Source organism: Durio zibethinus, chromosome 27 (assembly GCF_047325235.1).
Source record: "Durio zibethinus cultivar Kanyao isolate XHJ-2024 chromosome 27, ASM4732523v1, whole genome shotgun sequence".
Lineage (NCBI taxonomy): Eukaryota > Viridiplantae > Streptophyta > Magnoliopsida > Malvales > Malvaceae > Durio > Durio zibethinus.
Window position 1 is genome coordinate 10,938,002 of NC_143188.1, and position 72,089 is coordinate 11,010,090.

The 72,089-nt window shown below is 30.4% G+C and overlaps 5 protein-coding genes and 1 long non-coding RNA gene across 12 annotated transcripts in view; 3 read left to right on the forward strand and 3 right to left on the reverse strand.

Moving 5' to 3' along the window:
* The first annotated feature begins 15,330 nt into the window (after positions 1-15,330).
* On the forward strand, positions 15,331-17,793 carry LOC111279294 (uncharacterized). 4 transcript variants are annotated; one of them, XM_089756147.1, is made up of 5 exons: positions 15,404-15,541; positions 15,831-15,904; positions 15,997-16,099; positions 16,279-16,351; positions 17,397-17,793. In XM_089756147.1, the coding sequence occupies exons 3-5, from the start codon at positions 16,025-16,027 to the stop codon at positions 17,549-17,551; spliced, it is 303 nt and encodes a 100-aa protein (XP_089612273.1). In that variant the 5' UTR covers positions 15,404-15,541; positions 15,831-15,904; positions 15,997-16,024; the 3' UTR covers positions 17,552-17,793. The 4 variants fall into 4 exon arrangements, 3 of the variants coding, with proteins under 3 accessions (XP_089612274.1, XP_089612272.1, XP_089612273.1); XR_002688921.2 differs by lacking the exon at positions 15,831-15,904 and having other exon boundaries at positions 15,331-15,541; positions 15,969-16,099; positions 17,411-17,793; XM_089756148.1 differs by lacking the exon at positions 15,831-15,904 and having other exon boundaries at positions 15,401-15,541.
* A 1,104-nt stretch (positions 17,794-18,897) lies between these two features.
* LOC111279293 (endochitinase EP3-like) lies at positions 18,898-20,427 on the forward strand. The gene is made up of 2 exons (XM_022866312.2): positions 18,898-19,410; positions 19,794-20,427. The coding sequence occupies exons 1-2, from the start codon at positions 18,993-18,995 to the stop codon at positions 20,192-20,194; spliced, it is 819 nt and encodes a 272-aa protein (XP_022722047.2). The 5' UTR covers positions 18,898-18,992; the 3' UTR covers positions 20,195-20,427.
* Positions 20,428-20,874: 447 nt separating this feature from the next.
* LOC111279295 (uncharacterized) lies at positions 20,875-21,920 on the reverse strand. Its single transcript, XR_002688922.2, has 2 exons — positions 21,850-21,920; positions 20,875-21,033 (listed from the first exon to the last, which is right to left on the reverse strand). It is a non-coding gene; the product is annotated as an uncharacterized LOC111279295 (long non-coding RNA).
* Positions 21,921-32,338: 10,418 nt separating this feature from the next.
* HAF01 (HAC13 protein (HAC13)) lies at positions 32,339-59,576 on the forward strand. Of its 3 annotated transcripts, none has more exons than XM_022866318.2 (21): positions 32,339-32,619; positions 32,729-32,847; positions 34,024-34,086; positions 34,247-34,341; positions 35,329-35,547; positions 36,820-36,935; positions 38,775-38,943; positions 39,228-40,317; positions 41,577-41,779; positions 41,932-42,169; positions 44,600-44,936; positions 46,312-46,521; positions 46,706-46,798; positions 49,550-49,756; positions 49,982-50,188; positions 51,123-51,609; positions 53,396-53,601; positions 53,743-53,859; positions 55,474-55,530; positions 55,615-56,745; positions 58,479-59,576. In XM_022866318.2, exons 4-21 carry the CDS (start codon positions 34,278-34,280, stop codon positions 58,839-58,841), a joined length of 5,514 nt encoding a protein of 1,837 aa, XP_022722053.2. In that variant the 5' UTR covers positions 32,339-32,619; positions 32,729-32,847; positions 34,024-34,086; positions 34,247-34,277; the 3' UTR covers positions 58,842-59,576. The 3 variants fall into 3 exon arrangements, with proteins under 3 accessions (XP_022722053.2, XP_022722052.2, XP_089612687.1); XM_022866317.2 differs by having other exon boundaries at positions 34,247-34,292; XM_089756561.1 differs by lacking the exon at positions 34,024-34,086 and having other exon boundaries at positions 34,247-34,292.
* A 1,388-nt stretch (positions 59,577-60,964) lies between these two features.
* LOC111280079 (uncharacterized) lies at positions 60,965-62,179 on the reverse strand. Its single transcript, XM_022867232.2, has 2 exons — positions 61,906-62,179; positions 60,965-61,826 (listed from the first exon to the last, which is right to left on the reverse strand). The coding sequence occupies exons 1-2, from the start codon at positions 62,065-62,067 to the stop codon at positions 61,245-61,247; spliced, it is 744 nt and encodes a 247-aa protein (XP_022722967.2). The 5' UTR covers positions 62,068-62,179; the 3' UTR covers positions 60,965-61,244.
* Positions 62,180-68,218: 6,039 nt separating this feature from the next.
* Positions 68,219-72,089, reverse strand: part of LOC111280139 (membrane-associated protein VIPP1, chloroplastic-like) — a 6,079-nt gene continuing 2,208 nt past the window's right edge. Inside the window, exons 6-11 of one of the 2 annotated variants that reach the window (XM_022867318.2) lie at positions 71,812-71,886; positions 71,225-71,295; positions 71,051-71,133; positions 69,770-69,834; positions 69,064-69,138; positions 68,219-68,642 (exon numbers count right to left, since the gene is read on the reverse strand). In XM_022867318.2, the coding sequence (XP_022723053.1) occupies positions 68,523-68,642; positions 69,064-69,138; positions 69,770-69,834; positions 71,051-71,133; positions 71,225-71,295; positions 71,812-71,886 (489 nt within the window). In that variant the 3' untranslated portion in view covers positions 68,219-68,522. The remainder of the gene's footprint in view (positions 68,643-69,063; positions 69,139-69,769; positions 69,835-71,050; positions 71,134-71,224; positions 71,296-71,811; positions 71,887-72,089) is intronic. The other variant, XM_022867320.2, reaches the window with a different exon arrangement.

The window sequence follows — 72,089 nt, forward strand, 5'->3', positions numbered from 1 at the left end:
ATTGAGATATTGAAGCTTTGAGAGATTTCCAAGTTGAGAAGGAATCAATCCTCCAAACTAAGAATAAGAGAGATCAAGGTATCTTAAACTACTCATAGAACCAAGAAACCTGGGAATCTGAATTCCTTCAAAATCGTTGTTGCTTAGGTCCAAGTAACTCAAATGCTTCAAATTGAGTAAGGGATGGTTTATCTTACCTCCCAGCTTTAACCTCTCATTAGCATAGCGTTCAACAAAAGTTGCTTCATTATCCAACGGAGGATGTCTAAGCTGGAGTTGAAGGACATGGCCAGTCACATTGTCACAGACAACTCCATCCCAACTACAACAATCTTCATCATGAACCCAAGGAGCAAGCGAGCTTGCAGGATCTACCAGATGTTGTTTGAACGTTAACTGGGCTTGTTTTTCACTCTCAATACAACCAATATTATGGGAGCTTCCGTTAGTGAAACTAACGTTGACAGTTGCTAGAGGGAAAAACACAAGAAGAAGCATTACAATAGTGATCATTGATCTTTGAAATAGTGTTTAAGGAAGTGGTTTGTTACAAGGAAAAAATGGTGCTACGGTGCTAGTTATCTTGCGTAGTTCAAGCGCTACTTATAATTTCCAATAAAGGACCAACAAGGGAAAATGATGGGTACCATAGAAGAAAAATTATCTCTATGCTAATATTAGAATGATTAGTCCAAAGAGCAAAGGCTAGTAAGTCATTGTACTATGATTTATTTTATTGGTTTCAAAAAAAAAAAAATCCTGAACTATTTTACTCTCGCAATTGTGATTATATTTTTTTACACGTTAAATCTGGATTATTAATTACATTAGAACTAGATTCGAGTTTTATTGTAAGATAATTTTTTAAAATTATATTTTAAATATAAAATAAGTAAAAATATTATGCTAAATTTTAATAGATGCCAATATATAGATGAATAGAAAGATATTTATTTTTTAATAAAAATTATAATTTAATTATATATAAATGAAGTTTTTTATTAAATTACAATATCAAATAATATCTTTATTAATATAAATATAAATTAAATAAATAATAAAAAATATATTTTTATATATTCTAAGAAGAGTCGAGGCAAAATACCCTAAATCTGATCCCAATTTGATTCAAATTGTTCAACAAGACAAAACTTAATACAATACTTATTTAAAAAAATTTGTATCAATTGGATCAGGATGAATCAAAATCTATCAGATATAGGTTATTTTATAATCCTTACATCCATTGATTTTTTTTTTTACAAAATTTATCTAATAAATCAAATTAAAAAAAGAAAATAATAAAGAAAAAGCCGAATGGGTTAGCATGTAAATTTATTAAATTAAGGTATTAAATAATATTTTTGAATAATATATAAATATAGATTTAAGTAAATAATCAAATATTATATATATATATCAAGGCCGAGGCTTGATACCTAAAACTTTATTTTGAACCAAATTCAATTTAAAAAAAATTCAATTCAATTATCTTGAATTTAAAAAAAAAAAGCACATTAATTAGATCGCGATGAATTACAACATATCAGATATAGAGTTATTTTATCATCTCTATCTCAATTAACTTTTTTAGTACAAAATTTATGTAATAAAAAGTAAAAATAAAACAATATTTTAAAAAAGAAAATAAAGAAAATAAAAAGCAAATGTTAAAAAAAAAAAACAAAGAAAATAAGAAAAACGAAGATGCCACATATCATAACATATAAATCCATAGACCTATCGTTAAACATTAATTTTATGAGTCACCACAAATATTTTTTGTTTAAATGTAATTAGCCATTTAACTGAATTTGTCTTATTTTAAAGAGAAATCTCAAACTTAATTCAAATATCTTTAAAATGTAGATTCTAGTTTACAAACCATATTTTAAGTTTGAGAGTATAGATATGTGTAAGAAATATTGCAGCACCCTCACAGCGCTAATTCAAAAGATAGTATCAGTTTGATTTCAAATTATCTAAGCTGTAAAGTCTCTTTGTAGTTGACCAAATAGCTAATTATTAAAAATTGATCTTAAAATTACTCTAATAGTTTGGTAGCAATTTAAGATAATTTTTTCACCTCATAAGTATTCATTGAGACTAATATCTCACTCTGAAGAGGCTCCATTGTTGGATTTCTTTAATCTTTTTTTGTTATAAAAAAATTTTATTTGTAAAAATAATTTATTCTAAAAAATATGTTCCAATATATTGGTAAGATTTTTTGTTAAATATCATCTTCCAATATATTAATAGGATTGAAATTTTATTTATTTATGAAAATAGTTTACTTTTAGAAATATCTTCTAATATGTTAGTAAGATTTTTCATCAATAATTATCCTCTAATATGTTGATAAGATTTTAAAAAATATTTTTTTCAAGAAAATTATTAAGTCCTTAAATAGTTTGGTAAGACTAAATTTAAGATTTAAATTCTCTAATAATTTGGTATGATTGAAAATTATTTTAAAAAAACCTTTTTTTAAATTTGAAAAAAAAAGTAATTAAAATAAACAAAAATTATCATGCAAATAATTATCATGCAAGATAATATAATATGTCACACAATAATAATAATCATGCAAAAATAATATCATCATGCAAGAATATAATTAAATATGTAATCATGCAATAAATAAATAATCATGTAAAAAGATAAATAAAAGCATTACAAATAATTTTACCAAATTTCTTTTTTTCCTATTTAATCTAATCACTCAATTAGAATAAAGGAGAAAAAAATAAGAAATAACATAAAATGAAAAAAATCAAATCAAATCAAATCAAATCGAATAGAAAAAAAAAACCTATGATTAGATCAAGTCGCCAGACAGGTCAAAGCACAGATCCACGTGAGTTCATGCTAGTCAAGTGTTTTCAAAACGCTACCATTTTGATGTGGGTTTAAAAGCAAAATTTTCTTCCTTTTCTTAGAATACTCTTCTCCCATTTCTCGCTCTAGAAAACCTTTGCTTTCTCTCTAAAAAAAATCCCAACTGAAAACCTCAAGCAATTCCAAAAATTTAAAAATTCAACGGTGTAAGAAACTTTAAACCTACCAAAAAATAACCCTAACTTCTCATAATCCGGCCACCACAATCCATCCGACCACCATGATCTTCACCGAAAGCTTCAAAGCTTCACTAAAAAGTTCTTAAAAATCCAAAAAAAAATCATAACTCATCCAAACCCAGAAATTCAAATTTAATCCCAACAATTCAAGCCAAAACTAAAAAAAAAAAAAAAATTCATCAACCCACAATTAAAATCACTTTCCTAAAGCCCAAGAACTCAAAACACAAACAATCAAAAATCTTAAAGATAAAAAATATAAAAAAAAAAAATCAAAACCCTAAAAACTTCTTATAATCCCAAAAAAAAAACCTAATTAAAAAATACAAACCCAGAAAACCTAGAACAAATCCAAAACCTCTTGATTTTTATTTTTTTTATAGTTTTTCCCTATCATTTGTGCCTCCCTTACTAATTTTTATATGTTTAATTTATAGAATTTGAATCCTTTTCAATCCTGAAAAATAAATCAAATATGAGATTATGATTTTATTCTATGATTAATTGCATGAATTAAGCCTAAAAATTATCCATAATCAAATCTGAGATCAAATCTCCAATCCCTTGTTTTTTTATTTTCTTCTTTTTTTTACCTTTTTTTTTTTTTTACTTTTTTGGGGACTTTTTGACTTTTTTTTTTTTACTTTTTAAGAATAAAGTAAAATTAAATAAAAAATTAAATCAAATCAAATTAAAATTAAAATTTTTCCTATTAGGTTTGAAGGTTCCTAATCGAGCTCAATTTACAGCTATAACTTGATTTTTATCTCAGATAAAATGGAGTGTCTACACTACATAAGCACTCAAGATGAAACAAAACATTTTAAATTATCTTCAACTTGACCTTGTTGAAAAGAAAATTTTCAATTCAATCTTGATTTAAAAAAAAAAAAAACACACTTATGTTAGATCGGTGTGAATTAAACCAATTACATAGGATTGTTTTATCATCCTTATCTCTATGGACTTTTTTAACAAATTTTATTTAATAAAAAAGTAAAAATAAAAATAAATTTAATAAAAAATAAAATAAAAAATAGATAATGGAGGAAAGGATAAGATGTCTAGGGTGCCACATATATAGACACCGTCTCCTTTCCTTTTTTACAACTTTACGTATTAGATGTGAAAATAATATATAAAATAAACTTCTCTTTCCATTTTATTGATACTTTTATTATTTATAATTTTTGTGAATAATTGTTGAAAAATAATAAATAGCATTTGCGTTATTAATTGATTGAAATTAAGAGTGTAAATAATACATTTATATTCACAAGCTATTTAGATTTAGTTAAAAAAAAAAACTCAAATTTAACTCAATTATTGTTAAGTTGAGCTTAAGGTCGAATAACTCGATTTATCGAGCGAGTCAAATTAGAGATAAAAAACCTAAAACTAGAAGCCCTAAATCTATTCTTTTTGTCTTTCACTCTCAAGCTCTCCCCCTCTGAACAACGCTACCTCTTTACTCACTCGCCCTCCCTAAATAATGCTACCTTTTTCACTTTCTCCCCCACTTTTCTTTTACTTTCTTTAAATCTCTCTTGTCATGTTCCTACTCTAACTCTTACATGAAAGGCTTTCCCTACCACAAACTATGCTCAGAGGGTTGGTGATAACTTGTAAGAAGCAAAAACACAAATCAATCAAATGTTCTAAGTCAAAATCGCATCCCGATAGGGACAACCATCCTTTCTAACATCTCTAATCTTTTTTTTTCCTAACTTTTTGATTTGTTTTTTTGGGTATTTATGGTATTTATAGTATTTTTTTCTGGACATTTGTAATATTTGAATATATTTTTGTGACAAAATGTGTGAACAATATTGTTAAATTGTTGATATTATCTTGTGATTGGATGGTTACTTAAAAGGATGGCATGTGATTTGATTTTCCTTCTTTTATGTTATTCTTTTCTTTAAATTGCTTTTATTGTTTTGAATTTTTATGCTTTTTTTCAAATATTTGAAACGATTCACAAAAGATTTTGTGATTTTTTTTTGTTATTCTGATTTTTGTTTTGTGGAGAATGAATAAATCACAAATTTTCTAATATGATTCAAGCTAAGCAAGCTCGACCTCAACTTGAGTTTTCCCTCGAGTTGAGCTCGAGTTTGAAAAATAAAACTTGATCAAGTTTAAGTCGAGTTTCAAACTTTTATTTTTGAATCAAGCTCGAGCTCAAGCATTTCAATGTATCGGCTCGACTTGACTCAACTTAACTCGATTACATCTTTAATTGAAATGATAAATAATTAAAATATAAAATTAAAAGCATAACCAATCTAAATAAAAATAGAGTAATGCATTTTGTTATTAAAAAATTATATATTTTCTATATAACTTCTCAAAAATTTTATCTAATATTGTATGTCAACGTGCTTTTTTTTCTTTTAAAAATAAATGAAAGTAACAAAATGTAGAATTACTCAACCCGCAATTAACATTTTTTGCAGCAAATCTTTTAGCATATCTCTTCTTGCATATGTTTGATCTCATAAACACAATTTGCAACAATAAATCATGCAAATTGAATCATCATATTTGCATTATACTTCATGATCACATTATGATAGTCTCAAACTTGGCTTTGATACACTTATTTTTTGCTCTTGACTCAAGAACAATCTTAGCACCATTAAAGACTTTCGCATTGTTGTTAGTCCCAACTATGAGGTGCTAGATAAGGTTGAATAACACTTTTTATTGGAAATAATTTGAATGAATTGAATGTGAAGAAGATTGAATTAAAGCAAAAAATAGAGATCACCAAATGTGCTTGAATAATAGAAGAAGTTGATACATCACGATTTAAAGTGTTTCTACCCTCATTGATTAATGTCCATTACCTTGACAAGTCCACCCATAGATTTTGAATACATTATTCGCTATAATTACAGCTTCCACCAAGTTTCTAAAAAACTAAGCTATCCAAGCTCAAAAACAATATGTACAAATCCAACTTAAGTATTATCTTCACACTAAAAAACCAAAGTACTCTTCACACTTTGAAACAAATAATAATATGCTTATGATCACTCGAAGCTTAGATTATACAAATAAAACTCATTACAAAATTTCACTCAAAAGATAAGAATGAAAGCTTTTAACTCTTTGAAGAAAGATTCTTTGATTTTTTTTTAATGAAATACTTTGATCTTTGTTTTTGTTTGATTTCATGTTGTTCTTCTATCTTATTAGATGGATTTATAGGTGAAAGAGACTTTTTAACCGTTTAAAAATTAATTGAAATATTAATAATAGAAAATCTCTCACCAAAAATAAAAATAGAACAATCGAAAATTTAAGATAATGTTTAAGGAAATGTTTATGGTGCTACTTATCTTGTGTAGTTCAAGAGGAGCTTGTAATTTTCAATAAAAGACCAACCAATCAACCAACCCCATAGAGTACATTGTGGAATTTTGTATAATATCGACAACAAATTATTTGTCTTATACTTGGAAATTATAAAACACAAGTTTAAAGTAACATGACATGGGAAAATGATCGGTACCATGGTAGAAAAATTATCTCTATTTTAATAATAGAATGATTAGTTCGAAAAGCAAAGACTAGTAAGTCTTTGTGCTATGGTTTTTTTTTTTTTTGTTGGTTTCAAAAGTGTCATTAATCATTTTACTTTCGCTATTGTGATTACTTTTTTTACACGCTAAGTTTAGGTTATTAATTGCATTAAAATTGGACTGCCTTTAGTTACGAAATAATTTTTAATTTTTAAATAATATATTAAATATGAGAGAAGTAAATTTTTTATATCAAATTTTAATAAATAATAATATTTAAATAAATATAAGTGTATTTATTTGTTAATATAAATTATAATTTAATTATATATATATTTAGTTTTTATTAAATTAAAGCATTAAATAATATCTTTATTAACATAATAAATATATTAAACATAAATTAAATAAATAATAAAATATATATGTTTATATATCTCGACGAGAGTTGCGGCAAAATATCCCAAATTTGATACTAACTTGACCAAATTTGTTCAAAAAAGTAAATTTAACCCAATCTTTATTTAAAAAAAAAACACATTGAAAAGATCCTGACAAATCAAAATCCATTGGATATAGAATTTTTTGTCATTCCTACATTTATTTTTTTCTTTATAAAATTTATCTAATAAATAAAATTTTAAAAACAAAAAAATACAAAAAGCAAAATTAGATAGCACGTAAATTTATTAAATTAAAATATTAAATAATATTTTTTTAATAATATATAAATATAGAATTAAATAATTAATAAAATATCATTTTATATATTAAGGTTGAGATGTATACACAAAACGTTGCTCTAACCCGAGTTCAATTTAAAAAAAAAAAAAACTCAACTCAATTATCCCAAATTAAAAAAAAAATGCACCAATTGAATTAAAGTGAATCAAAATGCATTGAATACGAGTTATTTTATCATTTTTATTTCAATTAACCTCTTTAGTACAAAATTTATCTAATAAAAAACAAAAATAAAAAAAATTTTCTAAAAAAAACAACAAAAAGTAAAAAAAGCAAAAGCTTAAAAAAAAAGAAAATTAAAAAAAAGGAGATGCCATGTAAGCCCCTAAGATAGGACGGAATATCTTAAATCCATCTTCAATTTGATCTTATTTAAAAAAACTCGATTTGATTACAATTTTTTTTAAAAATGCATTTAAATTAGATCGATGTGAATCAAAACCAATCAAATAGGATTCTTTCATCATCCCTATCTTCATTGACTTTTTTTTACAAAATTTATCTAATTAAAAATAAATAAGTTAAAAACAAAAAACAAATTTAATGAAATAAAAAATTGAGAATGGAGGAAATGAAAGGTGCCACATAGATACTCTCTCCCTTTTTCGTTCTATACAATTTTAAGCATTAGATGTGAAACTAATATAAAAAAAAAACTTTTCAATCCATTTGATTGATATTTTTATTATTTATAATTTTTTCAAGTAATTTTTGAAAAATAACTAACATTATTAATTAACTAAAATGACTAAATAATTAAAATATAAACGTGATAACATAATCAATCTTTATAAAAATAGACTAATGCATTTTATTATTAAAAAATTATATATTTTATATATAATTTCTCAAAAATTTTATTTATTATTGTACCTAAATGTTTTTTTTTTACTTGTAAAAATAAAAGCCAATAACAGATGTAGAATTACTCCACCTCTAATTGACATTTTGTTGCAAAAAATCTCTTTTTGCATATGTTTGATCGATCTCACAAGCATAATTTGAAGAAATGAATCTCGTAAATTGAACCATAATCTTTAAATTTTGCTTCATGATCACATTATGACAATCTCAAACTTGGCTTTGATACACCTATTTTTGGTACTTGACTTGAAAACAATCTTAGCACCATTAAAGATTATTGCATTGTTGTTAGTCCTAAGTACAATGTGCTAGTTAGGGGTGAATAACACTTTTTATTGAAAATAATATGAATGAATCGAAAGTGCAAAAAATTAAAAGATCACCCAACGTGCTTGAATGATGAAAGAAATTAATGCACCATGATTTAAAATGGTTCGAACCTTCATGACTCACTCCACTACCTAGACAAACCCACTCAAGGATTTTTAAATCCATTAATTAATGAAATTACAACTTCCACCAAGATTCTACAAAACTAATTTATCGCAAGCTCAAAAACAAAATGTACAAATCCCAACCTAAGTGTTATGGTCACACTAAAAAACAAAAGTACTCATCACACTTTGAAACAAACAATAATATATTTATGATCACTTGAAAATTAGACTAAACAAATAAAGGTCACTATAAAATTTCTCTCAAAAGATAGGAATGAAAGCTTTTAACTTTTTGAAAAAAGATTCTTTAATCTTTTTGAATGAAATACTTTGATATTTGTTTTTTGCTCAGTTCTATGTTGTTTTTTAGTCTTATTGGATGGATTTATAGGTGAAAGAGACTTTCTAACCATTGAAAATTGATTAGGACATTGATAGTAGAAGAACTCTTGCCAAAAATAAATAGAGCCATTAGAGATTTGATTTTCGAAAATCAAGGTAACGAATGCCATATGCTAGCAATCGAATGCTTTATTCTTTGATAAGCTTCTATTTTAGAAAGTGTTCTTAAAAAGTCAGATGCCATATACAAGTAGTCAAATGCCTTAACACATTTTGCTTTTGATTTGAAATTACCCATGGGTAGTTGCAAAGCTGTTGAAAATTGGTCAAATGCCCTAACAAAGTTGTGTTTTTCTTGGCCTTTCTTTCATCCTTTCATTCCATTTGCTTTAATGTTTCTTCAAATCAATTCTACTTGATTTAAACAATCTTCAAAGGTTGTTCCTATTTACCTTTGATCATTGGTTTTACTTTAAGATGAACTCCATCCACACTATGCTTTAAAGTAATTCCTTGAACAATTTCTTACAAAATTCAATCCAAAATTCTTTTCATCTACTAGATTAGCCTTTCATAAGTATTTGATCAAGCTTAAACCTTCATAAAATTGTGTTAATCATTTGATAACAAATGGTTAAGCTTGGCATGCTTAAACAAACTTGTTAGACAATAACTATAAAATGGTTTTAGTATCATAAAAAATAATATAAATTCAATAGACTTAATAATCTCCTCTTAAACATATACCATATGCAAAATTTATGTCATTTAAAAGCATTAGAATGAAAATATGGATATCACACCAAACATATATTTCTCTGCCCTTTTTATCATAATAAAAAAAATGGTAATAAATTTAAAACAAGGGTAAAAACATATATCCAAGACATAAAAACCTATAAACCATAATTTTCATTTTTCTCTTCAAATATGGCATTGTCTAAACATATAGCACACTAAAGAAAACTTCTCAAAAATTTTTTCTATTTTTTTGTGTAGAGAAATAATGAGTATTAAAAAGAATATGCATCATAACATTTTTTTTAAAATTCAAATATGCATTGAATTACAAACACTTGTATTCTCGCCACTTTGTCATTAGCAAAAATAATAAAGAATATGATAAAGAACACATTTTCAAAAACATATAAGTATCCATAAATATTCAAATGAATATATATCATATAAATATACAAATTCTATTGCTCCCCCTAAATAAGTGCATAATAAATCTCTCCCTAAATTAGTGCACAAATACAATATAATCGATTAAGCACAAATATCATTCACATCAAACATGATTTACAATTCTAGATAAAATCAAACACTTAAGCACAAGATAAGGAATTAAACTTGAAAAAGGGATTGTCTTGATTTTTTGGACTAATGAACAATTACTCAATAACATTATTAGTCAACCAACTAAAGTACACACCTAAGATGTACTCTATTAAATTAATTTCACAAGTCAAAGACTAATATTCACCATTAAGCTTGATTAGTCAATAACAAGTCATGGTGTTTTTCATTACCTATTAATTAACCATCTAAGAGTTACTAGTTGATTAAACATCCCAAACATCTTAAAGATAATAAATTACCTCATAATATTATGCCAAGCATCAATAAATTCAATAGATTTGTCATTTTCAATCACATGATCATGAATGACATGAATGTTTAAGTTTATTGTTCTTGAATAAAGATGTAAGCCGAACATACCTCTATAAAGTTTCTTGGATCACACATTTTCTTTTCTCATCCTCATCAACCTTTGCTAGAGGGCTTATTTGATTTCCACTAAGCCTAGCTTTATGCAAGCTAAACTTCTTAAACATCTTCTTGATGTATTAGGTTTGGTTAATAAAGATCCCATCCTTTAACTTTACAATTCCCAACTCATCCATTTTGTTTTTAAAAACAAATTTGCTTTATATGATTGATAGTTGATGGGCCTTGGAATTAAGGTTTAAACACCTTATTCCTTTCAACTTGGCCTTACTCTTCTTGTGTAGCATTCATCACAAACCTTTACACTTTTAAGAAGTTTTTTTTCTTTTTTTTTTTTTCTTTCTTTTCTTCTTCACTTATTGACTTCTCTATTTCAAATTTTGAAAGATTATAAACAAAAACTACTTTTCTTAATGTAGCATTAGTCTTATCAAAAACAATATGTATAGATTTTTTTTTTCAAAAAAAATTTCAAGTTCAAATAAAAATTGTCAATCAAATATTCATCAAATAATTTTGTCCTAGCTAGAATATAATCATTTAAGAGACAATAGGACTAACTTTTCATAAATATAATAATGCAAGTACTAGTAGCCTCTTTTAAAAAATTGGCAAATTATATTCTCAAAGAATAATTCTTGTTATAATTAACTGATTCTTAATACATCAAATAATAATCAAACAAAACATATTTAATATGAGTTAGAAAAATGTTATCAATAGTTTCAATTCCATGGATTATTCTTTTAAAGTTGTCATTATGTGTTACACTCTTACTCATCTTTTTTAAGCTTTAGGCATTAATATTTCATCCCTATTCATGTGTCTTGAATAGCCACTATCTAAATGCCATGGCTGTTACTCTTTCTTTTAGTTGAACCTTTAAATTTTTGTTCATTTTCTCTTACTTAACCTACAAATATAGATTTTTATTTTACAGAAATAGGTACCCATACCTTGATGGGTCCTTGTGGATTAATAAAAACATGGGATCCTTTTTGGAACCCATTCTCTTTTAATCTTAGGAAGATCATTATTTCTATAATAGCAAATCATATGAGAAATGACCCTTCATACCACATACATAACAATGATATGAAGAATTAAAACTTCTATGCTTATATGAAAAAAAATCTTTTCTTTACTCTAGGATGTATATTCATGTTTTGCTTTGAATTCTATTCAAATGAAATTTTAAAAGTAGAATTTTCATTTTGAACATTTTGTAATTCTTTATTCTTACTCTCTAATTCTAATTTAAAAGCTTCAATTTCAGATTATGAAAGTTCTAGCTCCTTTTGCAAAATATTTCTATTTTCAACAATTAAATCATACTCTTTTATTGTATGCTCTAAATCTAATGTAAGTGATGTAATTTCCTTTCTAAAATCTTTGCATCTATGATTAAGCTTTTCAAAATTCTTGACACTATGTTTGGATTAAGGGGAGAGGAAGGAAAAAAAAATAAAAAAAGTAATGGAAACATAAAAACCATTGCTTTGTTTGGATAAATTTTTAATTTAAAGGAAAGAAAAAAAGTGAAAACTCAATAACCTTTAGTTTCCTTTCCTTTGTTTGGATAAATTTTAATTTAAAGGAAAGAAAAAAGGTAAAAACTCAATAACCTTTGGTTTCCCTTATAATCATCATTTTTTTAATACCTCAATTTAGGAGAAAAGCTAAGGAAAAGAAAGTTAAAAAAATTTTATTTCTATAAAAAGATTATTATATCCATATTTTTATTATGACATTAGATTTGATTATACAAATGATACTGTCTACAAAAATAATTTTCTTTTATGAGTATTTTATATAATATCACAGTTTATAAATATTTTATGATTTTTCAAATCTTAACAACAAAATAAGCTAAATTATTATTAGAATAAATTAAAAGTTTGAATTAAAAACAAAACTAAGAGTAAATCAATAATTAGTTAATATATTTTATCATATTAAACATGCTCAATTTTGTTTAAAAAAATTTGTTTATACACCTTAGGTAGTATAAAGATATATTTGTATATTATACGTTAATTTATAAAAAAAAAAAGTTATAATTGAAAATAAATATTATAATGAATTATTTCTTTTTCTTTTCACTATTTATCCAAACAATGGTTATTATAATTCCTTTCTTTTCCTTTCTTTTTTTTTATTAATTTAAATTATTCAAACAAGGGATACATGTATCTTTTACTTTCCTTTAAAAAACTTTCCTTTCATTAATTTCTTTTCTTTTCCTTTCCTTTATTAATATCTATCCAAACATAGCATAAACAAATTTTCATATTCATTAAACAATTTATCATATGAATCATCTAAGGGTTAACTTTAGCGAGATTGGGTAAATGTCACCTCAAAATAATCATTGGCTATAATACTTAATTGATGTTCATTTAAAGATTGGCTTTCATTTCCAATAGCATTATCATTTATCTTACCACTGGTTGAACAAAATATTTCTTCAAATGAATCATCCTTTCTTGTTTCTTTACGGAATTCCTCTAGCTTTTTCAAAATTTCTTTTACCATTAAGTAATTTGAAACTCTATTAAATTTGGTGAGATCACAAAGAAAAGTATCATAGATTTGAAATTGGTTTGCACTCTTCTTTTTTGTACATCAATCCACTCATTTCTTTCCTTAGGAATTTTCTCACCATTTATGAGAGAAATCTTTATAGGCACTTATAAACCATCCATGACAACATCCCACACTTAGCAGTCACAAGCTTTAATGTAAATAAACATCCTTGTTCTCCAATATTGATAATTTGTTCCATCAAAAAGTTGAGGTCTATCAATGCAGTAACCTTTCACAAAATTTAAAATAGCACTTATTGATGCCATGGATCATTTTTGGAGGATGCTAAACTAAACCAAGAGACTAGTTTTAATACCACTTGTTTGTCCTAGGTAGGATGTGCTAAAGGGGGTGAATGGCATTTACTATTAAAAATAATATGAATGAATCGAAAGTGTATGAAATTGAATAAAAGTACAGAATAAAGGTTACTAAATGTGCTTGAATGATGGAAGAAGTTTATGTACCATGATTTAGAGTGGTTCGGCCTTTCTTAACTCAAGTCCACAACTTTGACAAGCCTAACCAAGGATTTTTGAATCCACTATTCAATGGAATTACAGTGTCATCAAATTTCTATAAAATCAAGCTATCCCAAGCTAAAAAACAAGATGTAGAAATCTCAACTCAAGTGCTATCCTTACACTCAAAAAATAAAGTGCTCCTCACTTTGAAACAAACAATATATGTTTATGATCACTTGAAGATCAAATAACACAGATAATGTTCATTACAAAATTTCACTCAAAAGATAGGAATGAAAGCTCTTGAATCTTTAAAGAGAGATTCTTTGATATTTTTTAATAAAATGATTTTATCTTTGTTTTTGCTTAATTTCATGTCATTTTTCAACCTTCTTGGATGGATGTATAGGTGAAAAAGACTTTTTAACCATTTGAAAATTGATTAGGAAATTGATAGTAGAAGATCTTTTGTCAAAAATAAAAATAAAGTTTTTAAAGATTTGATTTCCTCAAATTTGGGCATTAGACAATCAAATGCAATTTACGGGCAATCGAAGGCTCTATCTTTTCGTAAACATTTGTTTTCAAAAAGTGTTCTTAAGCAATCGAATGCCATATGCAAGCAATCGAATGCCTTGACATTTTTTGTTTTTGATTTGAAATTACCCTTAAGCAATTACAAAGAAGCTGTAGGGTAGTTAAATGCCCTAATAGAATTGTGTTTTTCTTGGCCATTTCTTGTATCCTTACATTCCAATTTGCTTCAATTCAATGTTTCTCTAAATCAATTCAACTTGTTTTAAACAATTTTCAAAGTTTGTTATTCTTGATCTTTGATATTGGTTTTACTTCAAGATGAACTCCATCCACATTATGCTTCAAAGTAATTCCTTGAACAATGTCTTATAAAATTCAATTCAAAACTCTTTTCATCTACTAGATTAGCTTTTTATAAGTATTTGATCAAACTTAAAACTTAATGAATTTATGTTAATCATTTAATAACAAATAGTTAAGTTTGAAACGCTTAAACAAATTTATTAGATAACAACTACAAAAAGATTTTAGTATAATAAAAAATAACATGAGTTCAATATATTCAACAATTATCATCTGCTTATGAATTCGATGCTTCCAAACTTAATAACATTAACATTGAACCCCAAAATTACTAAATTATTTAAATTATTCAATCAATAGTCAATTTCATTATAAAAAATTATTTGCAAAATTAAGAAAATGAAATAAAGTCGAATTCAATTAAAGAAAGTGCAAATATTGACCTTGTCATATATTGAAAATATATTTTAAAATAAATTAATAAACATATTTATTTAATGCTAAAATATTCTTTGAGCTGGATCCAGTTCGAACTTTAAAAAATCTTGCTCAAAATTAGATAGGTTGACAAGTCTAATACCCAATACCGAGGTTGATCTTGAAATTGATCAAATGGACAGCCCAATATCAGCTTAGTCCAAATAAGGGTGTATTTTTTTTTATTAAACTGTGAAGCTTGGCCCTTAAAATTGAAGAGAGAAAACAAAAAAGTATTACAAAAGACTTAAAGGGTACGTATAAAATACGTATGCAAAAACGCTTGGCCCGGACGCGGCGACAATTTTCAGTTTGAGCTTTGATTGAAACGGCGCCTGTAGTCAATTTTTCTATCACTGCTGTTAGCCTGTCCTCTACCCACGGTACAAGACTTGCATTTTTTTCTTTTCTGGGGATTTTGGAGCTCAATCAAAGCCTTAATCATGGTAACTCTTGACACCCTCTTTTTCGTTTTTTCTTTTATTTATTTGTATTGGGTTTTCTTCTTTTCTCTAAATTCAAAAAATTGAAGGAAAAATTTTGGGCTTTTGCTTAATTACAAAGGATTTTATTGAATTCAGTGTCATGAAAAGTATGATTCACTTTTGAATTCTGATTGGGTTTTTTTCTTTTAATATGTGTTCGGGGTTTTGATTTAGTGAAGTTTGATGGCATTTGATCTTATTTATATGATTTATTATGCTGATTTTATGTTTGATTTTTGTTTTCTTCAAGGTTCTTCTACAAACCAGACCCTTTTCTTATTCTTAATGAACTTAAAAGCATGTTTGAGCGTAGCACTGAGAAAGGTTGTGTTTGGGTTACTTTTTTCTTGCGGATGTCTTATATGTAGGATTTTTATTAACGCTTTAGGTTTTCGTGTTCCTTAACATCGTTGAAGACTAAGGTGCAAAGGAACAAAACGAAGAATGCTGGACAACCCATTGAATACCGATGCCTTATTAGTGCAACTGATTGAAAAAAAAAAGATAATTTCTACTTCGGTATGCCCTTTTTCCTTTTGTGTTTATTTATTTCATATTTGGTTTTAGAATTCCTACTGTTGTTTATGCAATGGATAAAACAGTTGATTTTCATCATACATTCGCCTGGTGGGATGGATACATTGGTTGAGTATGTAGAATTGCTCTTAAATATGACCCATTGTTTTCATATGTGGCAGATAAACCAATTGCGATTTCCGTGGAAGGTACTGCATATGGATTGGAAACTCCGGTTGGAGCTGTGTAATTCTGGTATGATGAATAATATAGCAACCATGATTTGATTGTATATAATTTATACCAAACACCACTTATTAGCTTTTATGTAAAATGTTGATTTGGTGTGACTCAGCTCTTCACTTTATATTTTTTTTTATCTTTATATGAAGTGAGAAACGTAAATTTTAGCAGTATGATCAAACTTAAAAGTAGTTTTTGACCCTAGGTGGCAACAAGAATGCATCTAGTTGAATTGATGTGTTTTTTATCAGGATTGCGGTCTTACCAGATGTCAAATAGTTTAGCATTCAATGGAAAAATAAGTATCTAGTTGCCTGTTATGAAGTTATCATCTTTGCGCAATGATAAATTTGTCAATTAACTATATATTTGCCTTTTTATTAGGTGAGAACACAACAGATCTAACAACTTATTTGTTTAAGTGTTAATATAAATGATAATAGCCTTAACAGTAGTTGAATAAATTTTCTTTTGACTATGCCAGTCCTGTTATTTTTACTTTGAAAATTTTAAGTAATTATAATTGGCTAATAATTTATGATTCTATGCCCAAAAAGTTGATGTTTAAGAAAGAGAATACGAGGTTTTTCATGTGATTTTACCAAATAAAAACATCGGCCTTTTGGAGGAAACAAAGTTGCTTTCCAATTCCTAGGCTACCTTAGGTTGTGACCTGCTGAGTATTTGAGGCATTAAATGTTTGTGGCTTGGAAGTTTTCATCATCCCATCAATTTATGACAGACAATTATGGCAGATGAATCCTTAGTTGTATAGTTTTCTCTTCTCTATCTCCCTTGTCATTTAAAAATTGGCCAAGAAATGTTATTCTGCAATGTACCTGAAGATTTGTATATGTAAAAAATAAAAGAACGAAGAATGTAAAATCCAAAACAGGAATGATTCCTTATTACATTCACATGCAAGTCCTTTCTTGTGAAATGAGCTATTTGTTTATGTGGAAGCTGAAAATTGATAGTTTCATGGGGCAATTCATGGGGCAATACTAGTCTATTTGTTCTGGAAGTCTATCTATATTTGGACTGACCTTTGTCGGAGAGGTGGGAGCGCAGGATCACCAGTGCTTCCAAGCTTCATATGCCACCATTCTTAAGGCTCACATTACTGCGTTGAAGAAGAGAAAGAGAAAGGACGGGAAAAAGGCTGCAGAGGATAAGAAAGAAGGCGGTTCAAAGAAACTGAAAAGGGTGTGAAGGATTTTTTACCAACGGTTGTGTACAAATGCATACACTTCCTTTGCTTTTCAGCTTTCATCTCATCTAGAGAATGCTAGGTTCTTTTGTCTTTAAAAATCTAAAACTTGTTTCAATTTAAGCCATTACAGTAACTAAAGACTTGGGCTTTTGTTTGGATGCCCCTTAGGTATGATTTCAATGGATGATTGTTTTGAGCAGGCTGATAATGGTATGAAAGGATTTGCTAGAGATTTTGTTTATTGTTTATTGCATGTTAGTCCTTCACAACTTTGCTTTCCTGAATTTAGCAACTGATGTCGTCTTAGTTGTGATAAAATATTAGAGAAAAATTGTATGAGATGGTTACTTCACAAATCCTTTCTCTAGAGTCTTGAGGTCTGCTAGGATGTTTCATGTTTGGATGTTGTGATCCATCATCTCTGGCTCAGCTGCCAAATTAACCCAAATATGACCCATATTGGACGTCTATCTTTTTTTCTCCTTTTTTTTCCACAGTCCAAACAATTTTTTAGATTGCTAATATCACAAATATTTGGGCTCTTTTTTTTTTTTTTTCCTTCTTTGTTTAATTTTCATGGAGTAGAAAAGAATCACATTAAGTTTACTCTTTTAATCTAGTTTTCACATACAAAATATTTAGTAATGAAAAATAAATAAATAAAATCTTATACAACCAAAGTCTATATACCAACTAAGATTTGATGCACCCAATCCAAATGTCACAAATGACAATTCGTAAGCAAATAGACAAATAAAACACAACCCCCCAATGAAAAATCCATGGATTCCTAACTGAATGAAATATGTACTTGATAGTATGTTTCAACAACAATGCCAGGTATGGAAAGCTATACCTGATGTAACCGGCGATTAATATAACTTGTGTCTATTGACTTTTTGATTAATTGATACGATGTTGAAATTAATTTTTTAAGATTGTGGGTTCGAAATTTGTGGGCATAAATTTTTTATCAGATAAATATAAAAGTAAAAAATTTAAGAGTAAATTAAAATTTTTTTAAAAAAAATTACTAGAACTCGTATGTTGGGACCCGAAAAGTGACTCTCTTACAGCCTTGAGCTCTTAAATATCGTGAAAGTCTGAACAGAGTTGTGAAATTTAATGATGTTGACTAAGGTCCGTTGCTTTTTCCTGGAAACATGATGCTACGTGGAAGGAGTTGGGATATGGTTATCCCTAATTCATTGAAGATGAAAGACACGCCAGGAAACGTATGAACGAATCACTAATCTTTTCGTATGGTTTTTGAAGTCTAGACAGCTAGTCTTTGCATTGACGAGTCAAATTAGATCATGACCCGTCGCCCACACGGTGTTGGAAAATATTACCTGTTCAAATTTATGACAGACACACTATAACACATGCAGTATCTCAACCTGTCTGCTCACCACAAAATTTGGTATCATTTTTTTTGTAATGGAGTCCCTAACTATTAGAAAAAATCTGCTAGCATCTGTTGTTGTTGGAATTCTAGCTGCTGCTGCCTTGCCCCAAAATCCGTTGGCTCAAAACTGTGGTTGTGCACCAAACTTGTGCTGCAGCCAATATGGCTATTGCGGTCTTGGCAACGACTATTGTGGCACAGGATGCAAAGAGGGCCCTTGTTTCTCTAATTCTCCTAGCGGTGTTCCAGTTGCCACCATCGTCTCACCTGAATTCTTTGGTGGGATAATCAATCAAGCTGGTGCAGATTGTGTTGGGAAGAGATTTTATTCACGGCAGGCGTTTCTGAATGCACTTGATTCGTTTCCTGATTTTGGAAAATTAGGTTCTGATGTTGATTCCAAGCGCGAGATTGCTGCTTTTTTTGCCCATGCCACCCATGAGACTGAGCGTAAGCTCTCTTTCCTTTTAAATAAAGCATGGATTTTTTACAAAATTAAGTTCATTATGTGTAAACACTTGGTTTGATTTATAACTTTTAAGTTATACAATTCTAATCTCATAGCATTCTTAATCATAATAATTTCAAATCAGTTTGTCCGGTACTTACATGTTGCTCCACTCTTCATTTTTGTTCCTCTAAGTAGCTGTATCAGACACATTTGACTGATATGACTATGGAGATCTGACCCTCTAAATATATGGAAAAACTTAGAAAAATGTGAACTTATCCATGTCAGACACGTCAATATTCGACACTCATCCTCGAGTGCGAGTACCATAGGTCTGATATATTTGTCCATGTTGCTTAAGCAAATGTTCCTGTTTTTGCAGACTTCTGCTTTACTGAAGAGAATGACAAGAGTAACAGCTACTGTGAAAGCAGTTCAGAGTACCCATGCGCCCCAGGGAAGTCCTACTACGGTCGTGGACCCATTCAGCTTACAGGGAACATTAATTATGGAAAAGCAGGAAATGCCCTGGTTCTGAATTTATTGAACAATCCTGAAATGGTGGCCACTGATCCTGTTGTCTCATTTAAAACTGCATTGTGGTACTGGATGAATGCTGTCCACTCTGTCGTCAGCCAAGGGTTCGGAGAAACGATCAAAGCCATCAATGGCCCAGGTGAATGTGGCGGTCAAGAACCAGAAAAGGTTCAGCGTCGAATTGGGTTTTACACAGATTATTGCAGGCAATTTGGCGTTGATCCTGGATCCAATCTTTCTTGTTAGAGTTCCCTAGAGTTTGAGTTCATTTCAGCTGTTTTTCTAGCAGTACAACTAGAAGGCTACAGATCCTATCGTGTAGCTTCTAATTTTCCCAGAATAAATTTTCTAAGGTTTCTAGTAAGAGACCTGCAATAGAATAAAGGGAAATTTATATAACCCATACTAGACGAGTATCTGTCCCTTCTTTGATTATATTAATAATAGTTTGATACCCACGTTTCTCTGCGGGTTCATAATTATTAAGAGTATCCAGATGAATAGAACAGATGCATATATGGGAAACCTAAATTTAAAAACTCTAAATAAAAGATACTATGCATGGGAACTTTGGTAATGTCTTACCCTCAAAATCAAAATTGATAGTAACTAACGCAATAAAAGAAATCAAGCATTATAACAAAAAATACAAAATAAAATTTAACAAAATCAAGCATTTACAATTATTAATATGAAGAGAAACAGGTGGGATCAGAAGAGTGCTAGATCTACAATAATATAAAAGTAGCAATATTAATACGTTGATTGTTTAGAATAACCATTTACAAAACAAAAATAAATCATAACTTTCTTTTAATATTTTATCAGAAAAAAACGAAATCAATATATATATATATATATACATATATACATATATATATAACAAATTCTACACCATCAATATTACAACAGATTAATCCATAGCTACCATATAAATATGGATTGAATTTCATAAGATAAAAAAAATTCTAAAAATACAACACATCTAAACAAATCCAACTGTAAAAGCATAAAGAAAAAATAAAAATGAAAATAGTTTTCAGTTGCATTTAAAGAGCTATAAAAACCAATGGTGCACGCTAAACCTGCCAATGAGAAGTAGAAAAATTTTAATGAAATCAATATATATAAGTAAAAAAAAAAAATTACACTATCAATATAAAAAAGATTAATTCATAACTACCATATGAATATAGATTGGATTTTCATAAGGTAAAAAAATTAAAGTATCTACAAATGCAACTCCATAAATTCAAATAAATTCAACTTTCAAATCATAAAGAAAAATTATCTAAGCATTTAAAGTGTTATGAAAATCAACAAAACTTTAGTTAAAAAATGCTAAAATAACCCATAATTGAAGAAGTGGGAATATCAAGTTTAATCATAAGAATAAAGTGGAAATATAGAACCATGCTAATCATGTTATAAAAAAATCCAATGTTCTCAAGCGTCCCACAGCTATAAATTAAAAAACAAACATAAATTACTTATCAAGTTATCATGTAAATCGTAAGCTACATATGCTTTTAAGAGCATTTCTTACCCAAAAACCAAAACTGCAAACTCTGAATCTACCTTTCTTCAAACCTTGAAAGAGAAAACAACTAAAAAATTTCCAAAATAACCCATAATTGAAGAAGTGGGTATATCAAGTTTCATCATAATTAGCATGGTACCCGTGCTTAGCAGCAGGCACATACTTGTTCAAAGTTTTTTACTCTTCTGCACGTACATAGCTAATGTTTCTAATAGCAGCAAATTCATTACTAAATGGCTAAAAGTATCTGACATCCTTAACTAAGACGTATCATAATCAAGAAATAATTCAAAATATGAAAAAATTTCAAAAACTATATCCGATATGCGAATTGAAACTTTCGGAAGAGAAATGCGCTAACCTATTCAGATTGTGTAGGATCAGAATTTACTCTTAGAACCGGAATTACGTAATGTATGAAATGATTAGCCTGCAAAAGAACACCATCATCACCAACTACAACAACTAAATCCACATTTGTGATAAATTGCTATAAAATATGGCCTTCTAGTCAACTGACTTCTACTATAAAATTTTCTGACAAAAGTTCATGCTCCTCTTCCACATCACACCTATTATTATCAAGATAATAGACCACCTAACATTTTGTTGGTGAAACACGTGAAAAAACATGGATTTTAAGAAAAAAATGATATAATCATACTTAAACTTTCTACATTTTGTAACTACAATTATTTAATAGAATAAAAAAAACCTATAATGTAAAAAAATTGATAACAAAAAAAATTAAAAAAATAATACAACATTCCAAAAATATTCTTACTTAATAAAATAAAACAATTCTTGCATGATCAATTTTAGTAACTAATTGCGGTAATAATGATGGTGAAAGAAAACTTACAACTAATGAGTAGGTTTCATACATAGAACAAAATATATATCTACATTGAGAGGAATTTTAGATAAAAAAGAATTTAAAATTTTGCTTAATAGAAAATTTCCCTTTCAAAATACAAAAGGTCAAACATGATTTGCATTTTAATTTAAAACTTAAGCACAAACCAAGTAACACACTCATCTAATGGGAAGGACTCAAGCAACATGCAAACATGTTTTTATCTATTTTCTTCAATTCTTTCAAAAAAGCTAGATAATCACATCTCCCATTAACCATGATTCCATGTAATTGGAGGAAAAGGTGAACTTGAAAGGTTTAAGAAGAAAATGCTAACTTTCAACGGACAATTATAGCATCTATAAATATTTGTCAGCTAAGGCACATGATCACAGTCTTAAAAAAGAAATTAAGATAAAAAAATACCTATGTGAGCCTAAGCTTTAAATCTGGCTTGAAAATCCTTTGGAGCACATTGAGCATCAATCACCATAATATCACTTTCATTCTTCTAAAGTAACAAAATCATACAATGTGTTATTAGACATACAACACCAAAATGATCAAGTACATGTTTAAAAAGAATATTAAAATTTAGCAATTCTGGATTGGTGACAAACATAAAGAGACTAATATTTTAATGTGTAAAATAGAAAGATCATAAGAAACAAACCTGTAAGAAATGGTTCACAAACAACATATGGTCTATATCTTATCTGCTGATTAAATTTACCCCAATGAAAAAGAATTAATGCAGAAAAAGTTTTTGATAACTCACAAGCTTTCTGACATTGATAATTGGTTTACCAATTCAAAGCAAGACATAAAAGAAATATTATTAACAATTTAAATATATATAATTTTGAACAACTTTCTATTTCTAAAAATATACATCAAATTTTACCCAACAACAATTGATAGTTAGATAAAAGAAGCTTGACTACAATGATTTTCCCTCTTTAAAAATATACATAAAATTTCACAAAAAACAAGAACAAAAATAATTAATAAAAAATACAAAGCCTCACCCATTGAAGCAAATTTCACCTAACTCAACCAATAAAAATTCTTCCTGCAATTCTAGAATCAAGCATAAGAAGAAATGAAAATTCTACTTTCTGGATAAATTGCATATAATTCAATATCTTAATAACAAAATAAATTAACATAATGAGAAGCAAGTGAGACACTGCAAAGCAAGAAAATTTACCTCAAGAATTTAATAAAATCCATTGCACATTAGACATGGTTGAAAGCAACCAAAACAATTCTAAATTGCTTTAAAATCTTGAAAAAAAAATGAAAAAGATTAAATTTAATTTTAAAAGTCAAATCCTTTGAGATTTTGCAATCAAATGCATAATATTACTACTCAGTGAAAACATAGCATATAGACTTTTGGGCTTCTTATCACTTCATCCTAATACCAATATATATAAAAAAATTAAAAAAAAAAAAAGCACTCATTTAACTGCTGACATCTATTGGGTAAGGATGTTTGAATAAATGCTTCCAATCTTTTCAATTAGCAACAAGCGTAAATGCCAGTTGCTCTAGTCAAATTTTGTTATTATTCCCAAGCATCAAACTTCTGAATAATCCATGGGAACAAAAGTCAAGGGCTCCCATGGCTTTGGATAATTCCTTTTAAATCTTGGCATTGGATAGCTAGGAGTCCCATGATCATGTTTAAGATTTCTGCAACGTGAGTTATGAACAAGATTCAATTTTGAAAACCAAATTCTTACAATTTTAAAAAGAATCTGGTATATTTTAAACTTGGTTTAGGGTATTATGACATATAGGGTATTTAAGTAACATAAAAAATCGAAATTCAGCATTTTAACCATTTATTTAACCTAACCTGAAAATGGTGTCTTCTGCCTCCCTACGTGCCAATTATTTTCGAGTGAAATAAGAGTGGAAATGAGGGGAAAAAAGAGAGAGAGAGAGAGAGAGAAGCAGGGAGTTGTAAATTTTTTTCCCAAGTTTTATTGCCTTCATTACTTTTTTTAGCTAATAATTTTCAATAAACTCATTGTTACCAAACATATTTAACAAAAATATTGATAAAAAAAGTAATTCAGGAAGTCGAACGCCTTTTCTTTTCCTTACAGTTGTTAACATTCATGAATGAGTTACAGCTAAGGTTACCATTTTAATGGTACTTTTCACCCAACAACTTTATGTTATTTCTATATTTTGTGATTTAGACTACCTGAAATTGGAAAATCATGGGGCATCAAAGATTTAATTTATTATGAATTGATAAGTCACATTTGAACAATCACATTTGTCTTGCTTTGAGATTTTGGCAATCAAATACATAACATAATTACTTGGTGAGAACAGAGTATATAGATTTTTGGGCTTACTTTTAATTTCATGTTGGTACCAAATTAAAAAAATTATAATATAAAAAAGGAAAAAGAAGAATTAGATATTAAAATATAAAAAAAGGTAATGTGTTATTCAAATATTCTTGAGGTGAGAAATATTTTTAGAAGGTAGACCAAGAGGTTGAAGAAAACGTAAAAATATATTTAATATTAAAATATTTAAATTAACAAAAATAATAAATTAATAAAAATAAATTAGGAATAAGAGATCATTGAATTAAAGGTCAAAAGATATTAAGATTAATTGATACCAATTTATGGATACTGTAAGAATGTTATAACTTTTCTTATATGTAATTGTATTCTGAAACCTAGTTCTGTTTAGAAGACCATAATTTATTTTTTTTAAAGATCCTTAATCAAGTTTAAAATAACTTTTATAATAGATAAATTCACTTAAGTGATTAATCATATTTAGATAAAAAAATATCAATTATGACTGCATATGTTGTGTCTAATGATTAAGTTATAGGACATACACATTATGACAATACTCAATCCCAATCCAACATAATAAATATATATATATATATATAAACTACATTCGACTTGAATTGATCAAATATCACTTTATATTTTAATTGAGCATAATCTCATAAAAATATTTTTTAATATAAATAATATTTTAATTATATATAAACATAATTTTTTATTAAATTAAAGTATTAAATAATAAGTTTATTATTTTATTACAAATATATAATATAAATTTTGAATAATAATAAATAATATATTTTAAAATATACATGAAATGAGATGAAATACCCTAAACTTAACTCCAACAAATCTTGATATTTTTAAAAAATTTTGATTCAATTTTGAATTTTTTTAAAAAATGCACCATTTGGATTAGAATGAACAAAAATCTATTAAATATGAATTGTTTTATTATTCCAACTGCAAACATTTTTTTTCCTTTACAAAATTCATCAAAAAAATAAAATAACAAAAAAAAGCCAAATAAAAAAATACAAAATACAAAAAAATTTAGAAAAGAAATGAGTGCCATATGGGCACCCCATAGCTCTTTATTCTCTATAAAATTAGATTATGATCCATACGATAAACAAAATAGTTTTACTTATTTAATATGGGTATATACATACAAATTATTTTTTTTCTAAAATTATATTTAAAATTTCCAAATTTATAACATATATAAAATTCATATATACTAACTTATTTTAAAAAATAAACTTAAAAAAAAAAAACAAAAAAATGACATGTTTTCTGTTTGGACTATTTTGTTTATAGTAATAGTTATACACCTGTAAGATTACATCAAATAAAAATAAATTATGTCTTTTTTAAAAATCAAAATATATATATCATTGATTGATAAATTAAATAATACAAAACATATTAATATACTTTCACTTTTGTAATCTTTTCAAAATTACTGTACAATATATGAAAAATAGTAAGAGCTAGATGAAAAAGAAAAAGTAAATTAAAAAATATTATTTTTCATAAGAATAAAATTATAATAGTGATAGAATATATCTTGGAAGAAAAGTTGTAAAAAAAAAAATTGTAATAGTAATAGAATATATCTTGAAAAAAGTTGCAAAATGAAAAAAATAAAAAATTGATATAACACATTGCATTTATAATTTTAAATTTGTAGAAAAACTATTAAGTGACAATTAAGATTGAAAAGATAATTTTTAAATTAATATTTTAAATTTTAAAAAAGATATAATAAGTGATAAAGACGAAATCAAATTTTTTACATATATTTGACACATAAATTTGATAATTAAAGTTGATATGAATAAAATTCTTTTGATATGAATAAAATTCTTTTGATGGTATTATTATTTTCAAGATTTAATATGAAAAATTATTTGAATTTTCAATGTGTTACTTAAATTTTCAAAAAGAAAATTTTTTATTGATTTAAATCAAGATAAAAGGATTGTTGAAAGATTTGAATAAATTGAATATTTGTATTTTTTAAATATGTTGAAGATTTTGATAATTAAATAATTTCTTAAACAAGATTATTTGATAAACAACTAAATTAATTTATTATGAAGATAAAATCCATATTTCATATTTTTAATTTTAAAAAACGTATATCTAGATTGATTTAATTTTTAATTATAATTTGAATAATTTTTCTATTTGAAAAAAAATTTAAGATTATCTAATTTGTAATTTAAAAAAAAACTATCTTAATTTGTTCAAAAAGCTATCTTGCATGTCATTTAAAAAAATTGTCCAATAACAATCCATGTAGCAAACCTTATCAAGTGTCTATATATGTTATAATATAATATATATATATATATATATATGATTTATTGTATGGATAATATCCTAATTTGTAATTTTTTTAAGATGTTGATTTGATGCATGACACCTATCACCAATAAAATAAAAAAAAAGGAAAAAATTTAAAAAAATAAAGGAAATGGTAAAGAAAGAAATTAAAAAAATGCAGTTGGGTAATAAAATAAAAAAAGAAAAAATTAAAAAGGAAAGGAAGAAAAAAGAAGAAAAGTAGTTGAGTGACATGAACACCCCTAAATCTCTGCAACTTTCATTTTATTAAAGTGAAAATACAAAACCATATTAACTATGCTAACCATCCTAATTATGAATTATTACTATGGAGAAATAATGAATTTGTTTATTCAGTCTTTCAGGCAACAAAATCTTTGATTCTTCTCAAGTTTTTACTCATGCCAATACTTGAGATATAACTTCAGCTGCTTTCTTTCATTCCCCTCTACGCCACCTTCAGAGCTCACACTCTGTTATCCTTTCCAATGCATCACCATCTTTGTCTTCTTCGAAGCATTTCCTTTTTTTTTTGTTCAAATCTAAAGAACAAATAAGAAAAAATAATCAAAAGTAAAAAAAGAAGAAGAAAAGATAAAGAAAAGTATAAAGAGAGATAAAATGGGTAAAAAGAATGAAAAGATAGAAAGTTAAAGAAAGAAAGTAAAAAGAAAGAGAAAGGGCAAGATTTCCTATTCTCTATTATTTTTTTTTTCAAATCAAATACTTTGTTGTGTGAAAGATTAAAAGATAAAAGGGGAAAAAAAATCAAAAGGGTGCCAAGTAGATGCCTCTGTGAGTTTCAAAGTCTAAAATATTTGGTGTATAAATTAATATAATATATATATAAATATAAAATTAAACAAATAATAATATATATTTTTATATATATCCGAGGTGAGGTGTAACACTTTAAATTCATCTTCAATTCAATTCCTATTTTAAAGGAAAAACGTTAATCAATTTCAAATCTTTAAAATACACACCTATTAGATGAGAACAAATCAAAATTCATTAAATACGAATTTTTTATCATTATTATTTTTATTGACTTTTATTGTATGAATAATACATATATAGATATAAAATTAAATAAATAATTAAATATATATTTTTATATATATTCTGTGTGAGATGAGACACCTTAAACTTGCCTTCAATTCAATCCCAATTAAAGAAAAAAAAAAACTCGATGCAGTCCCAAATATAATAAAAAAAACTTATTTTATCCAAACAAATTAAAATCATCGAATATGAGTTATTGTTTCATCTATATTTCCATTGACTTTTTTATTTACAAAAAATTATCTAACAAAAAAGGTTAGAAATAAAAAATAGAAAAAAAGAAAACCAAATAGAAAAAAGTTTAAAACTTAAAAAGAATAAAAAAAAGGAAGTTTTAAAAATATATGAATTTAAAAAATTAAATAAATAATAAAAAAATATTTTTATATATACGAGGGTTGAAACATTCTAATCCATCTCGGACTAGGCTTCAATTTTTTAAAAAATTTTGATCTTATCCTAAATTTTTAAAAAACACACCTATTAGTTTAGAGTGAATTGAAATCTATTAGATATATATTATTTTGTTATTCTTATTTTTATTGATTTTTTTTACAAAATTTATCTAATAAAAAATGTCAAAAAAATAAAATAACGAAAAAATAAAACAAACTTTAAATAAGAAAAAAAACTAAAAAAAAAATAAAAAAAAAGAATATAATGTGATGTTGAACCTTTCATTTTTCTAAAATCTACAACTTTAATTATATGGATGCGCTTATTGGATTGGAACTAGTCAATACTATCAAATATGGGTTGTTTTGTCATTATCACTTCAATTATTTTTTTTACAAAATTAATTTAATTAAAAGAATAAAAAACCAACAAATGAAAAAAAACCAAATAAAAAAAATTAAAAGAAATGAAAAAATGAAAAGGAAAATGTGCATTGTAAACACCAAGACAAAATGAAACAACTTAAATTTGTTTTTGATCTAACCCATTTTTTTAAAAAAAATCTTGATTCGATCTTGCAATTTTTTTAAAAACATATTTATGTTGAATCGAGATGAATTGAAACTAGTCGGATACTAATTGTTTTAGCACTTTTACTTTCATTAACTTTTTTCTTATAAAATTTATTTAATGAAAAAATAAAGTCAAAAAACAAAAAACAAATAAAAATGAAAAAAAAAAGCTAAAATGAAAATCTAGATTTAATAATATATAAAGTAAAAAATAAAAAGATCAAATCAAAAAATCAAAAACTAAAAAGTACAAAAAAACCAAATAAAAAAATAAAAAAGAAAAAAAATGGAAAAAGTGATGAGGTTGACATCAACTTAGCTCCAATCTTTTTATATGTACTAGTGTGTAGCCTGCGCTATGTATTGGGACTACAATGTAGTGCCAGAACTACAATTAAATTGCAAACTATTTAAATAAAAAGTTGACTTGCATAATATACAAGTTTTTTAATTTTTCATTATTTTTAACCATTAATTTTAATATATCTAAATAATAAGATTAAACTATTATTTTCTATTTTTATTTGTCTCTACCATATTTTGGATATATTAGAATCAATGATTAAAAAAATGTGAAAAGTTTTTTTTATTTTATTTTACATTGTGTAAATTGATCATTTCTCTTTGAAAAAGCTATTAATATAAAGTTTAAACATGTATATTAATAACATATTGGATATATTTTTAAGCATGAAAAAAATGCTATAAATAAATTTGTTTATCTATTAGATATATAAGAGAAATATTACAATATAAAATATGAATAGAAAATGTTTCTTTCCAAGTCTCAAATGTGAAACCTCTTCAATCACACCAAATAACAAATCTAATACCAACCGTTAGAAAGCTAAACTCCTCTAACTATTTTACCAATGACTTGGACAAATGAACGAAATGGGAAATTTTTTTCACTACTTCCAATTGGATGGCCTCGTTGATAATAGAAGAAAAGGTTAAACAGATCAATTCTCAAGTTGAGTTAACAACTAACAGCAGCCAATTGTCTTTTGTGCATTCCCCTACTTCATGAATGCCATAATTTGGTAGTGCTTAGCACAACAAAGCAATGCACTTAAGTTAGTAGTATCTAATTCTAGAAAGAATCATGTGACGACAAAATATGAAATAACCAAATGCAACAAATTTTGCTTTTTTAATAATATAAGCACTTGTTATGATTAAATGTTCTTGATTTCTAGATCCAAGATGCATGCTAAATACAAACTACCACTACTAATAAGACAACTTTAATTACAAACTCTATATCATGTCTTTAAAAAATTTATGAGTTCAAGTTGAAAATCATTCCTTAATTTTGAACCTATGAAGAGTAGTATTTTGACCAAACAGGTAATAGCATAGTTGCACAACCCTTAATAAGAGGCTTATAGATAACAATTCATCAAAGTGAAATATAAAGCTACCAATATAAGACAACCAAATTGGTTTATTGAAGAATTCAGTCAAAAAAATAAACCTTTTGCTTAAGCATTCCCAATCTAAAGATGAGTTGACATAATCGAAACTTGAGCTATTATATGAATGAATAAAAATTCTAAGTAAATGACTTTGTGTTAATGCTATACAACCTGTTAGGCAGCAATACCACGCTCAAAGCTTTGAGTAGCAAAGTTATCTTGCAAAAATCTTGAAGATATAAGTCCAAATTGCTAGCTAAGCAAGAAAATCCATTTCATCAAGTACGCTTGTAGAGAAAACAATATGCTTCAAAAACAAAAACAATGAAACTTCAAAGATAAACAGTATACTTACCTTACTTTCAGGGATTTTCCAGGATTGGACAAAAGTAAGGTAATCAATGCAACTTTATTAGTCAAATAGATTAAACTTTAACATCTTTGTTGTAGGGTCAAAGTCAAACAAACATTAACAATTGAAATAGTATTTGGTCCATAATTATAATGAAAAAGCTTAATATTTTTTCAAATAGATAGGTCTAATGGAGTGTTAAATATTTTAATTACAGTGAATCAAAGTGAATTAGACAGATTTACAACGATTCATTTATAAATTGACTAATTTTACAATGTATTACAATTTTTAGCATTTTAATTACAATTACAATTTTTTTTGAAAGAAGAAATTTCAAATTATTAAACAATACCTAAAACCCACTTTTATTTTATGGAAAAAAAACACTACCTAAAAACCCTTCATCTGATTAGAAATAATTAGATAACTTTAGTTTTTTCATTTATTTCTTCCTTACTTGGTTTTACAATTTAATTGAAAATGTTAAATATATCTAAATTTATACCAAATAAATGCCCATTTTTTTTTGGTTATGCCAAAGCCTCTTCGTACAAAAATAAAGCCTATTTTGATGCAACTCATTTTCCATTTACAACATTTTGCAATAAGCTAAAGAAATTTGAAGACTTAATATGCCTCTTTACAGGTATTTTGATTCATGCCATTCAACATTCTCTTAAATAAGTGGAAACCAGAAACCATCAAAAGCTTACATTCATTGGAAGAATCATCGTGAAGTTCTTCATCAAGCTCAGACTTGGTGCACAGCATTAACTCTGAAGAATGAAGTCCAAAAGTACAAAATAAAGCAATAATAAATATGACAGACAAAAAGAAAGGTAACTAAAGTTAAGATTACAAAAAATTATTTGTCAATACTGAATCAGAAAATATCATCAGTTGCAGGTAAAAATGTATGGAAATAAATTTTTTCATCTTCTTCATAGCCGCAAGGGGTTTTCCCGTGTATCTTCTTTTTTATGTATATAGTGCCTTTCCCTTTGTCTCCGCAGCCCTAACTTTTTCTCCAAAACCCATTTTTAAAAAAAAAATTATATAAAGAAGAATTTTTTCAAAAATAAAAACAATGTAACTTTAGCGCATGAGAATGTTTCATTGTATAAAGAAGCTTTTGGATTGAGAAACCCATTTTTCAAAAGGTTTCATTATTTTTGCTTTTAAAGCCCCAATTGATCTTTTTCATAGCCCCAATTTTTTCTCCAAAACCATCAGAAATAGGCACCTTGAACATTCAAAAGCTTTCAAAAACAAAAACAATTTTTCCTTAAAGATCCATCAGCTTCAGTGCATGAGAGAGAAAGGGAAAAGGAACGAGGCCCAAATCTTCAGTCGGACCGGACATCAGTCACTTTGAATGAGTCGACACATTCGGCCCATCTACCAAGTTTTTTCGGCCATTGGCCCATTTGTGTTAAGAATCTAAAACTCGAACCCGACGATAGCTCCTCTATAAATGCCCCTGGCCTCCTCAACAATTCTTCTGTTTATTTCGTCGTTCAATTTCGAGCACTGGATGATTTTCTACATTTTTTTGTTGGAAAGACAGATAAAAGAAACCTTTTTTTCTAATTTTAATATTTTATTTCCCTCTTTTATTAACCAAGAAACCAAATTGTTTTTCCCAATTCTTTTCTCTCTCAGTTCAATTCCCAAAACCCTTGAAGGACTCCATGCGTTTAGGTTAGATTGAATTCATCTGGGTTTTCTTTTCTCCAATTTGCAGAGAAAAAAGAAAGAAAATATGGGTCACTCGAGCTTCCAAGGTCTTCATTTTCTCTTCTTTTTGGCATATTCTTGACTTAAAATTTCCTTTTTTTTTTACATTAAATTCTGAATCTTTTTTTTTTCCTTTTCTTTTGTTTTATTGAGCAGATGAAGACGATGAAGAAGAAGAATACGAGGAAGAAGCTGGTGGCGGTAATCGGCTTCTGGGTTTTATGTTTGGGAATGTCGATAATTCTGGCGATCTTGATGTTGATTATCTTGATGAGGTAATTTTTGTTTTATAATTTTATTATTTTCCCTTTTGTAGCTTAACTAAATTGTTGGTAATTGTATGCCCGAACGTAAACAAAACATTTCTATGTTGTTGTGGCTGTTTATGAGGTCGTTTAAATCTTGTTCTTTGCTTATTTTGTATGTAAAGGAGTTGGTAGAATCTCAAATTCTTGATGGGTTTTGGAATGTGTAACACTTCGCCTTTTCTGCTTCCTTTGTTTTGGACCTGATTTTGTACAAGTATTTCGAATCTACTTATGTTAGGGTTTAAGTAGCAATTAATATTTGTATTAATTTGAATTTTGGACCAAAAGAGTGGTGGAATAGAAGCATCTTGATGCTGCAGTGAACTAGTTTGAGTTGATTTTAGAATAAATTACAGGGTGTGCTGTAAAGTTTATTTGATATGAAGAATTGCTAAATGTAATTTAGATACAGACAATAACCAATCACTCTATTACATGTTTTTCATAAAATGCTTTTGTTCCTGAAAGTCCTGTATTCAATTCTACCAAGTTTGAAAAGACCCATCGAATGCAACTCTTACAAGTTTTGAGATTAAAATCTCCAATCTTAATTGGTTTAGACATGATTTTTTAGTTCAATCATGAGACTCAAGCTGTATAAACCAAATGCTATGTAAAGAAAAAAAGATTCAGTAGCTAAATTAGACTCAAAATAAGACCAAGGAACCCAAGAAGCATCTCTTTCCAGCTAATAAAAAATTAATGATACTGACACCTAATTAAACTAAAAAAAAAAAACCCTAATGGCACCTAATTAAACTAGGGAATTATAGGGCTAAATGATCTGAGAGTTATATGAGGTTAGCTTCCTTTGGACCAGAAGGACTTTGTTGCTGTTGAAGGACCCATGATTTCTCCCCACATGGCCTCCAAAAATGGTAATGCTTCTCTAGCAAAGCTAAGGATGCTCCACAACCTGATAAACCCTAGTACGAGATAACTTTACTAATTTGGCCTGCACTTTGATGCTTGGGTTGGTACCCCTAAGAACCTATTTCCCTCTTAGCCTTCATTTTCATTAATAGTTATTGCTATTTGTATGCAAAATATGTTTTTCACTTTCCTACTGTTCGTTTTTTTCCCTGTTAAGTATCTCTTTGTTAACTGCTTCATTAAAGATAACAATAACTTCATTTCTCCCAGGATGCAAAGGAGCATCTTGCTGCACTAGCGGACAAGCTGGGTCCGTCTCTTACAGATATAGATGTATGTTAATCTATTATGTGTTTTATCTCTGTCCCCATCTCCCCATAAGAATCTATGATTTGTAATTAATAAATCTAATGCAGGCTATCATCTTTAGTGTTTTATTATTATTATTTTTAAGCCAGGGTTTCTTATGCTAATAATGCTGTTTGATTGTCAGTTGTCGGAAAAATCACCACACACTCCGGTTGATGCTGCTGATCAAGGTGATGTTGTATGGCCGGAAAATCTATCTCATGCAGTTTTTTGGGTTCTGTTAGTATCTTTATTTCTTCATGTTGACTATGCTTTATTTATGTTGGCTCCATTAGAATAATCTTTAAGAAGCGGTGTTAGTGGTAATTCTTTATGGGAACTTTTCTGCATTTTGACTTAAGGTGGTGTTTGGTGATAAAAAAAAGTACACTTGATACTTAAGGTAGCTGTTTTTCTGCTCATGAGTCTACTGGATCTCAGATAGTTGATCCATTTTACTTAATTGATGATTTTTTAGGAAGCTTTTTCTTTTTACGGTTGAGATACTGATTTCAGGTTGGATTACTGTTGGTACTGTGAATATAAAAAAATATGTAAAAGATAAAAATTTCCTTTACTAGATTCATGCATTTGAATATGTATGGTTCAGGAACATACTAATTGATTGAGTCATAGAGTGAAAGCTAGATTTAGCTGCAAATCATAATGTTTCTAGGAAACTTAGTGCTTATGGAACAAACTTTGATTGGATAAAATCCATAATTTACTTTCCCCATCGTCTGAACTGGTGACAAAGTGGTTTAGTAATCGGCTGTTTTACATTCATGGGCAATTATCCTCCTTAGGTAAAACCCCAAAGAATGGTATACCGGTGCATACAATATCTGCTGTCAAGCATGCACAAACCAATTCCTGAGTTTGAAAAGCTCAAAGTGTTTTAGAATGCCTAAGCTGATCTATTACTTTGGTTCTGTCTCCTACTGTGATTTGTAGACAATCCTCACAATTCTCAGTGATTTTCTAAGTTTTTGCTTTTGTCATGACATGTGCCTCTAGGTATTGTTTGTATTTCTTCTATATGTATTTTTATTTTCTGGAATGTAGTTTATTTATTTTCAACCTTTCAATGTAAAGAATATGGAGGCTATATGTCATTGCTTGAAACAATTTTGTTGCTTAAAGTTTTGTCTGCCTTACAACTCTATCTGGTGTCTATGTCTGGTCAAATCTTCTGATTATGTGTTCAATGGGGTTTCACCATGGTAGATTATGATGAGAAGGCTGAAACTGCCGTTGACTATGAAGATATTGATGAGGAGTATGATGGTCCGGAGATTCAAGCTGCTACTGAGGAGGACCATTTACTTCCCCAAAAGGAATATTTTACTGCTGATGTTTCCTCTGCTTTGGAGCCTAAAGCCTCTGTTTTTGATGATGAAAATTATGATGAGGATGAAGAAATTGAAAAGGAACAAGTGGTGATAAGTAAGCATTTTTTGGGTTCAAACTATGTTATTAGGCTCATTATTAAACTGCAGTATTTTTTGGTTCGATTATTATTAATTGTTCCTTCTTTTGGTCATATATTCATTTTCTTTCTAAGAAAATTAAAGTATATGATAATCACTGTGCTGACCATCCAATATTGTTAGTTGGGTATTTTTGTTTATTCCTATTTAGGAGTTTGAATGTTTGATAACAATTATCTCTTTCCTGTGTACCTTTTGAAAAAATCTTTTGAACATTAGGTCTTTTTTCATCTTAAGAAAAAAGTTTGGTGTTTGAAAATTACTTTTGTTTATTTTTCTAGCTAGTATGCCTTTTATACCATTAAACGTATCAATAGAAGTTTGCATGTTTCATTTGTAATGACTGTTATAAACATCTATAGATTCTACCCAAGTTGGACAGTGGGCTTTTCCATATTGATTGATATTTCTTGTAATTTTCATCAATTAAATTAGAAAGTTCAGATCCAGTTATAGGTGGTCAAATTTTCTCGTGTACAAATTTCCTGTAATAATTTTGATGAAATTCTAATTCCATCTTGCTGCAATTTGTGTTCTACAAGTGTGTACTGTAGACATGGTATTGTAAACATCTTTACATGTATAAAGAAGTTATCTAAAGCTGGTTTCTTGTTTGGTTACTGGTTTATGCTGACTGATTGTTGAACAATGAGTTGACTACTCTCCATGATGGTTTGTGAATGTAGATGGATCCACCTCTTCTAGTTATCTGCTAATGTGATCTCATTTTTTTTTTTTTTAACAATATGCTTGTCTCTTGTGAAGTGGAAGTGACAGTCTTAGTGTTATCTAAATAGTCCATAAATTAACAAAGAATAAGAAGGGATTGCTAGTTTTATGTGTCTAGTTCATAAATATATGCTTTTCCTTTTTTCTTTTCTTTTTTTTGGTTAAATCTATGTGATTATGTATTTAATTACAAAAATTGAGTCAAATTCTCTTATATATATATATATATATATATATATATGCTTTTCCTTTTTTTATTAGATGTATATAATTTGTTTCTACTGAGGAAAATTAAGTTAAAGTCTCTTATTTACATGTTCTTTAGGATCAAAGAATAATGATTAGTTTCTTCTGGCTCTGGTTAATTTACAAATTATTATCTTTCCTTATGATAAATGAGAAACTGAATAGTTTGCATTTTAATATATGTTATAGAGAAAGCATATTTTTTTCTAAGATATCTTTTGGCATATTTAAGAATGTGGTTTATCTTTTCTAGGTGAGCAGGAAGAGCATCTTGCTGTAACATTTGGAGTAGAAAAATCTCCTGAACATGATGTACATTGTGGCTCTTCAGATAATGAAAATCAAGTAGATGGTACTGAAGACTTTCAGGTGTGTATTCAATGTAACATTTGGCTTTTACATATTATAATCTCTAAAATTTAAGTATAAATCTGTTAGAAGTGTAAGAAATATTTGGACAACGATGATTTGCTGTGGTCAGATGTTCCTTTTGGAATGTCATGTCAAAGAAAATTGGAGATTTCATATGGGTTAGCCATAAAACTGATATTGACTTTAAGCTCCATTGACGTTATATTGGAGGTTAAAGTCAATGAAACCGACATTGATGTTAGCAGTACATTGTCCTGGTATTGATGGGATAGTGCTATATCTAATGTTTATATTTGTCTCCAGAGTGACCACGATTGACAATTTGACGTATAATTAGGGGGTGTTATTGAGTTGAACCACTGTTAAAGGCTCATGCTTCACTACATTACAAAACTTGAGCTTTTATTGTTGTCTTTATATATAAAGATGTAGATATAGAATAATATTTAGTTTTTCTTATTAACTAGTACATTGTTTATTTTGTAAGTATTAAGGCATTAGGGTTATATTTGGTATTTTGCAATTGAAATAGGGTCTAGGGTTTAGCTATAAGTACCCATGTTATTACTTAAGTTTTGGTCTACTTATATAATTATTATCAGAGAACTTCCAGTGGTGTTGCTTTAGTGTTACCATGATGCCTTAACGGTTATGTAGGAAAGCTTTATAGTTTTTTTTTTTGTCTTTTTTAGTAATTTAAATACTTGAGGAAAACAGGAAACTTAGAGTAAAGAAAAGAAAAGAAACCCCTAAGCATCACACCAGGTTTCCTCGGGACTCAGGATTCAGACCTAAGGTTGATTGCATCACACAATAACAAAGTAATTATGCCAAAAGTTCTTTGATATTAAACTATGTCTTGAGAAATAGTACTTTGATTTCCATAGACTGCCAGCATCATTTGTCCTAGAAGAAATAGAACTTCTACTCCCATTTAGGACTTTAAGAAATACTGATAATCCAAATAGAAAATTAGCAAACATAACTTAAAACAAACCCAATAGGATAAGGAAAACCCAAAACTAAGATCCTAGAATAAAAATTTGAAGTTTATAGCAAATCAGAAAATTAGAAAACTGCACTTGACACTTAAAACAGAAAATAAATTGAGAGCAATTGCTTTTAACTTAAAGAAACATAAATCTATGACACAAAACACTAATAAAGTCTACTCAAGCTCCCAGCTCATCTTCTCATCAATGAACATGTGCAAAATTAAGGGTTGGACATTAGAACCAGCCTTAGCATGTATCCTAAACACCTTTGGATGCTTCTGCCAGTGTGCTTCATCACTAGTTCTGGTTAAGCTGCAAGAAATATAAAGATTTTAACATCTGACTCTTGACTCTGTCTTTTACCCCTTTCACATAATCTTCTGCTGTGTCTTTTTGGTTGATATGTATTTTGTTTGTGGGAGTTAGCAAGCCTTTCACAGGGTCCTGGTCACAACATAATCATGGTCAGCATCCCTCTAATGTGCCTTAGTTATAATGACATGTTTGTATATGAAATTGTTGTATATTCACCCCCTCCCAACTGCCCTTAGTGAGGTGGGTGATAGGATGACAATTGGAGTGTTTGGTAGCTTATTTCAAATGTTCGCATTTAATGGGATCAACACAAACTCACTGAACATATTTCACATTGAGGTTGCCATTCAGAAATTTAGATAGGATATTGCTTTTTATTTGTCTTTTTATGATTTGTTTGCTGGTTCTGTTTCTTTAAGTGCTCAACTCTGACAAACTATAACAGGAAATGTAATTCTTTTGTAAATCAGTTACTTGATTTTGATTTGATAAAGAAGGATTTAATTTATTCTAAATGTTGCAACAGGAGGTACCTGATGCTCTGGAAGAGCCATTAGATTGTAAAGGTTCCACAGCTCTGCCTGTTTTATGTGTAGAAGATGGTGAGGTAATCTTACGGTTTTCCGAAATATTTGGTATTCATGAACCCTTGAAGAAAGGGGACAAAAGAGACCATGGCTATTTCACTCATAGAGGTATATTGTCTATTATAAATTTTCTCATCCTTAATTTGTGTGGTTAAATCTAATAGTAGGTGCATGACATCAATTTAGGAGTTCTCATGCATCTCAAAATTGTGCATCCTTTGGTCAATATTCTTGGCCATTGATATTGAACATTTTTGTTGTTTGGCAACCCCTTCCCCCCTAACAAACGCAACGGAGGAAAAATTATCTCCAGTGACTTTAGTTCCCAGTTTTCTAGATCCTTCTTTGTTTTCACCTGTTGTAATTTTTGGTTTTCCACTTCATTTGTCCAGAGAAGTACAAATCTATGGATGCTTCTGATCTTTTTGAAGAGGATGAAGAGGTGTTTCTAAAGGACACCGGTCAATGTTTTTCATTCTTTGGTTGGGAAAAGGCCATCCAACAAGATATATCTGAATTTACTGATGAACCTTTTGTACAAGGAGGTTTGGAAATGTCTGCTCATAGTAAAGAACACATTAAGGATTCTTATCCTAGTCCTGAACCAATGAAAGAGGGGTTATTAGTAGATATTTCTTCTGGAGGGCTGTCACCCTCCTGTCTGAGATTTTTTCCTCTTGACCAGCTGGACTGGGAAGAACAAATTCTTTGGGACAATTCTCCTGCAATAAGTGGTAATTCTTTGGAGAGTCCTGAAATCTCTGTCTCTGATTTGGAAGCTTCAGTTGCAAGAGAGACCATTCCACAGGCGGGGCGAAAACTACTTTCCGAGCAGTCTACTGAACCCTATGAGAAGGATCGTGACAGTGGTCTTTGTTGTTCCTCTGTTTTCTTGGAGTCGTTTGACTCTAAAAATTCTCCAGGATCTAAGGACCTTCAGTTCTCGGAAAGCAGATTCCATCCCCAACTGTTGAGGTTGGAACCTTTGTTGGGAGTAGATTCTTCAAATGATGGTGACAGTAAAAGAGAATATGTTGCCTTAGAGCCAGATAAAAGTGATCTGATGAGGTGTTTTAGAAAACTTACGTTGCAAAACAGAGATATGATTGAAGGGTCATGGTTAGACAATATTATGTGGGAACCGCGTAGTGTCATTGCAAAGCCTAAGCTAATTCTTGATCTTCAAGATGAGCAGATGCTTTTTGAAATTTTAGATAACAAGGAAAGTAAACATCTTCAGCTCCATGCAGGGGCTATGATCATTACTCAACCTGTAAAGCCAAGCAGTCGTTCTTCTGAGGTGTCGGATCATAAATATCAAACTGGTTGGCAATTCAATATTGCTAATGACAAGTTCTATGTGAACCGTAAAGTTTCTCAGCAGTTACAATCAAATTCTAATAAACGCATGGCTCATGGTGTGAGAGTTCATCATTCAGTACCTGCACTTAAACTTCAAACAATGAAGTTGAAGTTGAGCAAGTAGGTGTTCCTATTAATATCTTTTATTGTTTCAGTTTCCTGTCTGCTCCTTTGCTAGTTACTGTTTCATTTTTTATTTTTGCACATTTTGCTTTCTTGTTGATGGATTTACTGTTCTTTAATATTTGAGTTGTGTTCACTTTGAAAAATTCATACAAAATGTTGTCACTTTTTCTTGGGCTTAAATTTTCCTGGCATTATATATTTGTTTTATTGGATCCACTAAAATGAAGTTCAGTTGCTTAGCGAATAAAAAGGAGAAGAAGAAGGAAGAGAATGAAATCTCTACCAGCTGTGACTTTATACATACCCTATGCTAGTTAACCATGAGGGGAACAGAAGGAGAGGGAGAGGAGAATGGAAGAGCGAAAAAGGTAATATAGGTTCCCCTTGTTTCGGTTGCTTGAGAAGTGAGGGGTGGTTTTCCAACTTTGGTTAAGGATTTCAAACGGAAGGAAATGGTAACTCATAATTTTTTTATGATTAATGGAAATATTGAAATGTCAAGAATTTTGTCTTTACAGATCCAAATCTTCCCAACTTGGCAGGTTTTAAAAATTTTCCTTTTCTCCGTCCGCTTAATCAAACAAAGTCCCTATGTATTATGCCAATGCAACCTTGTTTAGCATTTGAATTAGCTTTAGCTATGAGGAAGATCTTGGTATGGTATGCTTCTCATCCAACTTATTGAGTGTTGTTATCAACGTAACTTGTCAGTGTTATGTTTTTTATTGAAGTTATTGGGCCTGCTTTGAAGAATAACGAATTAAGATACCTATCAGCATTGATAGCCATGCCCTGTATTAGTTATCGAAGATAAAAAAAAAAAAAAGCCATGCCCCGGTTACCCTAGTATTTTATTTACAAAAAATAGCGCCCTCTCAATTTAAGGTTTCTTATATTTGATCTCTAAGTAGAATAGTCAATAGCTCATTAGTGGGCTGATTGCTGACGATGTTGGTATAATCTACTTGCTTTCAGCAGTCTAGCTCGATTGCTCTTTGGTAAGTTGTTGTTGTCATTTAGCAGAACAAACGTTGATCTTGCCGATATTTTACCATCTTCTTTCTCTATATAATTACTTTTAAAGTCCTTTAGAATAATTTTATTCTATATTGGTGGATTCCTGGTTAATCATTTTGTTATATGTTGGCTTTTCCTGGCTCTTGTACATTATCTTACTTGCTTTACTACACTGTCAGTATGCGATTGATTACCTGTCAGATTTTAGCTTTTGAGTTTAATCTATAACTTTGCAGTAAAGATATAGCAAATTTTCACCGTCCAAGAGCGATATGGTATCCACATGACATTGAGGTGGCTGTCAGGCAACAAGGGAGGCTGCCAACACAAGGACCCATGAAAGTTATATTGAAGAGCTTGGGAGGCAAAGGAAGCAAACTACATGTTGATGCTGAGGAAACTGTCTCTTCTGTTAAAGCAAAGGCTTCTAAAAAGCTAGGTACTCAAGTCTCGTTTTTAACATGTTTATCTACTGTACTTTAGTTATTAACCTGAAGATGTTTGTTTTTTAAGTGATTGCTTTGTGAGTTTGTATGATTTCTAGATCTCTGAAGGATCTTAATGGTTCATTTTGGTATCATTTTAATGTAGATTTCAAGCCTGCAGAAACGGTAAAAATATTTTATCTAGGGCAGGAGCTTGCAGACGATAAGTCTCTTGCTGCCCAAAATGTTCAACCAAATTCTCTGCTTCATCTTATTCGCACAAGAATACATCTATGGCCAAGGGCACAAAAACTTCCAAGAGAGAATAAGTCTTTACGGCCTCCCGGGGCATTTAAGAAGAAATCTGATCTTTGTGTGAAAGATGGTCATGTCTTTCTTATGGAGTAAGTGTCTTCAACATCATTTTGTTTCCTCTCCATTTTTTTCCACTCATTTTTTTGAGTATAATACATTTTAAAATCTTGTGAGTTATGACATTTTCTTGTTGAGCAACTGCATGGTCTGTCTAATCATTAATCTTATCCTCCTAATTGGCTTTCTTTCTATGTCATTTATAGTATTGACATAATCTGGTTTCACAACAGTTGTTAATTCTTGAATTTACTACTATCTGATTAAATGTAAAATCTGGAGCTTTGTTTTTTATGAGGCTATGTTTAATTTAGCTTCCTAATTTGATTTCTTGGTCCATTGTGATCTTTTAGCTGGTGGGAATTTCAAAAGCTTTTGATTATCATACTTGTTTGCTAGTACATGTGAGTAACATGTAAAGAGGGAAGACTTGTTTCTTTTTCCAAATTGAATGTTACACTACATGAAACTATTTCCGTCTTTCCTTTTTTGATGTCTTAAATACAAACTTTCTTCTGTCTTTGTGTTAGCTTTTTCATAATTATTTTAAAAACATTGTGGTATAAATAACTATTAAATATCAATATTGTAAGAAAATTCGAAAAGTTTTGCTGTAATAAACCTGAATTCAAAAGTTTTTCCTTAAATTGTCTGCCAACGGCTAAGTCAAGAGTTGCTATATGATTTGGGCTGGAGGGAGTTGCGTTTTTTTAAGAGCTTGTTGGAGATCTAATATCATTCATATTTAGTTTCATTATTTTTTCCTTTATTGAAAAATTTCTCATGTCCAGAATGCAACATGGTTATTCCTTTCTTGCATATTGGCCCTTTATACTTTTGAAAGTTTATTCTTTCTTACAATTATGCCCTACGGTATTATTAGGCACCTGAAGTTTATGTAATCATTGGAAAAACCTTTTGCATTAATTTTTCTATTGCATTCAGAAGTCTCTTTATGAACATTGTATAAAATCTCCCAAGTGTAATACATATATTTTTTAGTTTATACTTGTCTTATGCATTTATATATATGTCTTTTTTCCCGTTCTTCTCTCTCTCTCTCTATATATATATATATATTCTTTTTTATTTTATTTTATATTTGGTAATTTTGTATTTTTTAATGTTAGATACTGCATTTACATGCATAGCAATACTGAAGAAACATTAATTAAGCAGGCTAGTGATCGAAGAAATCATTTAGTTGTTAACCAGCAAAAGAACAAAATGTTAGCTGTGTAAGTCTAGGGTTGTCTAGTAATGAAATACGAGGAACCTTTTGTCATGGTTGGCATTTCAAAAATAAATGTGCCATATATTCTAAATTTCTGATATTTAATGTGATAAAATGTGTCTAATTCTTGATTTAACACAACATTCGACATATTCCTTTGTTACCTACACATATTTCATGGGCAGTAAGTACAACTCCTGGATAATGCATTTAATGCACATTATTTTGACAAAGTCTATTGGGGCTATGGTGCTAATGGAGCATATTAGGAGCGTATGATCCATTTAGTTGATACTAAGTAGTGAGAGAAAAGTTTATTCTTTCCTGGTACTTCGGAAGAGTGGGCATCATTGGTTGAGCAGATGTGCCAAGCTATGGCATTAGTTAAATCTTAAGGTCATGAACTGGGTTCCTGGTGTTTTTAACTGTGCATATGTTCTTGCTCTGGTTTGGTTTGGTCATTTTTACTGCAAGATATTTTTTCTGATGAAGCATCTGAAGCTTGTGTTTGTCCATCTGTTACACTATAAGCTGTTAATCTCTTTGGAAGGAAGTTCTACATGTAGCTTTCAATGTGGAGGGACAGGGTTAATTTTTAATGAAACAGCGAAAAACACTATAAAATGTCTCTGAAGTCCGCTATAAACTTGGGCTCTTTTGTTTGAATTTCTGGGTTTGATTGTTTTCTTCCCAATGCCATCTTCATCAAATTATAAATGAGGGTCTTTACTTTTTTTTGAAACATTCTCATTGAGACATATTGCCTTTATTAAGCTTCTAACCTAAAATCCATTGGTAATAAATGGAGAGAGAGAATAATATAGATTTTATTTTCTACATATTGATGGTGAGAAATTGATACAGAACCAAGTTCCCTGTTGAATTAATTTTCATCTAATGGAAACTAGCTCTGCATCTCTCTTACTTTCCGGCATTCAGGATGGATAATAATTTCTTTTATCATGTAGGTTAGAATAAGAAACATAGGACTAGCCCGTGTTAGACAGCTTTTTTCAGTAACATTTGTGGGCATTAGCAGTTATTTTCTTCTCTTCCATTGCATTATTAACTTCACTTGGATATAAATTACGCATTTTCAATCTTTGTTAATGCTTTCTTTTTTGATTATACAAAAAATTTTCATTATCATGAATTAAGTTTTCTCATGAAAGTGGGCATATTACATATGGAATTCTCAAGAGAACTTCACACTTCTTTCATGGTTCAGGTATTGTGAGGAGAGGCCTTTACTTTTGAGCAATGCGGGAATGGGTGCAAACTTGTGCACCTACCATCAGAAAACATCTTCAGGTGATCAAATTAGTGGATTGTTACGCAATGGAAACCAAACATTGGGAAATGTTCTGCTTCTAGAGCCAACTGATAAATCACCCTTCCTTGGAGATATTAAAGCCGGTTGTAGCCAGTCATCTCTTGAAACAAACATGTATAAGGCTCCAATATTTTCCCACAAGGTGCCGTCAACGGACTTCCTATTGGTTAGATCACCAAAAGGAAAGCTTTCAATACGACGTATTGATAAGATTGCTGTTGTCGGACAACAGGTTTGTTACAGCTATAGGTCTTCCTGCATGCAGCCTTCCGAGAAATTAGATCAAACTTGTGCCATGAATTTTATGGAGTTGATGCAATTTTATCCTCCTGGTTACTACTGTTGATGCTGCTTGTTGCATGTTTTTCCCATATACTCAATCATTGTGTTGGCTGCCTTCCTGTGCCTGTATTTGCACTGCCCTTGTTAAAATCTGTTATTCATGATGGGACTGGGTTTGATAAAGAAACTTTGGCCTGCATGGAGTGTGTTTTCTTGTTATTATGTTTTTGTTTATTTACTTTGCATTTGAGACTATAAATGAGTAAGCAATATTGATGTTTGACAGCCATTTAATTTTAGGACTAGGTTCAGGGAAAACTTTGTCTGATAGTTAGGCTGGACTGGGCTGACCATTTATGCCTTTGATGTTTAGGCATGGCCTGTCCAATGATCAGCTTGATTTAACCTTCAAATAAATATTGGACGCCCTAGTCTATTATGTATTTTACATATTTTTCTTCAATTAGTGAATGCCATTGAGTTCCTTGCTAGAATCAAGGGAGTTGAACCTATTGAATATATAAATGTGGTCTAAGGGGAGTTAATCTTTCTTTGAAGAAACAAATACCCTTTTCATTATGGTCACTTTTGTGGTTATTAGAATTTTAACTTTTGCATTTTTCTCTTTTCTAAGTTAACTTTGACTTAAAATAACTCCATGGATGAATATTTAACTTGAACCTGCTAGGTTTTGGGTGAATAATTGCAAGTAAAAGCCATTATATGCAAATTGAGAGTCGAGAAAGGACACAGATTAGATTGAGGGCATTCTCTGTGGTGTGGACTTGTGCCACTTGTATGTGTGTGTGTGTGAATTTATTCATGTCTTGGTTTATGCATACGGTAAATATTATGTTTGTGAAATATAGGTTATTGATGCTATACAAATTGTTGGTTGGATTTTGGCATCATTTAAGTTTTTTAAATTATGGGAAGTTTGCCATGCTAAGTAGGTCCAGCTTGAGAGGTATCAGGTCCAATAGAAGATGGTACAACTTCTGTTAAGTGATGCTAAGTGCATAAGATTGAAGTATATTCCATCCCCATATTTAGGTTGGGTGTCTCTGCCTATTTCTAATTGGTTTTTGGTTGAATGCTTATCAAGATGTTAGCGACTAGGTTGTTTGTTGCTCTACTTGTTCTTTGTTACTTGTTTGTTCCCCTGCTCTTGCAATTCACAAGATAAATCCACGTCATAGTAGATAGTTTGTGCACATATATTTATTTGAGTGTGTATGATTGTTCTGTGTGAGTTCTTTAAAGAATCAGCATAATGAATCCTTATTATCTTTCCCTTTCTGATTGATCCAATTTTCCTTTTGCAGGAGCCTCTCATGGAGGTATTCGCACCTGGATCCAAGAATATTCAGACATATCTCATGAACAGAATGCTGATTTATGTGTATCGGGAGTTTTCTGCGGCTGCCAAACGTGGTTTGACTCCATTCATTAGTACAGATGAGTTGTCTATTCATTTTCCTAACCTTTCAGATGCAATTGTCCGGAAAAAGCTGAAGGAATGTGCTTATTTGCGGGTAACTTTTGTGTTCTCTATTATTTTGAATTCTTGTCGACTATTAATTAAAAAGTTGCTTGAGTCCTACTTGATGTTCATATTGATGCCAATGATCCTCAAATTTTAAAGTTTTTTTTTTTTGAATCATCCTTGTATTATCATCTATTAACTTATTTGCTACACTTGCCTATTTTGCATCCTAGAGGGATAAAAATGGACGACAGATTTGGTCCATGAAGCCTGATTTCCACATTCCACCTGAAGGTGTTCTGAGAAAATTGGTGTCTCCAGAGCACGTGAGTGTCACTATCATATGCCATTTGTTTCTTTTTATTTGCCTTATTTATTTGAGTGCTATGTTATAAGTTGGAAGATGACTGAAGGTGTAGGCAGATTGTATTTACAATAAAGTAAAGGTCATTCAAAGATGTATTTGTGGTGACTGCTTAAATATAATTGCCATTGTTAATTTAACAAGTTTTATATTTTGCACCTGATCATTTGGCTCAATAGTTAGTGCATGATCTCCTTGCTGAAAGGGTAGGGTTCAAGTCCCACCTTCCCCAAACCAACTATATATACATATATATTGAGATTTTGCAAGCAAAATTGACAGCCACAATTTTTAGATATTAAAGCTGGTTGTAGCCAGTCATATCTGGATTCTCCTTTTTAATTTTTAGGTCCTTTGGCTTAACATTAGTTATTGAAATTTTTTGGAAGGTGCTTGATCAAGGTCATTGTTATTAGGGGTTTTAGTCATATGTTGCTCTGGCTCTTCATTTTCCTTGAAGTATCCATGTCCAACACATCCCATGGACGTGGATATGGTGGTCTGACCCTCCAAATATATGGTAAAACTTAGAAATAAATAAACGTATGAACCCATGTCGGACATGCATCAAGGTCTGACACTGACCCCCGAGTTCAAGTAATATTTTAGATTGAGAAGCATGGAATGGTTTTTTGCCATCCAAGCAAGATTGTCGGTATTGTATAGGTTGATGTTTGATTTTTCTTTTGAAATGGTACATACTGTTACTTTTATGTTTCAATGTGCCAATTTGTATTTATCAGTATTTATCAGGAATTTTACTAAAAAAATATTGTAGGATTACAAAGAGTTAAATTTGATCATTTTAACTTTTTTTGAACATCAAAACTGTTTTTTATTGTATAGAACTTGCTGAAAAATGATATTTTTCTATAGGTGCACGCCTAGATTTTCATATAATTTCTTTATCAATCAATATTTCTTTAATATGACCATTTAATTTCATGCAATTTTTAAATTAGAATGGATGGATTTATTGATATTATGTTTTTATACATATTGGTCAAAGAATATTAATAATATTTTCTTTTCATTTTAATTTTGTGTATGCCAAAATAAGGCTTGGAATAACCTTTGCAACCCATCATTATCCTTAACAACCTCAATTCTAAAAGTCTCATAAAAAAAAATCTGATTCATTCCCACTTTGCACCACTTTAGTCTTCTTCAACACTTTCTACTAAATTAGGGTTCTGCTTGGTTTGTGGAGAATGACTTCCTAAGGTATTTTTCATATTTGATGATTGACCAATGTTAGCAAATTTGGTCAATGGACAATGCATTCTGGTAAATGTTTAAAAACTGTAAGAAACTTGGGTAATAAATTACAGATTGTAATTTTGGAAGTTGTTTCCCTCAAATGCACATGAGGAACCTCTTTAACTATTTTCCTCTCTTCCTCTCTGTCTCTCTGTCTCTCTCTCTATATATATATATATCTATCTATCTATTTTATATATATGTATCTATATATATATACACACACACACACTAAACGAGAAAGAAATTTATTATAATATTATTCTAAATTTTGCAGCTATAAGTATAATATAACTAGATAGGTAAATAAATTTGTAAACATTTCTTTGGTCAGAGACAGAACACACTGCATGTTAAAACCATGGGTAATTTAGCAAGTGTGGGATCCTTATTTGTAAGCATTTGTTTAACAATTTTAATAATAATATCATAAACATTTTTATACTCTTGTGTATGCTAATATATGTCTTTTGATTAGTAATGGAAATTGCTGAAATATTTTCAAAGGTATCTTTTGGCATAGTAGACAATCTTTTGCCTTGAGGCTTTATTGAACATATAGTGGTTGAGAGATGTTAGCAGCTACTTGTATGCTATTATTAGCTATTGCAATGGCATCTAGGTCTCTACGACAAGTCGCTTTTGCCAGTTAGGTATAAAGTTCCTGCAGTTCATGTACTTTTGAGTTGGGAGTTTGCTATCAGAAGCTTTCTGATCTGATTTTCTGTTGTACTTTTTGAAGAGCTTTATATCATGTTATTTTGGAAAAGAAAAAGAAAAAGTGGAGTGATGGGTCTGGCTGCCCTTTCTGGAGAATCTAGCAGTTGCTGTGCTAGGTTTTCTTTTTGCTTTTGCTGCTTTAAGTCAGTGCTATGTGCAAATTATAGCAGAAATATGAATAATTCTATCCTGCATTATTCAGTTGCTGATGGATTATGTCTAGGCTTGCAACTGCTGGCTGGATGTTCAGGGACTTGGAAGTGGTATGGTTGGGACTTGTGCTGTATCTTTCTCCTGTTAGATATGGTGAAACAGTGGTGAATGAGTGTGGTGGATACTATCAAATGGAATCCCTATTTGATGGTGTTTGCTTAGCTGTTGATTTTACTCTTTTATTTTGTATTCTTCTTCATGCTTATCCTATGAACCAAAAAGCTTTATACCTTCTCTTTGGTGCTTTGTTGTTCTTACACACTTTTCTGGAAGTAAAATATACATTTTCTCTGCAAGGATCTTCATTTCTATCTCCCTACTATTTATATGTATTCTTCATATCTGAAGTCAATATGCTTTGATTTCCTTCTATAGGGGAGAGAAGCAAAAAGAAAAACAAGATGCTTTGTTATTGATTGTGGTCTGTTCATGATTCTTCAAAGAAGGCTATGAGGTTGGAAAACATGTGCTTCCATGTATTTCATCTATCTTGATTGTTTCATTTCTCGTTCTTGTTCAGGTGTGTGCTTATGAAAGCATGCTAGCTGGTCTATACCGGCTGAGACATTTAGGAATCACACGACTTACAACTCTTACCAGTGTTTCATCTGCAATGAGTCAACTCCCTGATGAAGCTATAGCTCTGGCTGCTGCGTCACACATTGAAAGGGAGCTACAGATAACTCCATGGAATCTGAGTAGCAACTTTGTTGCATGTACAAGCCAGGTAAAATATAATTTCTTCTGCTAATAAGAAACTACTCATGTTTTTGCTTTTCAAGTAGGTAAAAGCAATGAAATTGCATGTTATGAAGTTGACCTTTTGAATTATATTGTTTAAAATTTTTTGAGTGAGGAAGTGGCTTTTTGAGTATCAATTGTCACTATTTTGTTTTATGTTTCTATTTTTTATTTTGTCGTTTACTTTTTATTCTTCGCTTCCTTTTTCCAGGACAGAGATAATATTGAACGCCTGGAAATCACTGGTGTTGGTGATCCTTCTGGTCGAGGCTTAGGATTTAGTTATGTCCGTACTGCTCCAAAGGCTCCAATGTCAAATGCTATGATGAAAAAGAAAACAGCTGCTGCTCGTGGAGGTTCTAGTGTAACTGGGACGGATGCAGACCTCCGTCGATTAAGCATGGAGGCAGCACGAGAGGTGATTTTTTCCTGCAAAAACATTTCCAATTGAAGTTTGATAAGAAAATTTGTCGTGTTTTCTTTGACCATTTTGGTATTACCTATAGCTTATATAGTTTTTGGATGGTGATGGATCTTCTATGGTGTTGTTTCTCCATAGGGCTGTTTTATTTACAAAAAATATAAATATAGTTGTCTCTAAGCTGCTTCATCTGTCAAATGAAGATGGATAAAATCTGCAACTTTTCTTACCACTCAATAAGGTTTCATAGGTTGTGTTATGCATGCTGAAGGTCCATGATATTGGAATAATGGCATTCTAAGTATGAAAAGTTTTGACTGTTTGAGTTCAGGAAAAAAACGAAATTTCCAAATTTACTGAAAAAATATTCGAATTGATGATGTGAACATTGAGATCAATTATCTAGGTTGCTAATGCAACAGTTTTTGCTTTATGAAATGATCATTCTTTGCTTTGGCTTTTCTCAAGAAGGCGGGAGGGGGTGTTGTTGGATTTTATAATAGAGTTTCTAGAGAAATCTTCTTGAGATAAAAAGGAGTCTATATTGCTTCTATCCTACCTACTTGATCAAGTACATGTGTAATGGAGCAGTTGGTTGTGCAAGACACTTAGATGAATAACAGAGTAACGTCTGATCGCAATAGGTTTAATATCAAGGACCATCTGTGATTTCTTATCTTTTTGCCCATTTTTTTAACTCATGAGTGAACTTTTATATAGCATAGTCACTGATCTCATTTAACCAAGTTCAGTTTACAGTTCTTGCTGCAATGGTATAATTATTTGAACAATATGTTGGTTCTAAATTCTTAAGTTATTTGAAGCAGAACAAATTTATAAGAAATGGTTGCATTGTTGCCGTTTTTACTAATCTGCTGTGTATTTTTTGGTTTATATCTGTTGTCTCTCAACTGCTCTTTCTTTTCTCCAGGTTCTTTTGAAGTTCAATGTTCCTGATGAAGTGATTGCAAAGCAAACTAGGTGGCACCGTATTGCCATGATACGCAAGCTCTCAAGTGAGCAAGCTGCATCTGGAGTAAAGGTTGATCCAACAACTATCAGCAAGTATGCACGAGGACAGCGAATGTCCTTTCTTCAGTTGCAACAGCAGACCAGAGAAAAATGTCAGGAAATATGGGATCGACAAATTCAGTCTCTTTCAGCTGTTGATGGTGAAGAAAATGAAAGTGATTCTGAGGCAAATAGTGATCTTGATTCCTTTGCCGGCGACCTCGAAAATCTGCTTGATGCAGAGGAATGTGAAGAAGGGGAAGAGGGTAATAATGATAACAAGATTGACAAAGGGGATGGTGTTAAGGGGCTCAAGATGAGAAGACGACCCTCCAAAGCTCAGGCACAAGAGGAAATTGATGATGAAGCTGCTGAAGCTGCCGAATTATGTCGTTTACTCATGGATGGTATGAATTATTTTGTTCGAAAAGTGTTTATTTATTTTTTTTTTTTATGACCACAAAATCTTAGTCTTAAGAAGTTCAATATGTCTCCTTGTTTTCTTTTTTTTTTTTTGAGAAAACATTCCTGGAAAATATTCTTAGGATTCCTGCATCTAGTTCTGCTGGAAATATAGTTGTTGCCCGAAAGTTTAACTTGAGTTTTTGAAAATAACTTATGCCATTGCAATGATTGACCCATGTGTTTCATAGGAGTTATTTTTATTGTCAAAATGAGTTCAAGCTTTCAATTGTGAGGGTCCCATGAGAATTTTCCACCTATTGGCCCCCAACAAATCTGTCCCTATTAGCCACTATTTCATTTGCTATGGTTGTTGGTCATCAGTGACCATCAGCTGCCTTCATCGCTTGTCAGTTATGAGTTTGGCAACCATCATCAAGCTAGTGGCTGCTGATGAGGACAGTTTTTTGTTTTTTTTTTGTTTGGGGGGGGGGGGGGGGGGGGTTTGACTGCTGAGAACAGTTAGTCATTCCTTTGTTTTGGTGAATATAACCACTGTCATGCTGGTGACTACTGATGACAACTATTACTCATTCCTTTATTTTGATACTGATCCATGATCTATGATATTCGTTACTATCTTTGACAAAGCAAACAAAAGTATTTTTAAACAAAACTATCTTCCTTTAAACATTTTCTTTTCTCTATATTTTTAAATTTGAAAATGCTTGAAATGTATGATTGGAGATAAAAAAATTTCTCTTAAATTATGTGCTTCGGTGTGCTCTGTGCAAGTGTGCAATGAAGTATGCTTTTGATATAACCCCTCAGTACTTAGCAGTAATTTCTTCTTTCTTTATGATTTCAATTTTAGATTGTAACTTGTGCATCATTCTTGTCAATTTTTATGCCAAGTCAAGCATTTTATCCGGTCATGTTTACTTGTATGCATGTATAAGCAAGTTGCCTAAAAGCCTGTCTGTTGGTCAAACAAGATTGTTGTTCAATTGTCTGCATAATGATTTGAATAATTAAGCCCTGACTAAAATCATTTATGCATGTATTTTTATCTTTTCAAGAAATGTGTTCTTGAAATTATTGAGCATTTGATATATCATCAATGATCCAAATATGTAGTTAAATATCTAATTTTATTGCAACACTATTTCTTTTTCCTTCTATAATCTTCCAAAAGAGGTATGATATTTGAACATAGGAACATTGTGTACAATGTATAAATTTGCTAAAGTATTAAAACTCATAATGTAAATTATTTTCGTTCTTTTTTGTTTCAAATTCTTTCTATCTCTACATGATTATAGTTTTTGTCCATTTGAAGTTCTTGTGCCACTTTCAAAATTATATCAGCTACTATATGTGAAAGTACAAATGTGTAGGCAGTTATGGAAGGGCTCAGGTATATTGGAATGTCCTTGCTTTTGAAATTTTTTAGAACTATGGAATGGATTGAAATCTTCTTTCAAACTGAACTTTTTCCTGTGGTTTCCCTAAATAAGATTTTTCAATATAGAATCTGTAAAATTTTGAATATTGTCGGCATACTGCCGGTCAAATTTAACTTTTTAAAATGACTGTTGATTCTTAAAGTTACCTCTGAATCCATGAAATTCATCAAACTTTTCTTGCTCATCTGTTAATGTTCTATTTGCACAATCTCTACTGTGAATGAGGAAATTTATGTTACTGTGTTTTGCTTGTATTATCTGCATTTTATGTTGGGAGAATAAATATTTATGATTTATGTAATTGACTAGCTACTGTGCTTGTTAGATGATGATGAGCAAAAGAAGAAAAAGAAGAAGAAAATCAAAGCTCTTGCAGAAGATGCTGCGTTGACTTTTGGCTTACAATCACGTATTGCTGTTGAGAATGTACGTGTTAAGAAAGCAAGCAAAATTTCCAAGCAAATCATTCATGCTGCTCAACCTAATGGGTCATATGCTACGAACGAGAACATTGTTAAGGATTCAAAGGACGTAAGACAAGTTACCTTAATTATGTGGATTAATCATATGCCTGTTTTGACAGATTCTGTCTAGTCTTTGCTCTTTAGGCAACTTCTGCCTGTGTCCAAGGTGCATGATGGTGTTAGTTACTGAGGTATGCTTTGATGGCAGATTGAAAGTAGAATTTTTAAAGGGAACTTGTCTGGAAAGGTGAAAGGAATGAAAAAGAATGGTATGTCAAGCACAGGTCCATTAACAAAAGTCAAAATATTGGGAGACAATGTTAAGGTAAGTGAGCTTTTCTCTTCTTCTTCTCTTTTCTTTTTAATGCAAAGACAAGTGAGCTCGTTGGTTTTTGACTATCTAGTATTTTCTGCTGATGTTGCAAGAGCATTCTTTTTCATTTATATTTCAATGACCTGGAAAGTTCTTCAAACATTTCTTCTCTTATGCATATGTTGGTTAAATATTAGAGTATGGATGTAGAACAGAGATATTTTCATGGTTTGTTTTCTAAGGCTCCATTTTTTTTGTTGCTTTGGTTACTTATATTTTGCTTTCTCTAGTAAAGAATATAAATTGTGTTTGGATTTAAAAAGTGAAAAGTATGTATGAAGAATTAGGTAGTGAAAAGCTTTTAATTCTATGGATAAAAAGGGATTGATTTTGCTTATATAGGAGCAATTGTGTTAAAATTGTTCTCTTAGACATTTGCTTCTTTTCTTAATCAAATATAATGTTACTTGCACAAATAGCAAAATGCAAGTGGAGAAAAGTGACAATTAGATTAATTTTGATTGCTGAGTAGCCTCCCATGCGAAAATATTTGAAAAGTACTACTATTAGGAGTTTATAATACAAATTCATGGTGAACAAATGCCTTACTTACAATTTAATTATTAAGAAATAACCTGTTTATACTGTTGATCTAATCAATAGTGTGTTTCGTACATGTTCAGTTTAACTGACTAAGAAAGCATGTTCTTGTCAAACTGACTTCTAGGTTCAAAAAGTGAGCAGTTCTTGCACAATCAATATTTATGTTGTTATACATGTCTCTATATATGTCAATCCCCTTACCATTGGGAGTAAATCTCATTGGTTCTCATAAGTGATATGAATGCGATATTCTAGAAATGCAGGTTTAAGAATTCTTTATGGATTATTTTAATGTTTTGGCATCTTGCCTTTAAAACAGGATTAAAATTGAATACACAGCAGAGCAACTGATTTTATGGATCTAAATTGGGTTCTAAATTTTACTTTAAACAGGGGGTTCTCGGGTTGATTTGATTTATGCCATACGTTATGACACCACATGCACAAATGGACACCTATTTATAGAAGGGGAAGTTGTATGGACTTTCTTCATTTTTTTTGCTACTAGTTCTCCCTCTGATCCCTATTTGGCATTTCTCCCCACATTCATAGTTGAAGAGTAAGGGCATTAACTTTTGCTTTCCATCTATTTCCCGTCACCAAGTTTTTATCTTAATGTCTTCTCTTTTGTTTGGGAAAAAGGGTACTTTAATTGTGTGATATGTGTGATGTGTAAAATATGTTACTTTATATTCTTCAGACTTGTGCTAGTGCGAATCAGGGCACTTTTTTTTGGCATCAAGATTTGCATTAATTACTTAAGAAGAAATTTAGACGAATGAACTTGGAGGTTAGATTGATGTTATTATCTCCTAGCATTTTCAAAATTCTACAGCATCTTCTAATTATTCCAGAATTGTCAACATTGCTATGTTTTCTTTTTGATGTATTTGAGCTGTTCGCAACTTTAACAGTTTCTGTCCTGTATTACCAAGTTTTTCTTATCAAAGATTATTATACTTTTGTTTGAGACATCTAGTTTTTATTCTAAAACATTTCGCTTACTCTCCTTTCTTAAACCAGTTGTTCAAGGAGAAGAAGTCATCAAGAGAGACTTTTGTCTGTGGAGCTTGTGGTCAGGTATGCAACTTATCAAGTTAGTGTGAAGCTTAGTTCTTGATTTTTCAGGACTATATAATCAATTGTCACCTTTTGGTGGACTAGCTTGGACACATGAGGACCAACAAGAACTGCCCCAAGTATGGAGAAGATCCAGAAATACAGGTTGAAGCTACTGATTTGGAAAAACCTCCTGGAAAATCAACTTCGCTAGAACCCTCTGGTCAGTCCCAGTTGAAAATAATGAAAAAAAAGCTCATTACTAAAAGTACGACAAAGATAGCAGTTGTAGAAGCTTCTGAGGGTGAAAAATCTAGTTCAAATGCAAAATCTCTCCCATTGAAGTTCAAATGCTCTACTGATAGGGCATCCGATAAACTTGCTTCTGGAGGCACACAAAGTTCTGACCATCCAGTCACTTCTGATCCTGAAAATGGAATCAAGTCTGTTGCAAAGGTTAGTAAAATAATTATTTCCAACAGGGCAAAGCCTGACGAAATGCAGGTTGAGTCTAATAAGCTGCCTATTGTTATACGGAATCAAGTGGATACCGATAGAGGCCAAGTTGAATCTCATAAGAAATCTATTGTTATACGGCCACCAACAAATGTGGAGAGGGACCAAGTTGAACCTCATAAACCCTCTGTTGTCATACGCCCACCAGGAGATAAAGATAGAGATCAACCTCACAAGAAAATTATAATCAAGCGGCCAAAGGAGATTATTGATCTGGATCAAATTAGTCCGGAGGGAGGCACTTATCCTGAGTACAGGAAAACCAAAAGAATAGTTGAATTGTCAAGCTTTGAGAAGCAGGGGAAGCAGGAAAGCTTGCGATTAACAGAGCCAACAGCAAGGCGGAAAGCTAAAGAGGAGAGAAGATGGTGGGCAGAGGAAGAGAAGAAGAGAAACATGGAGAGAATAAGAGAAGACAGGGCAAGGAAGCTTTATGAGGAAGAAATGAGACTGCTGGAAGAGCGAGAAAGATTTGCTGAGATCACAAGATACACAGAAGACATTCGGAGAGAGAGGGAGGAAGAGGAACGCCAGAAAGCCAAGAAGAAAAAGAAGAAGAAAAAGGTTGAAATAAAGGATGATTATTTAGAAGACTATAGGACAAGAAGAAATGACAAGAGAATGCTGGAAAGAGATCGAGGCGCAAAAAGGAAACCAGTTGAGTTAGGACAATATGGTGCAGAGTATGTCCCTCCAACAAAGCGACGCAGAGGGGGAGAGGTAATAATTTTTTTCTTCATTTTTTTCTGTTGTCCTGGTTTGCCTTTGCATTTATTTTTCTCTTTTACAACTAGTGATGGTATGTGTATCGACTCTGCTAGTATCATTGAAAATGGAAAATAAGTTCAGGTCATGATTCTGGGGGTTTATAATTTATGAATTACAGAGTGAAGCTTTGTTCTTTATGGCTGCTGTTAATTTGTTGCTTAAGATTATAATCCCATGATTATTTCATATTCTTTATTTTGTGGCCTTGTTGCAGTAATAGTTTCAAAAGGTATTTGATTAATTGTACTTGTAAAATTTTATTTCTCAGCTTTTTTATTTCATCTATAGTATTAGAGTTTTGAAGAGCTGAACTAACTGATAAGTGATAACATAAAATCTTCATATCTTACATTTAAAGAAGAGACCTGTGGACTCAATATTTTGACACCTGTTTCTTTTTTTTTTCAATTGAATTTAACCTTTTTTTTTTGTGAATTATAAAACACCCAAAAGTTCTTTTTTTTTTCCCCTGTTGATGTCCCTTTCATTTTTAAATGAAATGGAGTTTCTTCTTTTAATTTGTTAAAACTAGTTTTTTTTCCCCCAAAAAAAAAACCATGTTAATTTTATATTTTTCTTCATATGCTACTTATTGTTTGTCTTAAAAAATTTCAAGACTACCTCCTTGACCCGAAATCCAAACACATAATGTGCCATTTATTATTATAATTATTATCTTTAATCATTTCTCCCTTACAGTATGATCTTTAATGTATAAATAGTAAGCAACAAAAAGATAAATTCAGTTCAAGTTTAAAATCTCTGTAGTGTTTATTTTTTAACTTTTAAAAATGTTATTAACTACTGTTAAAAGTGATAATATGATATTACAGCATCCTTTATAATTTCATTTGAAATCTTGGTGTCAAAAGAATTTTACTAGGTGATCATTTAAATGGTTAATTTTAAAAGTATAATGAACTGTAAACTTTGAATTGTGAATTTAGTTGTCTTAATATCTTTGTATTCACAATGGTATATTTATAGTTTAGACAATCTGGCGGAAAGATTAGGATGGTCCATTTATTTATGTGTTCAAGTATACTTTTAAGTAAATTGTAAATTCAAATATTTGATTTGCAATGTAGAATCTATGAATTGTAGTAATAGATTTCTGAGCTTAATTTGACTGAACCATAATAAGCATAATAGTTGATAGATAGTTTAGAAGGTGTGATTCTAAAATTATGATGCAGATTTATTTTTTTTGTGTTTGAATGGATACTAAAGATAGTGACATTTGTTGATTAACTTCATGTCTTAATCATTGTAGAAGAAAAAAAGGAAATTTATGTGTGAATTTGAAAAATATTGCTGAAATTTGACTGAATTTTCTCTTTGTTATGTTTGTAACAAGATAAACAAGCATAGCTGCTCTGTAGATGCCCTTATATGCATGCTAGCATGTGGTTTGTGGAAGATTGACACTCTTCCACCCTAAACATTCAAATGGGATGTGTCCTGAGAAATTTTTTATTCGAGTGGGTTAAAAAAAATAAAAATAAAAATGAAATGAGAAAAATGGACCATATGAAGGAATAAAATTATGGAATGAGAGATGTAAATAATTCTTACCAAGGTTTGGTGCATTTAAATCCACTAGTAAAATTTCATATGCCACTTTTAATTACCATTAATCCATGAAACTTCCTGCTTTATGTATCCTTCAAATGATTTCCCTGCAGGTTGGTTTATCCAACATCTTAGAGCAGATTGTGGAAGCACTTAGAGCTACTACCGAGGTGTCCTATCTGTTCCTAAAACCAGTCTCCAAGAAGGAGGCTCCTGACTACCTGGACATTGTAGAGCGACCAATGGATTTGTCCACGATAAGGGACAAGGTTAGGAGGATGGAATACAAAAATCGAGAAGACTTTAGACATGATGTATGGCAGATTGCTTACAATGCTCATATCTACAATGATGGTCGCAATCCAGGTATTCCTCCTCTTGCTGATCAGCTGTTGGAGATTTGTGAATACTTAATAGATGATTATCGTGACAGCCTGGATGAAGCTGAAGCTGGTATAGATACTAGGGAAACTTAATCATCTGACAGATTAAAATTATTTATTATTTGAATGTGAGAATTACCTAGAGAAGAGCCACTTCTCTAGGTTTTGGGGTTTGCAGGGTTTGTATTTATAAGGGGGTGTCTCTTGCCTGTTCTTTTTCTACATGGGAATGGAGCTCTGTATGTGTATATTCAAAAGCTCAGAGTGCTCAAGTCCTTTGGGGCATCAAAACAAACTAATTCATGTAGGATTGTTGTGGGTAAAAGAGATAGTGATAACCTAGATGACATAGCCAGTAAATGATGGTTTGGAGCTTTAGAGATTAAATCTTGTACTGGACAAGATCCGAGTTGAGAGCATAGGCCATACAGGACTAATGTCATTCCCTCAAAATCAAAGACACAGGCAATCATACAGAAGAGGTTCATCTTTTTACATATTTTTCACCCCGGGAAGAAGCATTCCCATGATAATTAGGGATCACAGGCAATTATCCTGAAGAGCTTTATCTTGGCATTATGAGATTGCCTGGGGAAGAATCTGAAGCTGGTCGCTGCAAAGTGAGTAGAGAATGCTTCAGCTGCTTACAGGAAAATCTTACTAGTCTAAAAGGTCATTTCCACGTAGGTTAGGCTGATTTTTCAGGTTTTCTCCAAGTTTTTAATAAGCTGAGAGAGGCTGATGTAAAGAATTTTGATACACAATTGACAATTGTCTGTACCATAAATATCTATACATCTAATGTATTTTTTTTTTTTTTTTGGGTTTCTGAGAGCCTGTTGGTCTTATATGTAGTGTCTTCCCAAACTCCTATCCATTAAAAAAAAGGGGGGGGGGGGGGGAGAGAAAAAACTAAAGGAAAGTAATAAAAGAACACTATTAAATTGAATTTCAGTTCTGGAACAAACCAAATTCGTATATAAGCCCCGTGTTATATGAGAAAAAGAAAATGAAAAAAGGAAAAAAAATGAAAATAAAAAAGTACAAAAAATTGGACAACACGGCATATGTTTTTGTATTGTTCTATACAAGCAAAGGGGTTCTTACAATAAAGTGAAAATACTGTGGTATCAAAGCAAAAGAAAGTCATGGCATGCAGTTAAGATTCCCCCCATGGATGTGTCACTCTTTCCTTCACTCATTTTCCTTTTCATTTTTTGTTTTTTTGGTGAACTTGTTCTGAAAGGTGTAATCTATATATCTGTATGAAACTAGTACCATACAATAATTATCCTACCAACCAAGAGGAATAATAATTCTCGAACATGTCCCAAGAAGAACTAGTCACGTTGTTGTCGGCAGATAAATTGGCAATAGGCTCTCTTAAATTAGTTTAATTTCAAGGGCTTATGCCCTACTTTATGCCCAAAAATAATAAAAAAAAAAGCTACCGTACAATATATTTAGATGATATATGATGTAATTGATGGCTCCATTTGGAAACAGGAACTGAAGAGAGTGAGAGAGAATGAGATGAATGGAAATCGAATATCCCTTCCTTCTATGGCTGGGAGTGAAGTTACAATGAGTACAAGCAGAGGACTAAAATTAATTACGTCACTGTCTTGGAGGAATCACGAGAATTTACATACTAATTCTTATTGGAGCTGTCAATTTGTTAGAATAATTTGATTAAACTAGATCATTCATTATTTTTATGTATTATTTTATTTCAATTTATGATTATTAAAACCCAAATTTTAGACTCATTTTAGATTCATGATCTTTTAAAAGTGTTTCAAAATTTTTAATTTTATCAATCACAATTAAAACTTCAATGAAATATATCATGTTAGTGTCACATAAAAATTCACATGATATAAGATTTAATTTAAAAATCAAACGTATTTTATAATTTTTTTTTTGTGAATGTTTCATATGATATAAGATTTAATTAAAAAATCAAACGTATGCTCTTACTTTTTTTTTTTTTTATGTGGATGTGAGGATATCCGTATGATATTAAAATGATAAATTTGATTATATTTTAAAAATGGTTAACGGAATGGATAAATTTAAAATATTTTTAAAAAATTATAAATCAATTTTTTTTACTTGAACAATTTTATAATTTAGATTAATGCTAGTATTATTTTGGAGATTTCAAAGTTGAATCTCAAAGCGTAGAGAATGAAATTTACAAGTGAAAAATGGAGAAGAGAGAGATTGGTTCGAAACCAAACCTTAATGTTTTTCTAAAAGCTTCTGTGGTTACTAGATCACAAAAACGAAATGTTTTTATTTTAATATTAATTATTAATAAAAGCACAAAAAAAGAAGAAGAAGAAACTAGCCGTAAAACCCTTTTTATGTGAAGAGAAATTCAATTCAACTTGGATTGAATGAGAAATTGCTACATATATCACGCTTTTAATTATTCTGCTAAAGCTAAAGCTAGGAATTGATGCTAAGCATAACCAATAGGAAACTTGTAGTTTAGATGGATCTATTTGAGCCACATTGCTCCACCTCATCATCGTTGCCATCATGATTATCATCCGAAACACCAACGGCTGAACCGAATTCAACGTTAACATCCAGGAAATAGAGCATAAAAACAAGGACAAAGCAGCTTAAAATCATGGGAATTGGTCCAAAGACCCACAAGAAAAGAGGCAAAGAGAAGTAGAAGCCACGAAGTCCTAAAGACCAGAAATAGCTGCCTCTATTGACAGTCATGGCCACATACTCAGCCGTGAGATTGCGGTGGCGCTGATTGGAATACATCTTTTTGAAAGGTATGTTGATGAGGATGCTGGCATGGCTGTAGTACCTAATTGACTGCACATTGAGCAAGAACACCACCATGAAGCAAACCAATATTGAAAAATACTTGATTGAAAAAGCTTGTTTGCTTCTGTCTCCGAAGTCAAACCAGGCGGATTTCTCATCACCACCACTCGTCATCAAGAGTGCAATGAGAGAGCTCAACATGATTGCCGTCGAAGCCAATACCGTCGAAGCCATGATGTTGTTTCTTAATGTTTGCACCGCAAGAACTCCATTCTTCCCCACATCCTGCCATGGAAAAATAAAATCACTGAACTTAAATTTTAAGATGAGCATCCAACTTAAAAACAAAAGGATTGAGAAGAACCTCCATCATGGAATGAACCCAGAAACGGCGACTAATGGCATTGACACCAACTATAGTGCTGTTGGGGCGTTTAATGATTCGATGGAGAAGCCAAATATGGTATGCTACCATTGTTAGGATCCCTATTGGAACCAATATGCAATCAAGATATTTAATCTCCATTGACTTTTTTTTCCCAAACTAAGAAATTAAGAAAGATGATTATTGGTGAACTGAAGGAGATCACTTTTTTTGCCTTTGGATTTCACTTCTTATTTGCTGTCTGATTTTTCAGGCTAAAGAATAAGAATCCAAGTATATATAGTACACAAGAACAAATCTTATAAATATTTGTACACTAAGTGGAAGAAACATATTCGTTGAAGAATACCGTCTTCAAGTGAAGTTGGATGTCCATCTTACAAAGTTTTAGATATTTCTAAAAAAATAATGTTCCTTTCCCTAAAATATATATATTTATATATATTTATGAAACAATATATATATGCACACAAATATTGGCAATAGAGATTCACTCATTCTTATAACTACAAATAATAATAATAATAATAATATAATAATAATAATAATAATATTACAACTCATTGGTATATAAATATATATATATATATATTAATATTGCCTTTCACTAAAATGCTAGCTAAAATAAAATACATCAAAATTAATAAATTAAAAAGTACATAATAGTAATAACTTATATACAAACAAAAAGAGTTTAATTAGTTCTTATAATAATATATATTGGCACAAATTTAAAATATATTAAGATCATATTCTAAAAAATTGCAATATAGATGAATATGAACTATGAGGAACTAATTTGCTTTGATAACTAAAGATAACATTAGAAGTTATATAGGAAGATGGTGAATAAGTGGCAAAGTAGAGAAGAAAGTTTTCCATTGTAGAATTTGCAGTTGTAGAACAAATTGAAATGGAAAAGAAGAGAAATGATGTTTCCATTCTAGACATTGGAATCACCATCTTTGGAAGGATGATTTGTTTGAAACTATTAGCTTAGGCCAAAGACTCTTAACTCTAATCATCATTCTAATTACTAATACATATTAATATCAGTTTTCTAAAAAAATCTTCTACATATATACACCCTATATATTTAATAATTGTTTGAATCTTCAACTCTTCAGGTGCCAAAGATCGCCAAAGCTCAATTGATTGATATTTGATATAGCTAAGTTGAATAAAAGTTAGGGTTTATGGTGGACACTTAGGAGTTACGTGCTGCACAAGGTGTGTGTACTGGTCATGCAGGCAGAAAAACTAGTTCACGTGGGGCTGGGTGTTTCCAGGAAAGCTCAAACACGTGTGGGGTTCTTATCTTTCTTCCTCTTTTTGATTTTTTAATGTTATAGTTAAAAAAGTAAACAATGGGATGTAAAGATTTATTGAGACAGAAATTTAAACCAAAAAGCACTACAGAAATTTAGAAAATTAATGTTTGATTATTTCACCTTATTTCCTATTTTCATCTATTATTATTTCAACTAATTTCGTGCATGTTGCAAAAAAAAAAAAAAAACAATCGTCTCCATTCTGGTCTTGCAACACATAAATTTGGCATGGAATGTGAATTTTTTAATTAATTATCTTCAAAATTGAAGGTGATTAATAAGGTTTTACAATTAACTGAAAAACATTATTCAACTAACAAAATGAAAGAATCTTGTGCCAAAAAAAAAAAGCAAATCAAATCAAAGAATCCTATTTTTTTCAATTACATTTTGTCATACAATTCTACCTAACTAGTAGAAATTGCAGAATATCTTAATCAAAATATTAAAAAAAAAAAAAAAAAACAATAACGATGTTGGTGTACAGTATACTTCGTTGAACTTCCATGGGGGTGGGGCATGGGCATGAGCCATGTCGTGAATTAGCAGGGCCAAAATCTAGTGGCCAGGTCCTTGTGGACTAGGTCCCGAATCCAAGCGCTCGAGCCAGTATGACATCATGAACTTTGCCTTCTGGTAGACCGAGGAGTACGTATCTAGGTGATTTGCCTTCGCAAAATCCTCCGGCAACACCCTGGTAGCTTCAACGCTGACATGGCTCAGCACTGTCACTGAGATGACAAAAATTACCAAAAGAGTACTGAATTTTCTGCTATTCATCTTCACAAAGAGTAATCAAAAGGTGGGCAAAATGCAGAATCTTTGAAAAGTAATGGTAGGAAGGAGCTCCGGGCTTGTTGATGGATGTGAATTTGAAATTGAATATCTGGGTATATATAGAAAAAAACTTTTGAAGAGTCTGATATAGAACAGTTGAAATATGTTAAAAAAGTCGAGGAAAATGGTATTGGTGGGCTTTTTCGGACTTATCGTGTTGAACAAGGATTTTGAGCTAAGTCAACAGGGAAAAAAAAATGGTCATGGGGCTAAGTGGTTGCTGCTGGGAAAGGTGAAACATTGGGTCATGACTTTGAACGTGTCAATGCCTACTACAGCCCGTTGTATACTAAATTTACCGGTCTAACCCTCTCTTTCATCACTTAGGTTCAATAAGAAGTGAAGGGTGTTTTTGTCATTTTAAGAAGATAGAGTTTGATGAAGTCCGAGAATTAGAAATATTGGATTTGACTAAAGTTGGTTCCTTGGTTGGTTTGGCTTGAGGAAAGTAAAAACTGCCATAGAATATATGTGCAAGTGTTGAATATTAGAGTATTTTTTAATATTGAATTTGACAATTGATATCTTCATCTCTTTGTGATCTTGCAAGTTATGTATAAATCCCAAATCTATGGTGCATAAATTATGTTTTGGGAGTAGAAAATGAGATTACTTGTAGTTATGAACTAATTATAAGTGTTAATTTATGTGTCATATCTAAGGCCAACTTAGATTAGGATTGATTCAAGTTTATAGCTTTTGACTTTAAACCCTACTCTATAAATCTAAAAGGGTCAAATTTATAAACAATAATTGCACTCCACCCATGTATTGTATCATCATTTTTATTTTAAATTTGAGATAAATAAGTTATTTAATTTTTAAAGTTAAAATAAAATATATTATATTTAATAGTATAAGATAAGTAGTTATAAGTAGTGTATTCGATATGATTTTAACAAATAATCATCAACATGATTCAAACCAAAAAACTCTTCATAAAAAAAAAAAATCCAAATTAATTGAACTAACTACTTATTGATGTATAATATCATCATTATTATTAGATGTTTGGTGTTCTCTATTATTTGATATTTTGATTTATTTTTTATATAGTTTTAACTTAATTATAATACCTGTTAAGTCTTAACTTATGACAACATTACATGAACATAGTTTTTTTATTATTATTATTATATAGGAGGGTGTAAAACGTAGATATGTAAAAAAGATACAAATCTTATAATTTAAATTTTATATTTATCAAATATTAATTTTAAAGGTAATCGTATTAATCAATTGAATTAAATTTTTAATTTTTTATATGAACATAATTATTGACATTATATGTAATAATATAAATTTTATATTTATCAAATATTAATTTTAAAGGTAATCGTATTAATCAATTGAATTAAATTTTTAATTTCTTATATGAACATAATTATTGACATTATATGTAATAGTATAAAATTTTCCTAACCTTTGGGCGCGTTAAAAAATAAATAAACAAAACTCTTCCTAATATTCCTAATTTGTTTGTTGATACAATCCACCTAACCCCACAAAAAATTTCTATTTCAAAATATTGACTTGAGGCAAAAGTAATTAATATAAAAATTTATTCTATAACAATAACGAAATATAGTTGCATGGATATGGGGTGTGGACACTCATGTCCTTGGTTGGTTTTAGTTTTGGCTTCAGCTTCATAAATAGATGCACTCCCATGCAATATATACATATATATATATATCACATTTTTATTTTTTATTATTTTATATTTGAAGTTATTAAAATTTAAATCATCATTATTAAAATTAAAATTCTAACATTCTAGTAACGAATTATGTAATTGTTCACGAAATAAGAATTCTGAAATGGAAGAGAACTATTTCTTTTTGTGAAGGGAATTAATCAAAACCATCAATAAGAAAAAATAGGAATTATATCGAAACTGAACTTGAAATTATAATATGGCACTAATTAATTAAAGTATCAAAGATTCAAGAAAAATAGTGGATAGATTCTAAATTTAATTATCAAAGCTTAGTTGAGTAGTTTAATAAAGATTCTAAATTTTAGTTGTATTTCACTTGGTAAAAGATTAGAGAGGTTTACGATTAATTTAATTATCCAAATTAAAAATTGAAATATCAAGAATAATTACTTGGTCATCCAACTTATGAAATCAAAGAATTTTTATTAATCAATTTACATTTATACATCTACTTCTATATGGCAGTCGGCAGAAGCTGCATTGTTTATCTTAAACCTACCTATAAAAGAAGAAAAAAAAACCATAATAAATATATGATAGGCATAATTAAGAATAAAAAAAAAACCTCTTATTAAAGTTAAATAATAATTCAAACCTTTATCATTTTATTGCAACCAATTACGTACTCAAATATTTATTTTCATCAATTGAACTTTTAATAAATGAAAATTGATTAATTGTCAACACTTATTTTCATCCAATTGTTGGTTTGATAAAAATAAATATTTGAAGATTTAATTGAAGAAAAATAAATGTTTGAAATCTCAATTGGTTGCAATAAAATAATAAAGCATTGGATGATTATTTAACTTTTATCTAAGGTTCTTTAGATATATATATATATATATATATTTAAGCCTAAATGATAACACTGAGTATACTTTCTTCTAGTGACCCGGTCCTCTAGGGCTAGGTCCAGAAGCCAACCGCTCGAGCCAGCAAGACATTGTGAACTTGGCCTTCTCGTAGACCGACGAGTATGTCTCCAGGTGATTAGCCTTTGCAAAATCCTCGGGTAATACTCTTGTAGCCTCCACTCCAACTTGGCACAAAATGGCCACTGAAATGACAAAAATGATCAAAAAGGTACTTAATTTTCTGCAATTCATCTTCAAAAAAGATTGTATTTACGTTGCCTGAGGCCTGATGGCTGAAACTACGTAACTCTTTTGGAAGTTTTATGTACGAACGTTGTTGTTTGTGTATCAAGTATATTATGAAATATGGAAGCGAAATGGGGTATATATAGGAGAGGTAGTTTGAATATATTAGTTAGGGTTTATGGATAAGGCTTATAAGGGATTACGTGTTGACCAAGGAGTTTTGAACCAGTCATTTCCGCAGAGAAAGGAAAACCTAAGTGAAACTGGGGGGTGGGGAGCTTGGGTTTTTGCTGGGAAAGGAAAAACTTAGGATTTTGAATGTGTCAATGGCACGAATAATCTGAACATTTGAATGTACTGCATGCAGTGCCCTTTCCATGACTCGGGTTATGGGCAAATAGTTTGTTTTTTTCATTTTTAGATACTAAATCAGAGTAATAGTGAATTATTAGAGTTAATAAATAAAGTCCGAAGTTTTGAATTTTTTATAATTTAACCAAGTAGGATTGGTAATTACTTGCTTAATTTGTACGGAATGGTGTGCAAGAAAAGAATGAATCGCTTGATAAGAACGAAGCTACTGTGATGGAACTTGATTTTCCGGCCAATGACCGCAATATCATTTGAATTTTAGTCTCTTCCTGCTAAAAGTTTTGACACGTTTTCTTCTGTTTTGGTCTTTGTAAGCAATTTCTACAGTGTCTAAGACCACCCTCAATAGAACAGTGCCGTGTCAATCTAGAGAAGGAATTTTCATGCCACATTCCTTACTATCAACCGGTGTTTAAATCGGCTCTTTGATTTCTATACATTTAATAAACAATTTCAGCTGTTGACAGCGTTTCACAGTGGGCACTTCTGTATTTAACAAATCAACTTGGAATATTGCAAATCTCTCAGAAGAGCCAAAGAATAAGTAGCCAATAAAAGCCAGGGAACCGAGACTCAGTCCTTGTATTCTGTGAGTGACAGAAAAGACACCCACTACTAAATTTGACAATTTATGTGGTGTCAAACATGTATAAAAATACAAAAAATTATTATAATCAAATTTACGCCAACTCGTCAAAATATAAAATATATATATTTTTTTATTTTTGTCAAATTTATATATAATTTTTTTAAAAATTTTAAATAATATCACTTTTATGTCTTCTTTAATATTATTTTCGTGTTGTTAACGTATTATGTTTAAAATTGTTATGTTCACCCACGACAGCTATTGGTTAGATACCCGTAAATGAAACTGTGGTGGCAATTTGAATTTTTGTCACCGACATGGTATCCCAGACCGAACAACATAATAAAATGGCAAGGAAGTTGCCAGGAAGACTAATTGCACACTAACAAGCTATTGAATACATGGTCCAAAACATGGGTCATTGCCAAGTGTGCGTTGTATGTTATAAGTACATTATTACTATGCTCATCTAATGTAATAAACAAAGTATGTACATAACCATCCAAAAATTGCTATACTTAATTGAGTTTGGACTGCAGCTATACAATGATCTGTTTGAACGCTAGCTTACCAAGTTAAACCATTGGAAGAGGGTTCGATCTTGAAATAAAAATTCCACGATTTGGGTATCCGGAACAGAAACTTTAGAAGTCCTTTGCCCTTTGCCTCAATTCATTAAGTTCTGTCTCAATCTCAGCATCTCGATATGGAAATGTCTTGTTTGTACTGGCAGAAACAGTTCTTCCAGGTGGAAGCTCTCCTTTCTGTTATTCAGAAGAACAGGAAAATGAAAAATTAAAACCTTTCAGAAGGTTGAAATTCAAGACTGTTCCTCCTTGGCTCACAGCTGGAGAACAACTTTTGGGGTTTTAACCAAGGGAAATTTCTTTTCCTTCTCCTCAAGCTACTATCACTTTCTAGTTGCCAAAACAGACCAGGGAAAGGAAAAACACGATGCGCAGAGCAATTCTGAATGTTCAGTCAATGATGAGTCCTTTTTCTTTTCTTCTTATTTTTTAGTCAGTCAATTCTGAATCTGATTCTTCACCCAACGACCAGACAGAGCTGAACATAATGGTAACATACTATAATTTTCAAAGCCTAGTCTAGGGAAAGTTGCATATGAGAGAAACCTAATCCCATCATACAGATTTCCATTTTTCATAAAACAAGAATGAGACATACCAGTGTGCTGCCAGAGAGTTCCTTTTTCAAGTTTGCAAGATCATCATCAACCGATGTGCTCTCAAGTAATGCAAACTGCAAATTCAAGCAATGGGTTTCTTAAAAAATCAGAGTAGATTTTATAGAAAGAAACAATCAAGTACATAGCAAAAACATTATATTATCATGACAAAAGGGTCTATAAATTTGAACTGCAGTACTAAGTAGTCTTGTATTCTTAATATGAATTTTCAAGACGTAAGATAATCCATAATATGGCAAGCTAACTTTTCTGATGAATAACTAACTATAATTCTAATAATTTTTATCTTAAATTCACAAAACCCTTAGTTATCCCTAATAACGTGGCCTGTTTCATGCCACAACTATAGAAAACAATGGCTACCATATTAAATTGGCTTCCCATCTATTTTCAGCGAACTTATAGGAAAACCTTTCCATGTTTCCTATCCTTGGAGAACCTCAAGGAAATATTTCAAGAAGTCCCAATTTCAAAAAGATTGAGTCAGAGCATAAACCTACAGCTAAATTGACATATTTAGTTACCCTATCAACAAGCCATTAACACTGTTAAATACCAGGCCTATGACGGCCACCAACCACAATGATGCAAATTATCAAATATCAAATATCAAAATGAAAATTTGGCCACAGAAAGTTTAAATCAGAGTTAAAGAATACAAAATAAAGATAAAGCAGTCACTACCTTCCCTTCAAGATCATCAGTGGTTAACTGCCCAAGAGCTTCTGCTTCAGACTCCATTGCCATAACTGTCAAAAAAAGAAGGCAAGGAAAAGAAACATAAGAGACAAGAGTTAAGATCAAATCTACTATTCTAGTTCTTATAGATTGATCATCAACCACAACTCCACAAGAAATGCAAGAGATAGTCAATCTTCAGTGATCAAGATTGTATTTAGCAGGGAAGGATCACCAATCATTTGGTGCATGACAAGGATGATTTTGGGTGTAATAAGATTATTAATAAAACCACTTCTTATGAAATATTTAGTCAGAAAATGATAGTTAACTAAACAGCATTTCATAACTAAGAAGAGTGGATAGGCCAAAAAGGACACGTTCTAACATTAGAACTCCCCAAATCCCTCAGCAACATGGATATTTTTTAACTCAGGAAAAGCTTCTTCACACCTCAACTTCCTAAGCTTGAACTGGATATATTGTGTCAGAGAGTACTAGAAGAAATCAGCCAATAATTGGATTGGAATATCTTTATGTTTAAGATAGGTTCCATTAGATAAATATAGCACAAATTACACGTTATATGGTAATTGCAGGGCTAAAAAAGCTTTACATTGTGCACCTTCTATCATGTCAAAATCTTAATCTTTCTAACCCTGTTCTGAAAATAATAGTTAATTAAACAGCAGCATTTCATAACTAAAAAGTGTGGGTAAGGACACACATATCCTAACTTTAGACATCCCTCAGCAACATAGATATTTTTTTAACTGAGGAAGCTTCTTCACATCTCAACTTCCTAAGCTTGAACTGAAGATATTGCGTCAGTGTGCTAGATGAACACACCAGTTAGGATAAATGAGCTTCTGGATTTGAGAGAGATAATAAGAAATGATATGAGGGTTAAGGAAGTAGATGAAAATGTTGTTTTTGATAGAAATGAGTGGCGCAAGAAGATTCAAAACTACAACCTAACATGATTGCCTTTTTTGGCCTTTCATACAATTGACCCCAAAGTTATGGGATATAAGGCTTAGTTTGTTGTTGTTGTTGTACTAGATGAAAATCACCCAATAATTTGATTGGATAATATTTTAATGTTTAAGATAGATTCCATTAGAGAAATTTAGCACAAATTACACGTTAGATGGTTATCACAAGGCTAAAAAGCTTTATCGTGAGCACTTTCCATCATGTCAAAATCATAATCTTTCTAACCCTGCAGGCATGAATAAATGGGATACTCACTTACAACAAGAGGCTTACAACCTAAGACTAACTCACCTTTCTCTTCCATCTTCTCAAAAGCTGCTAAAGCACTGCTGGTGTTGACATTTCCCACCATCTCATTTACTTTTGTTGCAGTTCTGAAGCAGCATCAAAGTGATCATGACCAGAAAGTCCAATGAGATAAGACAGAGAGAAAAGGAAAGTAGCAATGGCAATAGCAGAGACTACCTTGCAGACTGAGCACGAGCTTTCAAAGTGTCTTTCTTTGACTTTGCCTCTTGTATCTTGCTCTCCAGAAGCTACACAAAATGGAATTTAGGGAATGCAACCGTAACAAATCCATCAATATGTACATAATAACAAGATAAAAGAATTGTAGATAGCTTTCCTATTACATCTATTATTTAGTTATTAAGTGTCATAGGGCTCTCCAAAAGCTACATAAAATAGATTTATTATCTTCAACTAATGGATCATATGTCACAAAATAATAGTTCATTTCCCTCTCCTAGCTTATTCCTGGTTCTTATTTAACCTATAATCTATAACACCAAGACCAATAAAATAATATTACAACATTCTTTCCTCTCTATTGCTCATAGCCTCTTTATTTTAGACAGATCTTTAACCTTTAGATTTTCATGTCTCATACACCAAAACATAAAAATCTTTTATCTGAATTTATGAAAAACGCTTAACAACAATGCATGTCAGACCTAAGGCAATACATGACATATTCTCTATAAAAAGACCAATTATCTAACTGAATAACATATCAATGGAATTAATAGCAGTAAAGATAAGCAGAAGTGTACCCGTGTGTTAGAGACAAGATTCTCAATTACACTTTTCTGTTGATCAAGTTGAGCTTTCAATGAACTAGCATTATCCTGCAACAAAAAGAAAAAATGATGGTTCATCAATTATTCAATCAGAACAAAAGCTATCCATTTTAGGAACTATGAATTAAAATAACAGGTTCTAAAACCAGAAGAAAAGAACTGCTTTCAGTCCCTAGAAAATTCTCTGAATCAGTTACACAGTCTAAGCCATTCAATCAGGTTATTATGCCCACTGGTGTTTTCGTAACATT

What these genes read in the sequence shown, in the direction of transcription:
- LOC111279294 (XM_089756148.1), top strand. Translation starts at nt 16,025, where the DNA reads ATGCTGGACAACCCATTGAATACCGATGCCTTATTAGTGCAACTGATT. An exon ending in AAAAGATAATTTCTACTTCG is followed by an intron (nt 16,100 to 16,278) that starts GTATGCCCTTTT and finishes CATATGTGGCAG; the next exon opens with ATAAACCAATTGCGATTTCC. An exon ending in GTTGGAGCTGTGTAATTCTG is followed by an intron (nt 16,352 to 17,396) that starts GTATGATGAATA and finishes CCTTTGTCGGAG; the next exon opens with AGGTGGGAGCGCAGGATCAC.
- LOC111280079 (XM_022867232.2), bottom strand. Translation starts at nt 62,067, where the DNA reads ATGGAGATTAAATATCTTGATTGCATATTGGTTCCAATAGGGATCCTA. An exon ending in GGGTTCATTCCATGATGGAG is followed by an intron (nt 61,827 to 61,905) that starts GTTCTTCTCAAT and finishes TTTCCATGGCAG; the next exon opens with GATGTGGGGAAGAATGGAGT.
- HAF01 (XM_022866317.2), top strand. Translation starts at nt 32,598, where the DNA reads ATGGGTCACTCGAGCTTCCAAG. An exon ending in CGTCTCTTACAGATATAGAT is followed by an intron (nt 34,087 to 34,246) that starts GTATGTTAATCT and finishes TTTGATTGTCAG; the next exon opens with TTGTCGGAAAAATCACCACA. An exon ending in ATGTCGTTTACTCATGGATG is followed by an intron (nt 51,610 to 53,395) that starts GTATGAATTATT and finishes TGTGCTTGTTAG; the next exon opens with ATGATGATGAGCAAAAGAAG.
- LOC111279293 (XM_022866312.2), top strand. Translation starts at nt 18,993, where the DNA reads ATGGAGTCCCTAACTATTAGAAAAAATCTGCTAGCATCTGTTGTTGTT. An exon ending in TGCCACCCATGAGACTGAGC is followed by an intron (nt 19,411 to 19,793) that starts GTAAGCTCTCTT and finishes CTGTTTTTGCAG; the next exon opens with ACTTCTGCTTTACTGAAGAG.